Source organism: Chinchilla lanigera, unplaced genomic scaffold, assembly GCF_000276665.1.
Source record: "Chinchilla lanigera isolate Chin_1 unplaced genomic scaffold, ChiLan1.0 scaffold00170, whole genome shotgun sequence".
NCBI lineage: Eukaryota > Metazoa > Chordata > Mammalia > Rodentia > Chinchillidae > Chinchilla > Chinchilla lanigera.
In genome coordinates, this window is record NW_004955571.1 from 773,689 (window position 1) to 845,777 (window position 72,089).

At 34.4% G+C, this 72,089-nt stretch overlaps 1 long non-coding RNA gene across 1 annotated transcript; it reads left to right on the plus strand.

The window, feature by feature from the left end:
• The first annotated feature begins 16,192 nt into the window (after nucleotides 1–16,192).
• Nucleotides 16,193–58,569, plus strand: LOC106147512. Its single transcript, XR_001232438.1, has 3 exons — nucleotides 16,193–16,384; nucleotides 19,369–19,402; nucleotides 58,512–58,569. It is a non-coding gene; the product is annotated as an uncharacterized LOC106147512 (long non-coding RNA).
• Nucleotides 58,570–72,089: the final 13,520 nt, after the last annotated feature.

A 72,089-nucleotide genomic window follows, 5' to 3' on the forward strand; every position in this document is an offset into this window, starting at 1 on the left:
TATTGTTATTAACTTATAGGAAAGTCCTAAATAAAGGACTATGAAAACAGAGAAAGTAGATTACAGGCTGTTTAATGGTAGGGTGTAAGAGCAGGAGGACTTTAAGTAGTTATTGCTAAAAGTTTCCTTTATGAAGTAACTAACATGTTCTAAAATTGTGGTAAAGGCTGCATATATTTGTGGATATACGAACAATTATTAAATTATGCACTTTTATGGATAAATTGTATGTTGTGTGAATTGTATTTTGATACATCTTTTTATCTTTTAATTATATCTTTGATTTTTTAGAAAATAAAAGATGATTAGGAGGTATTTTAAATATTAGAATTTTCCCTGGAATATCAGTTAATGCTAAGGATGGAGAAAAGAGCTACCTGGAGAAATCAACAACAAATCTAAAATTACAAGACTTGTTTGCAAATCTCAGACCAGTCCCTAATGACTTCTTTTAATAAGTTATTCCAGTGAACTGTTAATTTCAGGGGTAGATAGAGGATAAATTTGTTGTAATGAGAATTTTCCTGGTCTGCAGGAATTCTATTTCTTTGTTTTTTACGATACTTTTTATTTTATTGTAATGCAAGTGAATACTAATAAAGAAAATATAAAATAGCACATGGTGTTGGAGAAAATGCATAATTTTGGTGTGCTCCAGTATTCTCATCCACTGAATGGAAATAATAGCACATGTAATAGGATGATTGAGAGGTTGTTATGTGCCCACTTCATCAATAGTAAAGAAAGATGTAAATGTACAGTCCTTTTGTATTATTGTCTTGATTCCTTAGATGTCATTGTGCAAAGGGAAGAGCTTAGTAATGGTATTTTTCTGATATTGTAAGTTCTTTCTGTAATCCAAATGAGAAATCCTTGGTTCATATTTTGGGAGACAGAAATGAAATATTTTTCAAGGTGTTTCCTTACTTTAAAGTGCAATGCATATGATCTGTAGCAACACACAATACTCCCTTTTGATCTTTTCACTATCACAGTGTTTTGTCAGGACCCATGACAGTGAGTGCTCTCACCAGGTAAAGCAAAGAGATGGGAAACAGGGCATGGTATAGGAAAAATGGTGCACGTTATCTTTAGATATGGCTGAGACCCTCTCTGATCCTCCAGATTGCAGTTATTTCTGCAGTTTTTCCAGTGGGGAAGCAAAGATGCTGCGGTACATACACACTGTTTTTGGAGCTAATAATTTTAGAAACAAAAGAGTCTCTCTACCTCAAAAGTTGCATTAAGTACTGGAAAAAATTCTGATTGGCATAGCTGAGCCACCATCTGCCCAACTCTGAACCACTGGCTGTGTATACACATAGGTGCATGTGTGCACCTATATGTGTAAACATGGACACATTCACCTTGAAAGAGCAGCACAATTTAAGGTGCTTAGATCTCTGACTCTGAAGTTAGATTTGCTAGGTTCAAATCCTGAATTCAGTTGACAAGCTGGGTGAGCTTGCAACAAATATTCCAGCACTCTTGGACTCCATTTCCTAAAAGTTAATATGGACATAAGAAAAGTATCTAATTTATAGGTTTCTGTAAAAATTAAATGTATTAATTAACGTTAAATGTAGTACAAAAACTGGCACAGGTTAAGGAACAGTTATGGCTGTAATTTTAATGGCTACTCTTTGTAATTATTAGTAGGCAAATACATGAGGAAGGTATGATGGCATGCTCCTGAGAAAAATTTAAACTGGTTCTTTCACACACCTGTCTGCTGTACAAACATCATTATTTACTATAAACACTTACTTGGTGGTAAATACTTGATGAGAAAGAGTAGCACAGCAAAGGTAAATGAGAATGAGAGTGAGAAGGAAAAGGAGAGAAACAAGTTTTACCCTAAATTTTGACGCATAAATCCTGAGGGAACAGGGAAGATCTAGAAACTTCAGTGAGGGACCTGCACCACTCACAGTGTGTGCAACTCTGCCTCTCTGTGATATTCTGACCTCTGCATATTTATAATATCTGTGCTTCATGCTCTGATTTTCTTCATGAGGCAGAGTCACTGTGTCTCATCAATTAAAGCAGGCTGCAAAATCTGCAGCTGTGAGGTTCTGATGACTCCTGATTTCAACGTAATGCATTTTTATTTTAGAGTAGATGTCAGTTTTCATCAGCGCAAATGTCCTCACAACATAATATGACTTGAAGATATGCAAATTACTTTATACCAGATACTTTTAATTACATGCGGGTCTTGGGTGGGGAGGTGTCTTCTAATTAGTTCTGAGATAATCAGGAGAAATCACACTTGATTATATGCTGTAAATTTACTTCTGAAAGTGCGGGGCCAGCATTTACTGCTACAAGATTTCAAGGCAGCAGATACTCAGCTTTTCTTTGCCTGAAAGGTACCTCCTCTGTTTTCTCTTACATTCTAGTCATCCCTTGCTGTTTTGTATTCACAGCCTGAAGACAGTCAGGAACCTTGCTTTGCATTACAAGTGGACCACCGAGCAGGTGGAGACCAGATGCAGAACAATTATAAAGATACACAGTGGACAAACACCAAAGTAAACACACAGGTGTCAGGCAGCTTTAATCAGAAATCGGTGAGAAATGTCACAGGTATTGGCATTATGGTTAAAGGGAACCTATCAGCTAGTAGGAAAGTGACAATAATGCTGTTTGGCTTGTACACAAGCAAAGGCATTAATAATATTACCTGAACTGCTGGAAAATCAAAGGCCAACTATACACATAAATCCATTTGTGTGCAGTTGCTTGCATGCACATGAGTGTGTATGTGTGTGTGTGTGAGAGAGAGAGAGAGACTGGGTATTCGAACTAGAGCATTTGCACTCAGCTATATCTCTACCTCATTTTATATATACTTTGCTTAAATCACTTCCACTTTCATGACTTATTGTGCATGAATTCAGGAATGAAGACTTCCCTCGGTGATTAAGTAAAACTTTCTATCACTGGTTTGCAAGTCTCACTGTAATGTCTATTTAAATATTGATAAAACAACAAAAATCACTGCTATGACTGGAGGGGGCTTGTCAGATGTCCTCTTGGTACCAATATCTACTAAAGTGAAACAAAGTTTTACCTCACACAATAGTATTCAACACTGAGTGATTTAAAAATAATCTCGAAGTTGAACTGTTACAATTATGCTTTAGATATAATGATCTGACCATCTAATCAGCTGGATCACCATAGCTATGTGTTTTAAGGTCAAGAGATTTGGAGTTTCTAACTCTGCCTGCATTTGTCAAGAATTGCACAAAAACTGCATTTTGTTTCAGAGCTTATGAATGGCTATGTTCAAATACAGTTTCTTGTCATGGCCTTACTGGCTTTCATAGATTGAATGGGAAGGGAGAAATAGTACCCACTCAAAGTCCAATCCAAAATTCTCATAATAAAAATGTACTGATAGCTGAATTGTAACAACAGGTCATTTAGGTCCAAAACGATGAGAGAAGTTCAAGTGTAATCCAGGATTGCAGAGGAGATAGAAATCAGGAAACTTAATGTCTAATTTAATGAATATAAACAGCTAGAAAATAATTACAATACTAAATCAGAGCTCTGAATAATCTTTCAGGAAAATTGATTAGGAAAATTCTTCAATTTAATTACATGAAAGCAACATGATCATCTACATTTGCAGTTATTCATTACATGGATCATTGGATAAAATAAGAAGCTGATACCTTCCTAATAATTCCAATGACAATGTTTCAATAGGAAATTTCAGAAACAAGCGGTCAACTAACATTTATTCTCTGTCTTGTAGCCATGTATCAGTAAGGATTGCTTACTCATGCTCTCAAGAGGAATATAAATGTCTCTTCTCACAGGTCAATTAATTTGTCAACAAAATATATCTCCTGTCTCAATTTAATTGACTTGAATTTTGAGAATTTTGTTTGGAGGAGTTCTTCAAGTAAGCTAGAATGGAGAATTTGACCTGCCCGTCATGTTGGTAATAAGGGGGAAAAAAGTTATAGTTGTGTTTGTGAACAGAGTAGATGATTTGTGTTGGTAATAAAGGACTGTAAATACGGCTAGCTTAGGTAGGAATACCATAACAGGAGTGGCAATTAAAGGCATTTGTACTGGTTTGTACTGCATTGTGGCCTATGGTGTACACCATACAAACTGGCATCAGTTGCTAATAAACAAAACAAATAGAATCTTCAATAATTAAAAGGAGGAAACTGTAGCACTCTGGTTACTGCACGAAGATAGAAATAGATCAGGGAATTCAACGTCTGTGTAAAATTATGGCTCAAATGCTTGTGCTCCAAGTGGCTCCATGTCCTAGCTATCAGTAAAATACAGTTTTAAACTGAGGAAACAGTTTCTCCTTTTTTTTAATAGCTGCAGCACACCATAAAATAATTTCAAATCAGTTGGTCGCTGGCTGAAAACATTCTAAGTTACCTCTCAAACAGCATGGTTTAATTTTCCTTGGGTTTAGCTGAGTTGTTCCTGGAACTTGCACTTTAAACTCTTCTGAACAAAGAAATAAACATTTGAAACACAATATTTCAGCCTGTGATCAAGTCTCCAAATCCTAGCCAAAATGCCTTAGAAACACATTTTTTGTTAGCAATTGACCAGAAGAAATTTAAGGAACTAGAGACACCCAAGATGACAAGACAGTACAGCATATCACTTTGATTATCATTGAGCAAGGGTAGGATTCCTTATGGCTGTTAGTGAAGGATTCTTTTTGGTTAGTGAATTGTAAGCAAACAACATGGGCCCTACAGACATACTCTCTTCAGAATTAAAGGGAAAGAACTTTAAGAAATGAGAGCACTGAAATTTAGAAGCCTGGTATTTTTACCCATTTGTGCTGTTAACACAAAATACCACAAACTGAGTAAATTATAAATAAGACAGTTTTTTATGGTTCTGGAGTTAAAGCTGATGTGTCTGCTGAAAGTATGACTTCTGTGTTGTAGATGGTGCCTTCTTCATGTCTCCTCACCTGGTATAAGGAGCAAAGAGTCTCAGACCTCTTTTATAAGGACCCAAAGACATTTATTTGTCTCTCAAATCCATAAGCTTGGGGCTGAGAACTTCAAATTTTGGTGAACACAAACATTTAGAACGCATGTTTCTCACAACTATGTGCAAAAATAATTAATAATCAATCAACTAATTAATGATACAGAATTTTTAGTACTATAGATGGAATTCAGAGCCTTATGCTTGCTAGGCTAGCTGTCTACCACTAAGTTATATTCCCAGACTTATGTGAAATTTCTGCAGTCATGTTGCATGTATAATAGATTTAAAACTATACATATCCTTAGTCTGTTACTTTCTTTTACCAATTTTGGATGGAGCCACAAAGTAGGGAGTTGTATAATCTGCAAAATTGAATCCATGTCAGAGAAACTGCAGGCATAGTACATATACCTTAGGAACACCCTAAATGCTGCAATAGTTACTTGTTAACATTTTTGGCAAAGATGTACTTTGTTTTTTATTAAATCCTCACTTTAACAGGATATTTAAACAATTGGTCAGGATACTTCTGAGTCTAGTAAAGAAAATGTGTACAGTTATTCTGGCAAATTGTTAGTAAGAGGGTTACACAGACAGTAGAACTGAACATAGCAGAAATAACATACTTTCTGCCTCTTCACCTGTCAGTGCACCCCATTGGAGGTTTGTGGTGTTGAGGCGCATAAAGGTAACAGTCTAACAAGGTACCAGAAGACCAAACTGGGTCTACTCCATGAGCCGTGAAGTGGCCAACAAAACATCTTAGCAATTAAAGCATCTCAAATTCAGTAAAGTTACATGGTACAAAATCAAAACACAAAAATCAGTAGCAGTTTTCTGTTTTAATAATGGATTATCCAGAGAGAGACAGACAGACAGACAGACAGAGAGACAGAGAGAGAGAGAAAGTCAAAGGCCCTGTACATCACTAGCTTTGCACTGCTTGGGTTAAGGCCTCCAGAGAGGAGTAAAGAATGACTGCTAAATATTCACCTATAATAAAACAAAGGGAAGAACCCAGGGCTTTCAAACACAAAAATCTCTTCCATATGTCTATTTTTATTTACAAAAAAAAAAAAGCTTCTGCCTTGTACTGAGACTCAGGAGAGTCTGTATGGCTAGCCATGGGACAATATGTGACCACACACATGAAATCATCTATCATTCCTGGGTGTTATTACTTCAAGATATATTGGGTTTGTGTAGCAAAAGTTTATCAACTATTAAATATATAGAAGGTTTCATGGGCAATTGCCTCAGACTCCCATGGTACATACTCTATTGATACTTCTCATCTATGGTCCCATGAAGAAGAATATCAATTGGCCTGTGGGAGAAAAGACACATTATACTAACCTATCTGGAAACGGAGTGCTTCAGCGTTATTATATCTCTTGCTGATCAAAGAGTATGAGAATATTGGTATCCTATGTGCATGTTCCTGAAAGGACATCCATTTGAGAGAAGGTTTTAAATATAAAAGTAGAGAAGATGTCCTAGTCTGTGGATGTCAGTCAATCTCTTTCTCCAGTTCCATTACCAGAAGTTTGTTTTAATGCATAGCAGGGCTGGAGTTTATGCCCAGGACCACCATGAACTTCCTTTCAGTAAAGTTAATATAGATATTTCCACTGCTGATGGAGCCAACCTACATAAACTAAACAGAAGACTAATGCTGTCTTTCTCCATGAAAGGTCAGTCACATTTCTGGTAGTTATCCAGATGTACCAACACTTAATTATCAAAAATGTCTTCTTTACCAAAATGGTTCCCAAAAAATGGTTATTGCAAAGGAAGTAGATTAGAGGAAAATTAAGGTTTATTTTGCCATCCATGGGATAGACTGGTGAAGACATTATTATCATCCAATAATATATAAATAGTGTAAGGGTTTGAGAGTCATGTCCCCATGCATTCAAGGAAATCTGTATTCTGCTGGAGGGAGATAGAAGCACTGGCTATGCACACAGACATCAAACTGAAGGAAGCACTCCAGTACAAAAGCAAAAGAAATAAACTCCACTGGCCTGTAAGTGGATGGCTAGAATCAGTGCACAAGTTTTCTCTGTGTACTTGTATATTCAAAAAGCCCTTAGTCAGCATGAATGAAAATGGGTTGGTTATTATAATAAAGTTACATTACAAAAATAAGCCAAGAAAATGCTCCCTTTCACAATATCTGCACGCTAAATATGACTATCTCAGAAACAAATTTAAACAAGTTGAACAATATCTGCAATGAAAAATATTAAACAGTGATGAAAGAAGTTAGAGGAGATACAAATAAATGGACACATATTGTCTACTTACTGATTGAATAAATTGAAATTGTTAAAATGTTCACACTACTAAGTTATTTCTTCCAGTAGTAGCCAACTCCACTTTTAACTCCTAAAAATTGTAAGAAAGTTTTTTCTTGTGGTTGCATCAGTCTCCTTATAGTTTTTCACTATCCGATTGTACTGCATTTGGCAAAAAGGGTTAATTCCCTCTTCCATCTGATGGCATCCCTGGTTCATAACTAAGAGTGCACATCACATTCTCCAAGGCAATGAGAAGAGAAAACATGAGGAACAGAAAAAGTAGGAGAGAGAGAGAGACAGAGAGAGAGAGAGAAGGGAAGGGAAGGGAAGGGAAGGGAAGGGAAGGGAAGGGGAGGGGAGGGGATGGGAGGGGACTGGAGGAGAGAGGAGAGGAGAGAAGGGAGAGACTGAGACAGAGAGGCCCAGACCCTTCTTTAGATTAATATGAAACAGAATATCTGGGAGTAGATTCCAACATGTTTATTGAGACACATGAATGTCTCGTTTATTTATCTTATTCCTGGACGTATGTACTGAATGATCTCTAGACTGAGATGTCATCATTGAGAATATTGAAGACTGAGTGACCTAGCCCTCCAAACACTTGGGACAAAACATTCTAGGAAGAAGTATCCAATTCAAAGTCCTTTCAGCAGGCATATATTTGATCCATGCAAAAAACAGCAGGGAAATCACTGTGACTGGATTACTTTCTTTTTTTTTTCCGGTACAGGGAATCGAACCCATGATGTTGTGCTTGCCAGGCAGGCGCAGGTCACTGTGACTGGAGGAGCATGATCAAAGGTGGGAAGTGGAAGGTGAAGTCAGAGAAGGAAAAAAAAACATGAATGATATGGTGCTTAAGTCATTGTATGGAATTTTCCTTTTACTCTTAGTGAACAAAGTACAACCAAAGGACTTTGAGAAACAGAATTACTTGGTTTTACTTAGGCTGTAACAAAGAATCTATCTTTTGGGTTTGGTCTTTTGTTTCCTTGTACGTTTGTTTTCTTTAACCTTTAAGATTGTAGGACTCTGCTGTGAGGGTGAGAGGATGGGAGTTTGCAGCAGAGACAAAGCAGTGAAGCTGGAGAAAATTATTAGGTGTTGGATATTTGATGATGATGACAGCAGTGCCTTCTGATGGAAATCTTTTTTGCAAGATCATTGCTGATCAAAGTTTCCTAAAATGTTTTGCTTTCAACTCATTCTGATTCACCTACAATTCTGATTCAGAATTCACCTACATTCTGATTCTTATTCTAAGAATATCATTTTTGAGAACTCATATTACCATTCTTTTCTTTTCCCTCCTCTTACCTATATGAACAGTGTTTTAGTTAAACTTTTTAAAGAATCATTGTCTATTCTCTTAAATGTTTGCAGTTGCAATTACTGTCGTTGCTGTTTTTGACATTTCATTTCCTATTATGTAAGGACAAATTCCACTGGATATGGTTCATGGTTCTCATGCATCAAAGAGATCTGTGATGCCCGTTAAAATTGAAGACTACTCCATCTACTAAACTTATGGTGGACCTAGGGGGCCTACAATTTTAACTCATTTCCAGAAGTTAAGGAATCATATCTACCTATCTATCTACCTATCTATCTATTTATCTATATATATATATATGTATCTACCTATTTATCATTTATCTGAATATATTTGATTACAATTGGCTCTTATCAGTTAGTGATGTTTAATAGTAGCAAAAAATAATGTCCAGGGAAAGTTCCCTTGATAACTGTATTTTGTATTTTTGAAATTATATGGGTGGATTTTCTATCTTTACTTTTATCAGAAGGTAATTGCCTTATCAGCTAACTGATAACCCTTTCCAGCTTTGTCAGTGGCACTGTGCCATATCATTCACAGGAAATAATGAGCTTACAATATTTTCAACATCCAGACCATACTAAAGCAATTAAATGCAAGTTAAATGCTACAAATTAGGCAATTGTGTTTTCTCTATTTAAATCACATTTCTGTGCCTTTGCTGACATTCTGAGCCAGATACTTTAAATATTCTTATATCTATTCAGTAACTACTTATTGCATATTTTTCATCCCCCAGAACCAAGATAAGTTCTATGTTATACTTTTCTCTGTGGGGTTCAGAGACAAATGACAATATATGTTTGTGCAAAGTACATTGCTCTGAGTCATTTCACATCGGCTAGATGCTCTTAATAAATATGTTTGCAACAAATACATATACCTAAAGTTATTCTGCTTGCCAAAACCACCCTAAATTTTTCCTAAGTGCAATCTCATCTCCATTATACTCATCCATAATCCTACAGATAAATTTTTAAATATAAAAAGGAAACTCTAGCTGATCTGAAGAAATATCAAATACAAATAAGACTGAAATTTTATCAAAGGTTCCTTAGTGCTGAGATATCCAGAAAAGAGGAAATGAGCTCAGCCATGTGCCAAATACCCCCCAAAATGCAGTATCTGAAATATGTTGAATGTTTGTTCCCTCTGGTTGAGAATGCAACTTCATGTATTCTTTTTGTTTGTTTGTTTGTTTTTCCGGTACCAGGAATTGAACTCATGACCTTGCGCCTGCTAGGCAGGCGCTGTGCCACTGAGCTAAATCCCCAGCCCCCATGTATTCTTTCTTTAAAGACTTTTCTTGCTATTTGCATCTTCATGGGTTCTAAATACTGACTGATACAAGGGAGGGTACTAGTAAATCAGAACAGTTAAGAGTTAATATAGTCCAGTAGACGTGATCAATGTGTGGACACAATTTCCTTTGCCATCAGACTCAAGAAGAGTCTCAATGGCAACAGAGCATGACACCCCCATGAGGCTAATAAGGAAGGACCATCAGTGTAAAAGTCTCACATGACAATGGGAAAAGCTCTGTAAAGTACACTAAGTTCCTGTTCATTCAGCATTCAGAAAGAAAAGCAAATTTGCAGTAGAGAGTGTTCAATTTGTTTGTTAGAGAAATATAGATTAATATTTATAATAAGATATTCTCAAATCTTTGAGGAGAGAAAGCTACAATCAACTATGCATCTAACTAATCCTACTTCAAACCAGTGCTGAAATCAAGGTATGGTTGTGTCTCTTAAGATTTAAATATACAATTCAATTTTAAAATAATTTCACAAAAAGAAATTGATGTAGAATTAATCTTCAGCTAGTTCAGGAAAAATATGTGTGGCTTACATTGCTGTACAAACTACCCAACACCCAATAGTTTGTGATCCACTAGTATCAGCTCACCTATGATTCATGTATCTTTGCTCAAATTAAGCACACCCCAAAAATATAAATCTAAAATTTGTAAAGCAACTATTCCAGTAATAATGACAGTAGAGCATTAGCTTTTCTATTTGAAATGTATGCACTTTTATATACCAAGGCTGTGGTATTCTAAACTAGAGCTGTTAAAAACACAATCTGTTAGAGCTGAATTACCCTGGTCTTCAATCATCCAACAACTGAGTTCTGTATGACTAAATGGCTAATGTCAAAAGAAGAGTGACAGAGACAGTTGTTATAATATGCTATGGAAGAATTAGTGAGGTTAATATGAATCTGTAGGAAGACTTCTGACAAAGAGCAAATGGCATCAAATTGGAGTAAGTACCCTACATACACAATGACAAAGGAAAGTAAATTGAAAATTATAGCTTTGGCACTTAACTGTATCTGAAAGAAACCACCAGTCTTTTCAGTGCAAACTACTCAGTCTGGCAGTTTCTAAGGCTATAATTTTCTCTTGGTTTGTTTGCTGTCTTAATCTAAGATCCTCAGGAAAATAAAGGGTATTTTTAGAGAATTTCCTTTCTAGGTTCTTGTGAACATAATAAAACAAAGCATGCCTCTTTGTCCTCCCTAAGTAATATTTCATTTGTATTATTTGTATATTTATTAAAACATTTTGTCACATTTGACATTGCTATATAGACCTAGACTTGTGGGGTTAGAAATCATTTATGTCCAGACATTGAATTTGAAGGAACTAAGTAGAATTTATGCCCCAATTAATCTATGACTGAATCAGTGAACTAAGATTTTCAAGAAAGCTTTTTATCCTCTGATGACCAGTATCAAAATATTTAACCAACTCCTTCAAATTTATCAAAAAGAAACTCATTTTCCTTTCTGTACTGGTAATCCTCAAAACATAGTAGTGTACCTAGAAAGACTCTTTACCTCTTTAAATACCCACTTCTAAAATCTGAATTTACTATACCCTATTTTCTTTTCCTTAACCGTCCCAGCTTTTGAAACAGAAGAAAGAAATTCATTACTTCTCATAGGCATGCAGTGAAAAGGAACTAGGTAAAATACTCCAGATCTGCATCTCTTCTGGTACAGTATTTTAATGCATCTATTTTGACTAATTTAAAATAGTTCTTTTCCCACCCCTCATCAGCTCTTACATTAATTCCTGTCTTTTTTTTACAGTAAAATGTGGCAAGAGTTGCTTTTTATTTCTAAAGTACCCAGATTTTTTGACACTGAACACACTTTAAAACCCAATTGATTAGGATGCTGTCAGTTGTTAGAAGATCAAAATGCAACGTCTTTACACCAAGATAAATTTAGTTAAATAAGTATTTACTGAAGAGAATTACAGCTTCTGGAATAGATGGAGTAGACTTAATTTTCCACGCATTACGTATGAATAAAAACCTTGCACATCGCATATAACATGAATAAAAGACTCTAAATGGTGAAAAGAAGAATGTAGACCATGAGTGTAAATGAAGAATAGGTGAGGAGCTTAGGTTTTGACCCTGACTCCATGTTTATAAGGTGCACCCCTACACTGTATGAGGTAATACTAGATGTGGCATAGCGGAAATTCAGGCCTTTCATCATTGTTCAGTAGTAACAAGACCACCACCTCACACAATGTCAGTCGGGTGCATGTAGGAAGAAATAAAGAGGTACTTCTTACTTTTCCAGATATGATATCAGCAGAAGCCTAATAGGGAGCCAAAACACATATCCCTAACCAACAGAAACAAAAAGCTACCCACCAATTAAATGTCATGGAATCCAAGTGAAAAGCCTGAGTTTTCACAACCACATTGCCAAAACAAGTCAGTGTTCCCCTATCCACCTGGAATGGTGTGAAATATGTATGCTAAAACAAAAGGTTAAACAATATCCAAAGTAATGTAAGAAATAGTAAAAATGCTGAAGTGTCTATTGACAGTTATTTATCACACCAAGGTTCAAGAAGACCTCAAAATGAATGAAGACCAGTAGACACTAACAGCAAAGTGGCTTATAAGTTAGAATGATCTGACAGAGACAATAAAGAAGTCATAATAAAAATTATAAGGCAGCCATCACAAACACATTTGAAATAAGACAAAAATTATAAAGCCTTAGTAATACATAATTGGAAATTTTAGATACAAAGACACAACCACTAAACTTTTTAACAAATAATACTGAGAAAACTGAGCAGCCACCTACAAACATGTGAATCTATTATACAGCTTATATGCTTCCCCAAAATTAACTCAAAATCTATCATAGACATGAATGTAAAATATAGAAATATTTAAAAAGAAAATTAAAACATAGGAGAAAATCTCAGTGATCTTCATTTCATGCTATTTAGAAATCACACCAAATGTATGGCATATGAAAGAAATAACTGACAAATTCGACTTCATTAAAATTAAGAACTTATACCAGTATAAGGGAATAAGAACACAAGGCAAAAACAGGGAGAAAATTATATGCAATAGACATAAATAAACCAAGAACTTTTATAACTGAACAATAAAAAGACCAATAAAGAGTGGACCAGCGACCTTTATAGAAATCTCACCAAAGAAGAGATAAAGATGATAAATAGGCCTATGACAAATACTGAGTATCATAGTCAGTTTTCCATTGCTGTAACAAATAATTGAGATAATGAATTTATAAAGTGAAAACATACACTTGGGTTCATAGCTGTAATGGTTTGACCTTGTTGCTCTGGGTGTTTGATGAGGCAGCACATCATGATGGAGGTGCATGGTGGTGCAAAAATGTTCACTTCTTGACTAGGAAGTGAAAGAGAAAAAGAGACTGGGTACCACACTCCTCTTCAAAGACATATCAGTAATGATTTAAGTACTTTACCACTACTCCAACCCATTAAACCTATTAACAGTGATGCTCTGGGGACCAAAAGTTTACCACATGGACCCTTGGGAGGTACTTAAGTTCCAACATAAAGGATCATACATCATCAGGGATATGCCAATAAACAAAATACAGATACAGCATTATATGCATAATAGCATGGCAAAAATCGAAAAAAACTAACACTGCAAAATGCTATAAAGGATGTAAAACAACAGAAACAATTATTTACTGTACAGTGGAATGCAAAATATTCCAGCCATTGAGTTTGGCAGTAACTTACAAAAACTAAGCACACTTTTACCATAAAAATGTAGCAATCACTCTCTTTGGTATTTCTCCAACTGGTCTGAAATTGTATGTCAAGTCAAAAACTTCTACATAGATGTTTAGAATAATTTTCTTCAAAATTGCCAAACTTGAAAGAAAGAAAATGGACTTCAGTAAGGGAATGCATGAATATACTGTGGTACATGCAAACAATGGAATATTATTAAGTATAAAAAATAATAAACCATTAAAATACATGGAGGAATATTATATGCATATTAGTAACTAAAATAAGCCCATCCAAAAACGCTACATGCTGTATGCTTCCGGATACATGACTTTCTGCCAAAGGCAATATTATAGATATAATAAAAAAATATATCAGTGGTTGTAATGGGTTGGAACAGGGAAAGATTAAATGGTAGACTAGAGAGGATTTTAGGGAAATGAACCTCTTCTACATGATTCTATATTGTGGGTTTATGTCATTAAACACTTATTAAAATCCACAAAATACACAATACGAAGAATAAAACCTAATGTAAACTCCATATAAGGCCAATTTTAAGGATCATACAAATTGACTCAAACAATTTTTTTCACACAAATCACAAAAACTTCAGTTGGCAAGCTAGACATCAAGAAGAGCCAGTTGTTTAATTCTAGTCAGAAAGCTGGGCCTGGGATATAGCTCAGTGGCACAGGGCCTTCCTGGCAAACATGAGGTCCTGAGTTCGATTCCTAGTACCAAAAGAAAAAAAGAAAGAAAAAGAAAGAAAGAAAGAAAAACACTTGGCCAGGCTGGGATACAGGGAAGAATGCATATTTTAGTTTGGTCTTTGGGGAAAAAGAATGAAGACCTACTTCAGGGCTAGGGATATAACTCAGTGGCATAAGTGCCTGCTTCGCAAGCACAAGATCATGAGTTCAATCCCTGATACAGTAAAGAAAAAAAAAATTAAGAGTCACTTCAAAGGCAATCAGGCAGGAGGAATTCCTCTTCATTTGGGAGGGGATCCGGCCTTCAAATCATTGAGTTAAATGTTTAGCTCATTCACAATAAATGTTTAAACAAATACATGGCACACCATGGTACAGACTGACAAGTATGATTAGCAACTCTTAGGTAAACAAAATATATCCTTAATTTGTTTAAATTATGATTGATGATTGACATATATATTAAGAACCTGCATATGTGATCCTCAGTGTATTACAGATAATATTTAAGAAAGCTGTTATATAAATAGGGAAGAATAGAGTGGAATAAAGAGAAACTACTGCACTTCATTTAAATTGGCAAAATGTTAACTTAGTAGACTGAGATATTGTATATATGTACCTATGTGTGTATATTATATATATATATATATATTTGTTTGTGTATTTTTAAAATGTATTATTTATTTTTGTACATACTTAGGTGTAATGTAATGTTTCAATTTTTGAAGACATTGGGTAGTGATCAACTAAAGGAAACTATGTATCTATCAACTATACATTTCAGTAGTTAGTGTAATCCACTTAAATTGTACAAAAGAAGATAAACTAAAAAATAAATCAAAATGGAATTGTAAAAAAAAAATCACTTACAGAAAGGCAGAGGAGCTGAAAACAAATAAATTAGAAAAAAGAACAGAAAGCAAATATATAAAGTGGTAGATTTATGCATTTACATATCTGTAATTTGGTTAAATGTAAAATATTTAAATATATAATTTAAAAGATAGTGATTAATAGGTGGTAAAAAAATAAAAGATCTAACTAAACAAGAAACAAACTACAAATAAATATATATATAATTATATAATAGATTAAAAGTAAAATGAGAAAAAATGATAAGCCATGCAGACATTACTCAGAAGAAAATAACAGTGAATATATTAATATCAGATATTACAGATTTCCAAGCAATGAAAATGACCGACAGAAGGAATTGTTACATAATGATGGAGGTGTCACTTTTCCAAGAAAACACAGATATACTAAATACCTACACACATTATAAGGAGCACAAAATACAAGAAAATATATGAAATTAAAAAACGACAAAATCAATAGAAATTTAAAGGTAAACAAATTGACAGTAATACTTGAAAATTTCAAAACCCCTCTCTCAGCAATTGATTTAACATTAAACACAAAATCTTGAAGGATATAAAATAACAACATCATCAACCAAGGGGATCCCTGGCCAAGATGAATTTTTCAAATCTTTCCATTCAGCTTTATTTTGTTTCTAAAACTCACTGTGATTGTTACCAGAGGCAGCCAGCGATACACAGACCACAGCCTGAAAGTTTTTTTGTTTTGAAATCTTCTCTACTGAATCAACTATTTCATCACTATTAACTTTGTCCTTCTACAAATTCTTTATGGCAAGTGCACAATGCATCCAAGTTATTTGTCATGGTGTAGAAGGATGGCTTTTATCCAACTCTCCAATAGAATCCTCATATTCCTCTGAAACTAATTCTTTTGTTCCACCTTCTCAGCTCTCACCGGGTGCCCTCATTATTTAATCACTTTCAAAAGGCCATATATTTTCATATTCTTGCACTCGGAAGTGTCAACATGAATTCTGAGGAGGACATAATCATTCCAACTACAACACTACTTTTGAATCATCATCTGAAAATTTGAAGATTTCACAAATAGGACTTCTCAAATGATTCATGGCCTAATGAAATAGGTAAGTGCTGATTATCGTTTATAAATTTTATTACTGTTAGAAGTGTTAGTGGGCAAAAATGGCCCTGTAAGTTTAAGTATTATTTTATAATTTAGTCACTATTATTGTCTTTATCATGTAACCTGAAAACATAAAACTGCTATCTTAAAAGGCTTAAATTTTTCTGCATAGATTATCTAGTTAATATACAGTGGTACCTTGGTTTGCAAATGCTTTTGTTAGCAAACAATTTGGTTCTCACACAGAAACATTTGGCAAAAGGTTGTTTTTATTTACAAACTCTGAATTTTGTGACAAACACGACCATGCCCATCTTTCCTGCACAAACAAAAATGTTGCCATCTTTTCCAAAATCATAGAACAAATTAAATTCATGAATCAAGGTACCAAACACTGACTATTTGCATTAACTTTAAAAATTTTTTCATTGCTATTTTACTATTATATAATCATTTACAGAAAGTATTTTCTTTTTTTCACATTGATAAATATCTCGGTGACAAACATCATATATTCATATGATAACAAATTCAGTTTAAATTAATTCATATTAATCAGTCTTCATTATTGTTTTTTTAGTTTTTTTAATTTTTAAAATAAAAATGGCAAAAAATATTAGTTAATTTATATGCACTTGTTTATGAAAGTGCATATTAAGAAAAATTTATAGCCTATAACATTGACTACTCTCAGCTGATTAGCTTTACTGGTAGTTTCTTAGAGTCATCAGATTTAATCAGCCAAAAATTCAAAGACACCAGCTGGTCATAGTGGTGCATGACTGTAATTTCAGCACTCAGGAGGCTGAGACAGAAGGCTCACCATGATTTTGAGGCCTGCCTGGGCCACACAGTGAGTTCAAGGCCAGCCTGAAATATATAGTGAGAACCTGCATCAAATCCTCCTCCCACCAAAAATTCAAAGATGCCCAAAGCTATTGAATCAAGTATTCGGCATTTTTAGCCTTGTAAGACCAGTTTCATATTCAAAGCTATGAGATTTAATACAGTTTCTTGGAAAGACAAAGGTCAAAATTTTATTCTTCAACTTTCATTATATAATGACAGAATAAAGTTCACATTATCTTATATCTTCAAGGTTTTTCAATTCCCACCTTCATTTACATTCAATACCACCTATGTTTCATAAACTAACTGTGCCTGCATTGTTATACTTATGATATTATTGTAAGATTCTTCATTAATGAGAGAGTAAATGCACCTTAATAATTGTTATATAAATAGAAAACAATTTTTTCTTATGTCTTTATTCTGGATTTCAGATTAATAGAATTGACCTATTTATTTCATATGACAATAAATTTTCCTTTGCTAAGTTATTAAAAATATTTCCAACAGCTAGACCCAATTAGCAAGAATTGTACTAAAATCTGAACTGAAAATCTTTTGAGATTTTTGTTAAATTTAACTCTTAATTGCATTATAATTTTATTCACCTTGACTCATTCAGATCAGAATAAGGGTTAAACAAATTGTCTACAATTATACTTGATCTAAAGATTATGTTGAAATTAGAATCTGAATCTGGTAAAACATGATTCAATATTTAGAAGCTGTTAAGTACTTTTAAGGGTTTGAGATTTTACTCAGCCTGAAAGCTAGCAAGTTGTCTTGTCATGGTATCATAGATCCTGTTGGAAGACATAAAAATCCTAGATCAAGGAAAGTATTGACTATTATACATAGTAACAGCAATAGCCAGAGTATCAGCATTTGCAGAGCTTCCTTTAATTCTGATTGCCAGAAAACAATAGGAAAAAGAACAGGTGACATTTACACATAACATAGGTTGCCTTACAGGAGGAACTTTTGGCTTAGAGTAACTAAATCTTTTAAAATAAGCTCTCTCTAGTCTTTGCTTGAGAGAGAAACAGTACTTTTCAGTGTTGTTCACTCTGGAAATATTTTAGAGACTATAGTGTCCTAAACATGTACCTCTGTTTGAAATGTATGTGGAAAAATCACAGACACATTAAGAATTTTCTCCCAACATAGATATACCCACATGTTATATTTTAATAGTAATAATCATAAGCTACATGCATGCAATATTCATTGTGTACTAACACTGTTTTCTAATTTTTTATTTTAAAAAGAAGAAAAAACATACACACACACAAAGGCCAAAAAGCAATGAAAAATGATACAGAATTTCAAAACAAGGTTATAGGAAATAAACAATAGTCTTTATAACACTGTTTTTAACAGCTTTCTCCCTATTAACTCTTGGAACTTTCTTCCCACAACCATCTGAGTTAGGTACAAATATCATCCCCATTTCACAGGTTAAGATACTAAACAAAGAGGTCTTTCCAGATGTCCCACAGAGAATGAGTGGCAGAGCTGGGATATAAACTGCTAATATAAATTCTACATGATTTCCTTATTTTCTCTGCCACCCTGCTGTGATATGTGATGTGTTATAAGGTACATTATACTATGTGATATGTTATACAATATATTCATTCTTAAATTGACATATCTCATATATAAAACTTTAGGTCTGTGTCTCTTGAGGACATTTGCTACTTAATATGCCTTTCCCATCAAGCTAACGAAGTCTTGAACAGTTTATGCACTGTGTTGTGAGTCAGGAAGACTGTAAGAATGAACATATAGAGAATATTATTGAAAGGCAGTCAATGGCCACACCACAGGAGAGAAGAAGATTTTAGACGGGATCTTATGTCATTCATAATCTCCTCATGAAAACTTGGACATGCCCCAGTCTTTTTCCTTTAGTTTCTGAAATCTGGATGAATATCTGTCACTGTCTTTACATTTAATATTGGTCTTTCAAATTGCTTTAACTTAATTTCACTTTTTAAATTAACATAATTTTACTAATGTACAACACCTCAATCTCCATCGCTGCAGCAAATATATTCTGGGAGGTTTTATAAAATATTATAATGAAGTTCATATATTGTCTTTCTCTGCTCTTCTCCTTTTCCATCATTACAGTGAAAAATGAACCCTGTCAAAGTTATGAAGTGAGGTAAGTTTGACTTGACTTGTTATTAATTAATCCATAATGGTCTTTCGTAAGCACCAGTCCATATCTAAATTCTCATTAAAGCTCTTGACAGGTATTAGTTTGTCTTAAGAAATGCACTAGCTTCCTCATTGTCTACTGAAATGAATGACTGTGAGACAAAATTGCACGACAAGGGACTAAATGTGAAGGTTTGCGATATTGTGAAAAGAATGCAGAATTTTTACTCAGACACAGTACTACTTTTGAAACACAGTACTATATAAGAGAAAACTGGAGAATCAGTGACCAATTTACAATGACTCATAAGGAGTAGGAGCCGCAAAAGTCAAATTAGAAGTATTAGTCTCTCACAAGACTTGGCATACAGGAAATATTTAACTATTTTACATTTTAATGGTAAGGGAAATGGGGAAAAAGACAAAATAAAATATGTAAGTTAAGGGAGCAATGTCTATGTGTACTTATAATATCCAGGTATTATTTAGATCTTTATCAAATGAAAGCCAAAATATTAGGCATACAACAGTTGTAATTTTGAACACTACCTGGATATTCAATGACATAACAAATTTCAACTGCAAAACTATTATTATGATTAAAGTGTTTTAAAAAGTGTATATTCTAGCCAAACATAGTGACACACACCAGAAATGCCAGCAATCTGGGAGGCTGGGGCAGGAGGATCACAATTCAAGCTAAGGCTGGACAACTTAGCAACATAACAAGACATTGTCTCAAAATACAAAAGAAGAAAGGTCTGAGGATGTAGCCGGTCCTGTGTTCAATCACCAGTACCATAAGTACATAGTATATTTTGAACTATATAAACTGAACACTTCACAAATGGGAAAGAGAAGTAGATAGGGTTTAAATAGGGCAGAATTTGCCACAGGCTGGTAGTGTTTTAGGATTGGGGATGGATGGATACCTGAGCACCAATCATACTTACTCGTTCACACATGTGCTTGTCAAAAAGTCTTCACAATAAACAAAGAAAATAGATAAGTAGCTCTGCCAAAAGTAGGAAGAAGAGGAAGGTAAAGTTGCAGATCATGGCAGAAGCAATTAAGCTACCCTGATGCGGGGAACCCTTCAAGACTCAGGAGATTTGAAGAGTGGTGCAAATATGTGTTTCTGTAAGAAAAGCACAAGAAACCAAAAATTTTGTGCCATAAATTTCTCTGGAGTCAGGCTCTTACACATTTGATGGTCATCATGAATGTCACACAGGATAAAAATGTATTTGTATTTAAAGTCAATTACACAGACCTCATTTTGAATTACAGCTCACTAACCCCTTCAAATTCTTGTCGCAGTTAATAACTCTAATCAAATCTTAGCTTTGTTTGTGACGTTGCTTGCTCTTAATTATTGACTACCCAATAGTATATTTTTCCTTGCCCTTGAATGGCCTCTTTCCTATGATGATTTTTTATATTTCTGGAATATGCTTACTAATATAAAATCTTTCTTTTATTTCTTAGGACACATGTTGTTGAATACAGCATAAACCTTCTATTGCCTTATGTGTTAATTCAATCATGTACAGTTTAAACCCATTTGACAAGAAAAATATCAAAATCATGCTGGAATTTGTGTAGGCTTGACCAAAAACACAGCTAAAACAATTTCTTAAAGAAATTCTCAGTTCTCACACAATCAAGTCGAACACTACATAATTGATCTTAATTGATTGTTAAGATGAAAGCAACAACTAGATAGAAGACACTTTCATTCAGATCAGTTATTTTAATGACTAAATAGACTGCAGTGATTCAGGTTTGAGTGATTTATTGCTACTGAGATGAGAAGTAAATCAGCTAGTGAGGGATGCACCGTTTTTTATGAGATATATATATATACATATATATATATAAGATTCATGTAGAGAGGGAGCATATAACAATTGTGAAACAAATATATCTAAGAGCACTTTTATATGTGGTCCAATTTAACTTTCACCACAATCATATTACATACTGTTGTCCTGATTTCATGTTGATAAATTGCCCCTTTAAGTAGTGAAGTTTAATGCCTTCGCCAAATTTACACATATGATGAGTGCTGCATCTTTGAACTGAAGCTTGGATTTTAATTCAGTGGTTTTTCTATTATTCTCAATTCCCATCTGCAAATATCATCAATATTTCACAGATATATTAGTCCTAAAAATTCCCCCTCATTAATTCATATTTCAAAAACTACCTTGCCATCCATTTTACAGTTATTGATATGAAAGATGATGTTTCTTTGTAAGTTATAAAGAAAAGAGGCTTATTTTGGCTAATAATTCTCAAAGGGGCAAGTCCACGATCATGGCACTGGTATCAGTCTGTTTCTGATAGAACCTTCTTCGTACTGTATTGCAATAGAAAAAGAAGAAGGGAAGCTTGTGTAGGAGAGAGAGATAAGAGAGTCTGTTTTATCTCAACTCACCCTTGTGGTAACTAATCCAACCTCACAAGCTTTAACTCACTCCCAAGAAATCTAATCCAATCTTTAAACAACTAATACAGTGTCTGCAAAAAGACCTACATTCATGAGTGTAGTGCCCCAAGCCTAAAATTACCTTCCAGGCTCCATCTTTTAAAGATCTCACCACATCTTGATACCATTATGTTGGAGAAGAAGATATCAGCGCATGAAACTTTTAGGGACAAATCATTTCCAAATACTAGTACCTGGGAACTTATCAAAAATACAACTTCTCAATCCTCATCACTAACCAAGAAGGTAGGAAGGGTTATCTGTTCTTTTGTCTTCTCAAACTTCCTAGGTCATTCTGATGTAGGCAGAAGTAAGAACCAGAGATTTCTCCAGTGATGGACCACCTGGTAGGTGGCCAATTGTAATGCCATCATAAAATAATAGAAGTTTATAATAATAAATTTGTAGTTCTAATGCCAATTTCAGTGGATGTCTCCCAAGTTCCATTTTAATATCTTTTTAACTAAATGGGAAGAAATGTGAGCAAGTCTTTCTAACAGGATTTCTCACTATCAAATGGAAACCCATTATCTCATGCTTCACGAGAATGTAGATATTTTTGACAGATTTATTGTACTTGTCAGCTATCCTCCTGATTAGTTTTCTGCAAACAGATATTTTTAGTTTAAATTTATCATACTATCATCATTTTTAATAATTTATGCTCTCCTTTGTTTCATTATTCCCTGGTTTATCCATTATCATAAATCAGTTTCACACATAATTATGGTCACTATTTTAAATATTTGCACATCTGAGCTCCTCACAAAATATTCTGATATGTATTTCAAGAATTCTAGACCTTCTACATATGGTCATTGCATGTACTTCATTAACTGTATCTTTCTCAGAGTATGAAGTATTAATTTCCATGAAAATTTGCATAAAGCTACTAAATATATATGATAGTGATTATGTATTCATAGGTATGAAAGAGTATATTGAGGGGAGGTATTTAGAAAACTAATTACTGCATTAAAGCCCAGCAAACACATTTTCCTGGTGTAACTTCTCTGACAGGACTTCTCGTAAAATGACTAGCACATTGCATTCAGCCCATAATCCAAGCACTCATTTCCCAGTTGTTTTTTTTTAATCTCAAATGGCCTTTAGTCCACCTGCAGGGTTGTGAGGACTTCCCTGTGGGCCAGTCATACTGAGCCCAAACCTGCCTGAGATGTGAACATTCCCAAAGCCTGGGGGAAGCAAGCAACAGATGTTAACAGGAGATGTGAATAAAATTTTTCTCTGTTTATATTAGTGTCTACTTAAATACAATGCCTTCCATTGTAAAAGTTTACAAAGTGAAGAGAAGATGCAAGGAGAGGACCACTAGCTGCTACATAGGGGTAGGTTTTTCCGATGTTGCTGCTTTCTAACCTAGAAGTACAGAGTCTTAGACTTTATAAATTGAACATGCCCTTCCAGGTGACTACTGTAGAAAGGTACCTTGGGAAGATATGAAGAGAATATATTTTACCTAACAGTTTCTTAGCATTATTTATAAGTTTTAATACAGAGACTTATGGTATATGGTCCTTTATTTTGTCCTCTTCTTGCAAGTTCCACAAATGTTATAGATGGCCCAGTAAAGGGTATATTATCAAATAATCAGTTCATATTTGCTTTGCTAGCAGTAATATGATACTGCCAGAAGAAGATGATATTATGGTTACCAGTGCCTTCATAAATTCACCTTAGATTTAAATGGCTTCCTAATTTTCCTCTTGTAGATATCCTAAAAGTAAGAGAGCATACTGGAAAGGTATTATTCAAAGTAAATAATAATATATCAAGCATTCAAATTCTCAGTATTCCTGAAGTGAAGTTTATGGCATTTAAATCTAACACTGTTTCTCCATTTAACAAACTTATCAGTTATGTTCTACGTAGTAGAAGACAATTTATAGCTTCTGTTAGGGATAAAAAGATGAAACAGGCTTAGTTCTTACATTATAATAATAATATTATATAGCATAATATAATACAATAATGTAAGTAATAAAAATAAGCACGTTAATGGAACCAGGGATAAAAAGATGAAACACGCCTAGTTTTTACATAATAATAATATTATAGAGTATAATATAATACAATAATGTAAGTAATAAAAATAAACATGTTAATGGAACTGGTGTGGTGACTTATTCCTGTAATCCCTGCATTCTAGGTAACTGAAGCAGGAGTATCAGAAGTTTAAACCTAGCCTGGGTAACTTAGCAAATTACCGATTCCTTATCTCAAAATAAGAAATCAAAAAGGGCTGGAGGGGTAGCTCAGTGTAAAGGCCCTGGGTTAAAACTGTAGTCCCCTGAAAAGGAGTATTAATGGCTTTTAATACAGGGCAACATTACAATGTCCATGATAAGTAGAGCTTTGATGTTAAGGGTGTTCTAAGTCAGGTAAATTGTGGTGGGAATTTTGTATACTGTCACACGTGTGCCTTCCACTTAGAATAACCAAAGTTTGAGGTTACTTGTTATATTTGCTTACAATATTTGTACTTCATTAATGTTTCTAGCTATCTTCTTTCTAAATTCTGAAGCACAATCCAGCTATTGCAGTCTCCCTAAGGTGCATTTCCCAACAGTGTTCTATTTAGCTACTTCAAGTGTGTATCCCTAAAGCTCCCAGAGTACTTCATGCATGTACTTTACTGAACTATAAGAATTGACACATTTATATCTTCACTAGAATTGTTTCCCTATTGAAAAATGGAAATATATATAATCTGCTCCTAGTGATAATGTCTGGAAGATGGGAAGATTTGGAAAATGCTCCAACCGTATTGTTGAGTATAAAACTATGAGGTTTGAAGATGAAATGATAAACCCAGTTAAGGTGGAGTAAATATGAGCAATGCACAGTTGAGCTGCTGCTATAAGTAGGAAAGGAAAGAGTAAAATTGGATTTAATAATAAGTTTTCTGGAACAGTTATTTGGTAACTATTTTAGATAGTCATGCAGATCTAGAAGGATTTTTTAATATCCTATAGAGCCTGCACCTTATATTTAAACAGTAAAATACCAATGATTCTTCTGACTATTAGAATTTCATGACTGGAACTCTACTTTAAGAATTCCTTTATCTTTTTGTGGCAATGAGGATTGAACTCGGGGCTTCATACATAATAGATAAGCACTCTATCACTAAGCAATACTACGATTCCTACTTGAAGAATTTTAATATCATGCTTTGGCTGGAGAAGTATGTGAAAAGAGACTAGAGGCAACAGACTAAGAAATTCTTCATTCAGCAGGCATTCATTGAGAACTTCTTAGTTATCGGGCCCTGTCCTAAGATCTAGAAGCACCAAGATGATGATTGTGTCTTTGAAATCTCACAGTACAGTAGGAGAGACTGGCTCTTAAAGAAATTCTAACTGAACATAGGAGATCCATCATGGATGGCTAGTGGCAGCAGTGATGGAGGGAGGCCTGAGGTGAAAGTGGTAAAGAAAGCCAGATATGGGAAGGTAAACAAAAGGAGCAACTCACTGGACCCAAATCAAGTATCAGAGCAGGGGAGCGGGTTAGAAAGAGAAGCAGGACCACTGTTGAACCACAACACTGTTTATACCCCAAGTCAGTCTTGGAAGAGGACTGGGCACCCAGAGGGAGGGAATGAGCATTTCAGGGGCAGCTTGGTCAATGGCATAGGCTCCCAAGACTTCCCAACTCTCCCAACCTGAAAGAGGAACACAAGTCATGGTATCAGAGAAACTCAAAACTAGAGAGAAATATATGAGAGAACATGAGCAGGCCCTTGGGAATTTGAAAACAAGCACACTCTTCCAATCAGGGACTCGAACTTGAGCACTGATGAAACTATTGACTGGGGGTTATGTGAGGAAGCAGCATCTAATAACTGTGGGACCCCAAGGAAAGTAAAGGACAGCTTAACACAGAAATAATTGCTCATTCCTTTCTCAATCACCGAGAGTTTTGTGCTTACAGGACACCCTATGTATTGTTCACACCAGCCAGCAAGTGTCCATGGGGGAGCCATACCACACACTCTGCTGAGGGATACTGAATGCTGGACTCCCAGGGATATCACCAACTTCATAAGTCAGAAAGTGCCTCTAAGGAGAGTCACTGAGCAAGGGTCACTAGCACAGGGAGAGACTGGTGCAAGGATCAGAGCACACCTGGCAAAATTACAAGGTAGAAGGCTACTGGAGTAAAAATAGAGGTGACTTCAGGATCTGCCATGAAGGGAAAGGCATAAGGATTGAGAAGGTCCTGGCACAAATCAGCAGAGAGCTGGGTGCCAGGCCTAATACATCACTCCATCTCTTTCTCAAATTAACTGAGGTGATCAAATGTTGAGACACAGACAAAGTCCTATAGTTAGGCATGCCCAGAGTGTGGCATGCATCCAAGAGGCAGGCCATCAAGACCATCTGGACCAACAAGCTCCCTTATTCACAGACAGGCAATGTGATAATTCATGGGTATGTGTAAAGGTGCCCAGAGACCTGCAACTGAACGCAGACTTCAATATAAAAGGGACTGTGAGCACACTCTGATTTTGTTTCTTGCCATGTGCGAGATGTTTGATTTGTTTTGTTTTGGTTATTGCTTCTTTTTTCCTTCTCTTTCTTCATCTTTCTTTTCTCCTGTATCTTCTATTATTTTTCTCTTCTTTTCTTCCTCACCCTTATCATCCCTGTCTTCCTTTCCTCCTTTCATCTGGCATATACAGGAAGCATCTGTATATGTACAAAGAAGAATAAAACTTAACCAGTTTTTTTTTTTCTTTCTTTTTTTTTAGATGGGGTCTCACTATGTAGTTCAGGTTGGCCTTGAACTCACAGTGATTCTCTTACCTCATCCTCCTAAGTTCTAGGATACAGGTGTGTGCCACCATGCCCAGCTAAAGTTTAACTAGTGCATTAATTTAAATAATATTTTTCTAGTGCAAGTCAGGGTAAACCACACCAAAACTGTGCACATTGGAAACAAATGTATGCTAACTTCCAACATATTAGCAGGTTTTAATATTCTCACAATTCTGTCAATACCCAATTACATTTCCTTCCCTCTGTGTCCTTTCTTCCACTCCTACAAATGTTCTCAAACCCTGTTAATGCTAGCTCTTTTTCTCCAGCTATAAAAATAATTCCAACTGAATTTGATCTCCTTCTGGTCTTTACCTATTGATATATCTGTTTTCTTCTCCTTGTCTCACTGACTAACCCTCTGATATTTTTTTCTTTTTTCCTTACCCTCTCCCTCTAAATCTGAATGTGTTAGTAACAGTATAATACAGTCTATAAGCAACATTGATAAAAGATGAAATTGTTTAAGCAAGTTTTAATGAACACGATTGATGTACAATTGCATCTGTAAACAAAACAGTTGGGATTTATTCCCTGAAATACAGAGACTGTGTGTAATCCCATTAAAGTGAATAGGTCAAGGAGATAGGTAAATAGCAAAATGAAAACCAAGCCAAGATCCTGTAACTCGAAAGCAGACATCAACTGAAGAGATCTGTATACTACCAAGATATTCTTTCCACTTTAATTAATCCTCAAACTTTAGCACATAAAGAATACAAAAACATGAGACTAAAAGGCAACAAAATAGCTATAAGACAACAAAATAGATCTAAAAACTCCCACCTCCCCCAAAGATGATCCAAGGGTCATCAATGGGAAGGAAATAACCAAATGGTAGAATTCTATGAAATGATAGAAAAGTAACAAAAACAAACAAATAAAAAAGCAGACCAATAATGTGTTGGTGAATTCAACAACGATATAATGACAAAGATAATGGACTTCATAAACAAGATGTTTTGTGACCTAAAAGCAGATAAAAATAAAACTAGTAGGGCTAATCAAAATGGAAAACATGAATGAGCATTTTACCAAATAAACAAAAAATTTCAAAACATAATTAGAGATCAGGAAAAAGTATCAAATAAAAATATACGTGATAAAAACAAATTGATTAAAAGTATGGGTAGAAGTGAGAACAGAAGTGAGAACAGAATGTCAGAAAGAGAAAACAGGGCAGAGGAACATGAACATATACTAAGAGGTTACAGTGCCTTAAAAAAAAGAAAGCAGAGGAAATTCATGCAATAGCCACTAGGTGATGCAGAGACTAACCTAAGACTATTTGAAATTAGAGAAAAGTTAGAAAACAGCATGAATGGAATAAAGATATTTTTTATAGAAATAATCACAGAAAACTTTCCAAGCACAGAGGTAAAATTCAAAATACAGGTAAGCAAGGCCGATAGAACCCCAACTATCCAAGATCAGATGAAATATCCTCTTCACAGAGTATGACCAGAAAATAATTTCTTCAACATCAAGCTAATATAATTAAAGTCCTAGAAGTCCAACACAGAGACAGAATCTTAAAAACTGTTAGCTAAAGGGAACAAATCACTTGTAAAGACAAACCGCTAGAATTATAGCAGACATCTCTACACAAATCATAAAGACCAGGGGAACTTGGAATGAAGTGTTTTAATCCCTGAAATAAAACATCTTCTAACCACATAAATATGTCCTGCAAAACTATCCTTCAAAATTGATTGGGAAATAAAGACTTTCTGTGACAAAGAATGCCTGAGAAAACTAATTACCACCAAACTAGTTCTAAGCAAGTTCTGAAGGCTATCCTTGACAGAGATAATGAAGCCAGCAATGCAAAAATAAATAAATAAAAATAAAGTTTCATGGAATGGATATAGCAAACAGGTTGAACAGTTTAACAGAAAGGAACAATGAAGGAGCAACAAAAAATGACCCAATGATAATAATAAACCAATAATTTCTATTAAAAATTATCAATGTAAATAATAATAACTCATCAGTCAAAAGACACAGGTTCGCAGTTAAGATTAAAAAGACAAGACACAAAAATATACTGCATTCTAGAGAAATATGTAATCCAAAAAGAATTACATGAACTAAAAATCAAAAACAGAAAACAATATTCCATGCAACAGGAGCCCAACAGGAAGCAAGTATACCTATCTTATTTTCAGACAATGGGGACTTCAAGATAAAATTCACCATAAAAAGAAAAGAAGGTCACTACATAATGCTTAAGAGAACAATTCAGTAAGAATGATAGCAATTATAAATATACATGCACCAAACACTGGCACATCCAACTTCATAACATGAACACTACTGGACAAAAAGGATCGGATGAACTTCAACAAAATCATAGTGGGGGCCTCAATACTGCACTCACAAATAGGTTAACTAGACAAAGAAATTTCAGAGTTGAATCATACCCTCAAATAGCTGGACTTAATAGATATCTTCAGATTATTCCATCAAGCAACAACAGATTACATATTTTTCTCAGTATGTGGAGCTTTTTCCAAAATAGACCACATACTAGCCCATAAGGCACACTTAGATAAATACAAAATAATCAGAATTATCCATGCATATTATCAAATTATAATGCAGTGAAACTAGAAGTCAATGACAAAATAAACCACAGAAATTGAGCAAACATATGGAGATTAGGCAGTACACTTTTGAATGATCAGTAGGTCACAGAAAAAATGAAGAAACAGATTAAACAGTTCATAGAATCAAACACCATTACCACCAGTATCACGTACTAGAACCTATGGGACTCAATGAAAGCAGTTCTAAAAGGGAAATTTATAACTGAAAACCCACATTAGAAAAACAGTGTCAAAATAGATAACCTAATGATACACCTCAAGGTCCTACAAAAATAAGAAAACTCCAAAACTAAGCAAGTAAAAGGAACACAATTATAAAGGTCACAAAGAAAATTAATCAAGTTGAGACTAAAAAAGAGAAGAATCAATAAATGAAAGAACTTACTTTTTGTGCACACTTAGCCAAACTTAGGTAAACAAGGAAAGAATAGACACATATCAATGAAATTAGAAATGAAAATGGCAAAATCACAATGGGCACTGCCCAAATCCAGAATATTATTATTACTTCAAAAACTGAAGGTGATTTGGAGAAACTAGAAGAAATGAATAGATAGCTAAACACATATGAATAACCAAAAATCACCCAAGAAGATATAAAAACCACAAACTGCCCAACAAGGTGCAATTAAATTAAGGCAGTATTTAAAAATTTTCCAACAAACAAAAGATCAGGGTCTGCTGAATTAACTGCTGAATTCTACAAGCATTTCACAGAAGATCTAATACCAGTACATCTCAAACTAATGAAATTAAAGGGAAGAAGTACTGTCAAATTCATTCCTGGAAGTGAACATTACTTTGATCCAAAAGCAGACAAACTAACTGAAAAAGAGAACCATAGGTCCTACTCCACTGCTAGTGGGAGCGTAGATTGGTGAAACCACTGTGGAGATCAGTTTGGAGATTCCTCACAAAACTAGGACTGGGAGTCCCATTTAACCCAGCTATTCCCCTTCTGGATATTTTCCCAGAAGAATTAAAGCCATCATACCACAGTAATATATGTGCACCCATGTTTATAGCAGCACAATTTGTTATAGCTAAATCTTGGAAGCAACCCAGATGCCCGTCCACTGAGGAATGGATAAAAAAGATGTGGTATTTTTATACAATGGAGTATTACTCAGCTATTAAAAAGATAAACTCGAGGCTTTTGTAGGTAAATTGATGCAATTCGAGACCATATTCATAACTAAAATAAATCAGACCCACATGTGTAAACATCATGTTGTCTCCTTGGTGTAAGAACCTGAAAGATTAAGTAAAACTCAAAACATACGATAGATGATAGAAAAGGGAAAGAAATTGCTCAAAGGAAGGAATGAATGGGATGAGGGAAAGAAGAAAAAAAAGAAAGAAGGAAGGCAAAATATAAATATATATATGAATAGCTGTGATAACTGTATTGCTGATGTCTCATGGTATATTGAAAGGAATAATTAATGCTCAAAATTTTTTATGCTCTGATCAATTTTGCATGCTTGTGTCTGGTAATCTGGGCAGCTGATTTGAAGTTAACAATATAGAGTGGAATTACTATGGTGAATTCTTACCATCGTGTCTAGTGAAACTCTGTATTATCTCGAATGTTTTATCTAAAAATTATTTTCTTATTCTCTTTAATGGTTTGAACAATCTTCCATTCTTACATCTGGTAATCTGAGCAACGTAGTTGAGGATAGCGATATGTAAGATAACAACCACTGTAAATTTGTATTATTTTGTTTTGAAACCCTGTATCATTTTAAATGTTCTTCCTCTGTTTTGTTTATGTTTGTGATACTGGTATGCTGCTATTGTTCTATTTTTTGTTTGTTTTTGTCTCATTTGCTACTCTCTTTAAAATTTTTAAAAAAAAAGAGAACCATAGACCAATCTCTTAAATGAACATAAATGTAAAAAACTTGAAACAAGAAACTGGCAAAACTGAATGCAGTAAATAAGCTAAAAACTCATATAACATGACGAAGTCAGTTTTCTCACAGGGATGCAAGAATGATTAAACATATATAAATCAATAGATGTAATGCATTCACATAAACAGAAACAAGAATAAAAATCACATGATCACATGGAGATGTAGCTCACCATGAACTAAAGTAACATCAAAATAGATCAAAAATTCCACATCCATTTATGACAGAACCCTGAAGAAAATAAGTACCGAAGGACCTTATCTCAATTCTATAAAACTATTTTTTTGTTGTCATTCTGGGAATTGAACGTAAGACCTCATGCTTGCCATGCAGGTGTTGTGTCACTGAGCTCTATCCCTGGCCCTATAAAACCATCTATGATAAACATTCTGTCAACACCATATTAACTGGTTAAAACTAAAAGCTCTTCCTCTAGAACCATGTTCTAGAATCATCCTCTAGAAGGATGCTAACTATCACCATTCCTGTTCAGTACACCGCTATGCAAAAAGCAAAACAGAAACAGAAATAAAAAGGATATGTATAGGAAAGGAAGAAGTCAAAATATCTTTCATTATACGTAACATGATCTTTTACATAGAAGACCCAAAAAATTCAACCAAAAGAGTCCTGAAAGTGATAAACAAATTCAGTAAATTAGCAGCATATAAAATCTGCACCCAAAAATCAATAGTCTTCCTGTACACCAATAATAAAACAAATGAGAAATAAATTAGTAAAATAATGCCATTCACAAGCTTTGAAGTTAAATAATTAATAATTAGCCTAACTAAGGAAGTGAAAGATCTCAGTAATAAAAATATAGAATTGTGGAAAAGAAATCAAGATGACATCCTATAATGTAAGATGTTCCCTGACCCTGGATGAGCAGAACCAGCATTTTCAAAATGCACATACTTCTAAGATTGATATACAGATTTAACACAATTTCAATCAAAATATTAATAGCATTCTTCACAAACTAGAAAAAAATGATGCTAAAATTTTTATGGAACCAGAAGAGACCAAGAATAGCAAAAGTAATGCTGGGAAACAAGAACAAAGCAGGAGGCATCACAATCCTGGATTTTAAGTTACATTACAAATTTGTATTGATACAAATAGCATGGTATTGGCATTCAAATAGGCATGCAGATCAACAGAGCAGAATAAAGCATTCAGAAAAAGCTCCAAGCACATTCAAATCATCTGGTCTTTCATATGGGACTGAAAAACATGCTGGAAATTATAACCATAAATAAAGCTTTTTTGTATAATGCTCAAATTGCACAAGAGTCAACAAATGGGATTTGTCAAATGGAAAACATCTGTACAGCAAAGGAAAAAAATAATTAAAGACACAAACTGCTGGTTACTCCTCAAAAAGAGACTAATATCTAAAATATGTTAAGAAATAAAAAAGTCAACAACCAAAAATAAAAGACCCAATCAAAAAATGGGCAATTGAGATGAATAAATACTTTTCAAGGTAAGAAGCAGAAACAGTTAATAAATACGTAAAAAATTTTTCAATGTCATTAGGATGAGAGAAATATAAATTAAGCAGTGAGATTTTATCTGACTCCTGAAAGCATACCTATCATAAAGAGATCAATTGATACCAAATGCTTGCAAGGCTACACAGAAATGAGAGCCCTTCTATATTGTTGATGGGAGTGTAAACTAGTACATCTGCTATGGAAATCATGTGGATATTCTTCAAAGAACTAAAACTAGAAATTCCTCTTACAGGTATCTTCCCAAAAGAGTTAAATACATCATATTACAGTGATACATACCCACATTTATAGCAGCACATTTTATAAAAGCTAAATCTTGGAAATGTCCCATATGCTCATCAACAGAAGAATGGATAAAGAAAATGTGGTAATTATGCATAACAAGGCACTCCTTAGCCATAAACAAGGATAAATTTGAGCCATTTTTGTGAAATCGATGCTTCTTAGGACCATAATATTAAGTGAAATAAATCAGACACACAAGTTTAAATATTGTAGGGTTTCTTTTTTATGAGAAACCACAGTGTAAATAATTTAAAGAGCAAAATAAAGGGCCATACCAAATATGGAATATTTCCTTTACAAATGGAGAGGAAAACTAGAGATGGAGGGAGGGGGAGGGAGTAGAGGGCAAGTGGAGCTAAAAAGAATTAAGATGTGTTATGTAACTGCATCAACTTCCCATGATGAATGTAATTATTTAATACAGCAAATATGCACTAATAAGCATAGCATATGAAATTGACACACAATGATACATAAGTTTCTAGGGAAGTATTATAAGACAGTATAAGAACAAAATAAGTATTCATTAAATATCATAAATGAAGACATGAACTTTACAGAAGTGATAGAAGGAATGCTATAAAAGGAATAACCCTCCAAGACATTGTAGATGTTCCATCCAGAGGGCATTGTGTTGTGAACTGAAAGGATCAAAACGTTCATAATTGGCTGTGGCTAAAGTCTTGCATTTAACTGGAACGAATCAAGTTCCACCAACCACGTAGGAGAGTGCAAAGGGAGGATTGGTTTAGGAGGAAATACAAAGATGTATTCATTTTAAAACAACTTTTTGGGGGGAATCCAGAGAGAAATACCAGCACAACTTCACTGAATAAATTATGCCTCACTAATCTTATTTTCTAAAATTACCTCACTCTTCCGCATGAGGAACACTAAAGTTAAGCTGGTAGGTAGTAGCTCCTCCTTCATTTTGGGATGCTATGCGTATGTATTTAGAAAGAGAAAACTGAAAATGTGCCTACTGAGAAGATGATGTACAAAACTAATGCAGTATACACAGGACTAGATAACAAGTCAGATCACACATTCACTAATATCTACATGACTACTCAGAATGAATCCGCATTAGGGATTTGGACTTCGAGGGTTATAGCTGGAAATGCTTTGCACTCTGCTTTGCTACATTTCCAGAAAGCTACTGGAACAAAGACTCTGACTTTCTCTCAAAAGAAGAACCTTTCTACGCCGGATTAGTATTTGTGAAGTTTAAGGAAAGAATTTTAGATAAGAAAAAGTAGGGCAGGGGTCCTTCCTTTTATAGAAGGTGAATGCTTTTGTCACACTGTACTACTTACAAAGTCAAGTAGCAAGTAAAATCATTGAACTTGTGTGCTTCTATTTCTGACCCCTGTTTCCAGCTGTGAACAAGTCTGCCACTCAGTTTCAGGGTTTCTTTGGAGGAGTTGTTTTGTTTTGTTTTATTTTTGTGATGTGAATGCCTGAGAAAAGTCCAGAGATTACATTCTTACAGACTACTGAGAAGTTTTTAAAGAAATAACATGGTAGAAGTTGTCACAGAGACTTGCAATCTGCTTAATAATTAAGTCAGTGATTTAAGAGATGGGAGATTAGAATTTTTGTGTGTCCCATTACGGATGGACAAATAATGAGTGTAATTATTAAGTTTATTGTTGTTTAAGAAAATGAAACAATCAATGATTATTGAGAGAAATCAACTCAAGAAATCAATGACCTTAATTTTATTACTTATACAAATGGTCTTACCTTAAATAATTATTTGGATTTATTTTCTGGTACTGGAAATTGAACATAAGGCCTCTGCACTGAGCCAAGTGCAAAGCCCCTTTTTTAGTTTTTTTGAGCCCCTTTTGAGTTTTTTTTTAAGCCCTTTCTTTAGTTTTTTCTATTTTTAAAATTTTGTCTGAGGCTCTTGCTAAATTGTCTACACTGGGCTCAAACTTGTGATTCTCCTCACTAACCCTCTTAAATTGCTGGGTTACAAGTGAGTGCAACCATACCAGGATAAATATCTGGTTTATTAATAAGTTCCTTACACATGGAAAGTGACTGAATGAGTTAGGCAAGTTTGTGCTACAAAAAGAAACAATCCCCAAATCTTTATAATTTAAAACAATAGTAGTTGATCTACTCTGTAGGTCCTTTTAATGAACAAGATGCTCCAATCTGGAATGAAATAAAAAAGACATTGAATTTCAGTGGGAATTCAGTACAAAGGAGATTCCCATATAGAGAGAGACATAGAATATGAAGTTGGAAATGGGCAGTAACTTCTGTATACTCATCCCAGAGCTTCTCCCACTCCTTCCAAAGGGTCTAGTTCATTAGCACCTGTGTTGAACATTTAAAAGATCTGAAGGTCAGGGCCTAAGTGATTCCTGACATCATTGTATTATGGTTCATTTTTCCATCAGATTTCCCATTTCTATGAATGGTTTTATCATAAGGAAGGAAAAGAAAAATATTGTTGACAAAATTTTCAAGTTATTATTAATATACATTAATTATACAAAGTAATATTCTTCATTGTGGTATATATATCATGTATTATGGTGCCCATTCTACTTTCTTCTACTCCCAAACAGACTCCCCAATCCTCAGTATCACTCTTCTGCTTTAAACTAGAATTTTTAAAATCTTATTTTGCTTTAGTTTTCATATATGAAGTACACGTGGCACTTGTCTTTCTGTGTCTGGTTTACTTTTTCTTAGAATGATTTGCTATATTTCCATGTATTTTGTTGCAAATGACAGGATTTAATTCTTCTTTCTGGCCAAATAACAGTCCACTGTGTGTGCATATCATACTTTCACTACCCCTTCATTTACTGATGGACACCTACACTGACTACACATGTTAACTATTGTGAATAGTGACACAGTGCAATGGGCATGAATGTATCATGCTTGTGTCATGTTTTCTTTGGATGTCTACCCACAAGTGAGAATGCTGTTAATAAATGTCAGGGCAGAAATAAATAAAACAGCTGAAAATAACAGTAAAAAACCAATGCAAATGTTTCAGGCCTCATGACAAGTACTTAAGCAATTTAGAGTTCCAAGTTTTTAATAATAGAGATTAAACTAGAAAAAAACAGTGCATTTTGAGCTGCAGATTACAGTCTTCACTGTAAAAAAAACCCTCCTGGAGCAAGTCCCCAGCACACGGCTAAAAGCATTTACAGGGCCTTTCTATCCAAGGGTGTTCCTCCAGGGCCATGCTTCAACTGCTGCCAGAATGGTCACTGGGCTAGGGAATCACAGCCTGGGATCCCCACTAAACTGTGTTCTTCCTCTGGAGATCCTCACTGGACGTTGGATTGACCTGATGCCATCTCAGCCTACATACCTCTACTGACTATCCATGCAGATTTGAGTTCAAACACTTCATTCAGAGCCTTTGAAATTCCAACCCCAATCTAAAAATCCTATATATACTAAGTCTGCCCTGCAGATAGCTGCTGATATCTCTCCAATGTCAACCTGCCTGAATGTAGGTGAATAAAATCTGATCTTTCCCACAGCCTCAGTCTCTGAGTGTTGCTTCACACCACCATTTATGTAACAGTATTGATAATTTAAGAACAGAAACAAAATTAACAAATTAATTGTACTGAAAAGGAGACAAACAAAATAAAAGTAAAGTTGAAAATGGAAACACTACAATCAATGGCATGAAAATGCAACAGGTCTTTAGAGATTATCTTGAAAAACTACATAATAACAAATTGGAAAATCCAGAAGAAATGGACAAGTTCAGAGACACATATAAACTACCAAAATTGAATGAAAAGAGAACAAAAAATCTGAATGGAACAAAAAATATGTGAAGCAATCAAAATCTATATAAAACCTCTCCCAACAAATAAAAGTCCAAGACCAGATGACTTCACTGATAAATTTTGCCAACATTGTAAAGAAGAACTAACATAAATACTTTTCACACTACTCCAGGGAATTGAAAAGGAATAAGTCTTCCCAAACTCATTCTATGAGGCCAGCACTATCCTACAACCAAAATCTGAAAAGACCTCTAGTTTAAATTAATGAGGGTCCTATGTTATTTAATAAAAGTATATATGATCAAATGTAGCACTTACAGTGAAAAATGAAGTGGTCTGCTAAGGGCCCAAAATTAACTAGTAGTTTTAAGTATGCATTTATTTAGGAAACTTGGTTCAGTTTTATCCATTTTGAAGTATGTTGAATTTTAGAGAATACTTAAAAAAATATTGGACCCAATATCTGGGTGTCATGGTGATACCATGTGTTGTATCTGAGAAATACAGTCCAAGTCTTTATGTACAAGTAGCAAAGAACTGCAAGTGTACACACAGTAGTAAAAGAAAAAGCAGCTACATTTATTGAAGACAACTGGAAGATGTGCTCAGGGTAGGTCTGTGCCAACAGAAACTAAAAGGTGCCATAAACAGAAAAGTGGTGCCTGGACAGCAGAGGAATAGGAAAACGGTCAAAGCAAATCAGGATTTTGGATTTTAAAAGATGTGCACCCTGCCCTGGGTATCTGTCAATGGTGTTCTCTGGGTAAGGTTGAAAGAAATGATTGACAGGGGTCTAAGTCATCACAAGGGGCACCTTAGTATGCATGACTCTTTCAGAATCTGTTAGAGAAAAAGGAGGAGATAAAGGTAAGAGCTCAACATCACAGGTTTATTTCTAACCCAAGAGGGACCATGCTGGCACTTAGCACAGACTGGTTACTCTAATACAGGCCATGAGGTCTTTTATAGGGTGATGAGGGGAAGAATTCAGTGAAAGGGAGTTGTGGCTGCCTGCCAAAGAGACAGTACAGGCAGTAGTGTTTTCCCAAAGATGAGGCTTGGAAAAGCACAGGAAGTAGAGGTTGTTATCAATAGCAGGGCTGAATAATGGGAGTTACAGGGTGCAGGTATACTTACTGGGCCCTGTTAACCCATGTTTGTTCATCTTTTGCAGGTACAAAAACATAGCAGGGGCAGGCAGAGGTCTGAAGTGGCTTCTGGTCAACCTAGGATGGTGGAGGTCAGATTCATTCATAATCCAATCTGTTTTAATCACATGCATGACATAATATCTATGTATTAATTGTTAACAAAGTTTGAGTGTAGAAAAAGTAACTGAAGGTCTGGCTGCATGATTTAACTTTTATGTACTCTGGCCTGGAGCTTTAGATAGTTTTTGTGTCTTCGTTGTTATTTTTGCTTTGCTTAAGACAGCAGAAGGAGATTTTGCCCTGTGGTGTTGCCCAAATTCCAGTGGATGAGAAGGGAATGGTCCCCCAGCCACAGCTGTGCTACCTGTATTAGTGTCATAGGCCTATAATCCTAGCTACTTGAGGGGTTTTGGTAGGAATATTACAATTGCAAGAGGAGTCCAAGCAAGTTAGCCAGACACTGTCCGAAAGGGGCAGGGGATGTCCATAGGATATTTAACAAAAATTTATATGGGCTTAAATAATAAATCAGTGACACTTGAAATCAATTTTAATATAAGTTCAAAGAAGGAAGGAGAATATAACTGAGCTAAAAGCTGATAATAATCAACATATAGTCTTTATTTATTTTTTTTTTTTAGGTTTTTTTTTTTTTTTTTTTTTGGTTTTTCTCTGGTACCAGGAACCGAACTCACGACCTTGCGCTTGCCAAGCAAGCGCTTTTGCCGCTGAGCTAAATCCCCAGCCCCAACATATAGTCTTTAAACACTCTTGTAGCCTAGTTTTATTCAAGCCCCTGTAGTTACCTTTCCTGAGATTGCTTTACACGTTGGAGGGCTAAGCAGTGTAGAGATTATAGACAGTCCTGGGAGAAATGAGTGAAGTTTTCTGACCTGCTGCTATGGGTTTTTAACCTTTGCTTCTGAGCCTCACATCATTATCATTTTAAGTTCAATACTTTGATAATACAAGAAAATGTCCAAAATGTAGGAAATGATGAAGTGTTGTTTTGTTATTGAATTTCCCCAATTCATTAGTAAAAGCTTCCTTTAACCTTTCTAAATAGTATGCTTGAAAAGTTCTGAAGAAGCCTGCAGTTGTGACTCTATAAGAACATATTTGTTTTGATATTTTTGCCTTTTCTCTGCATACTCTTGCTTACAGTGATTCTTAGTAATTTAAATCATAATATTTATTTAGTTCTGAGCACAAAAGAATGCATTTTACAAGAAATAAGATAATGAAGAGAATTTTGGGTCTCTATATCATTTCTTTTGTGTTCTGATGCTATTTCCTTTCAGGTCTCTGTCCTCCTTCCTGCTACGGGAGCTATTGCTTTATATCAGTTCTTCATCACAGTGTGCAATATTTGCTGTGACGCTTCCTCACTCCAACATATACCACTCATCTTACTCAGACAGTATGATGCTGAGGACAAAGACTGTGATGGCTTCAGTGCATCGGATGAACTAAAGAATAAATTATTTCACTAAACAAACAAGCGGCTAGCTGTAGGCTACTGAGATTCTAGTCCTCCTTTTGTTTCAGTTTCCATATTTGTATGAAGGTGAGGAAAATTTTTCTAATTCCTTAGTGGTTGATCCTCACAATAATCATGCTACAGATTTAGAGGAATGCTTGTCTCCAGGTTTCTTCAGCCTTAAATATTTATATCGCTAAGAAATGAGGCTGTGTTCTCATATCTCCTTTGCTGCAAACCTGCTGGCCCCTGCTAAGAGAGCATGGAGCGTGCAGGCCTTCTCCCAGGCCTATGTTTTCCTACCAGCCTTCCTGGACAACCAAGTTCTGAGATCTTGTCCCCTACTGATGTTGGTTGGCATTCATTTGTCCAATCTTTGCATAGAGACTCGTTTATTTTATGAAAAGAGCCAACAGGACAGTATTGCCTTACAGAGAATCTAAAATACAAAATGAAAATAAAGGAAAATTATTCCCTTTGAAGGAAAGGAGCATTTTGAACTCAATAAAGAGTAATAACTTTCAATAAATAAGCATTTCAGAGAAATACAGTCTGAGATTCTGGACAGCAAGAACTCTAAAAAATGGCAAAACAAAGAAATTAAAGCACAGTATGAAGTTTCTTGTAATTTTTTCGCTGAAAACTTAACAGTGTATTTGTAATTAATGAGACTTATTTGGACATCTGTACTAATGTAGCATGTGTTGTTCATTGAACTGCTTTGAAATTTTACCTTCCTGATCTAGGTTGGCATTCAAATTACTCAAAATCTCCTTGGTATATTATGAAAATGTGATTTGGAATAAATTATACACAGGAATAAATTACCCTCTTTTTAAAATCAGAAATATAATTTTTCAAATCCAGTACAATGTCACTGAATAATATTTTCTCTTCTTCAAAAATTTCAAAATCTTTATTTTGAGCCAGAAGTTCTTCTTTTTTAAATTAGTGCAATATGCACTTCTGATATATAATAAAATTCATTTTGGGGAATTGGTACATATACACATTGCATTTTGTTTATTTTTACTATGCCTTCCCCCACTGCCCTACCTATCTCCATAGTATATCTCCGTGTTTCCTACAATCAGTCTTTTATTTTGTTCTTTAAATTCTTTATATTACAGTTTTCTCATATTAGAGAATCCATGCAATATTTATCCTTCTGTGTGAACACACAATTTTCCAGGAGTGACCAGTCACCAATTTACAAGGCCCTGTGCTCAGTGCATGGGACACCCAAATGAATAAGACTTGTTTCTTATACTATGATGATTAATAATTAAAGCATAGATTCCTACATCTTCTATTCACAGTATTTAAAACACTTATTGATGCATGAAAAGTGTTCTCTAATGTGCCAGTGAATGCACCAGGTGGACTGGGAGGTTCACCATTTTCTCATCCATCTGCACAAATGCAATATCCATGGCTATAGTTTCTTCCTCTGTCTTCCTTGCGGCAGTGCCCCCTTTGGCGAAAGTAGTGCCTAGCTCAGAGTAGCCACAATATACGTCTGTTGAAAAAAATGAATGGATTCACTCACTAAATGCTTCGTCTTGTTTTAGAAACCTTTGATATGTCCTACAACACTTTCTAAAATGAAAACGTGGTCGTTCTGTACTGAAGACCACATATATGTAGTTGAGTGCACAGATTCTGGAATCATATCCTTCAGGTGTGAATTATATCCTCAAATTCACCAGTTGTGTGACTTGGGTAAGTTTCATAACATCGCTGACCTACAGTTTTTACCACTGTCATTAAGAGTGAGTAGTCATAATTTACTTAGAGTGCTGTGTGAAGTTATCTAATGTATGTTCAGTAATCAGCACAATATCTGCTGATTATAAAATCATCCTCTTTTGGCATTTAATAACATTCAACTCATCTGTATGAACTTATGTCTACAAAAGCAAGTGACATTATACTGGAAAAATAAAATGTCAAATGTGATATCTAGAGAATAGCAAAGTGCCTGAGGAACAGTAAATTACAATCCAATTCATTACAACAACAAAGAAATCTCAGAAAATTTGATTTCTAGGAGATGACTTCCCACATCAGGGAACTCCATTTTCTCGTCTGTCCATCATTTTCCTAGAAAATATAATCAGATAGGCAATATCAAGTTAGTCTTCTCTTCTAAGAATCATGAATGAAAACACTGTTTCAGTGTGGGTTTGGAAAGAAATAAGAAAAATGTGTGCATGAGGCCTCTGCCTACAGAGTAATAAAAAGGAAACAGAAGAGCCCAGCAGGGAAAACTTCATGACAGTTCTACAAGGGTTTTCATTTATCAGCATTTCTGAGGGACTTCTATTTCTCTCAGGCCTAAGTTGTCAAAGAAAACTGAGAGGAAGAAAATTGAGAGGAAATCCCATACCTGTGAACCAAAAAACGTGGTTTCTTCACTGAGACCCATAAAAAGAGATTAAATTAAATACTTTTGGTGAAAAATATTTCTCCTGTGTCCTCCTGCCATTCCCTTTCAGAACAAAAGTAATTAAACAAGTTCTTAAATGATGCAAACTTTACAGTAACTGTTACAGTTTCTATGAACACATTTTGAAAATCATTGTTTATGAAATGAAAACCAATATCAGGGATGAAAGACTAAAGTGAAAGGATATTACATTATACTATGCTACAGATGGACTTTCAGCAAATGGACCATACTTTCTTCTGTGGAAATGTCACCATTATGAAATTGAGTAACTGCTGCCAGGGCTTTAAATTCTTTCTTCCAATCCAACAATGAGGAAATCCAACAAGTTTCATTGTGAGCTCAACACTAAGGTGATAAAGTTCAATCATTTATTGAAATGATAAAATAATTGCTTTGTTTTCTCCATACTCACCTAATATCAGAAATGGATTTTGTGCCAACCTTAGAAGTCAATTCTGATGATCTGTGGAGATTAAAATTCCCATCACATTTTTTTCAGGGGTATAATTCTTAATGTCAATTTACATTCAAATTCATGTTGTGGATTTAGTGTTTCACCTACATAAATGCCCTACTCATAATTTTAAGTATTTCTGAGGTTTCCACACTAAATGTGTGGCATCCATAGATGCATAAATTATTTTTTCAAAATTGTGCATTATAAGAATGTACTAAGATTTTTCATGGAGATTTTTCTCCACTTTCATTCTGACATCATTTCAGCTTGCAACTGACTTCTTACATATACTTCACTTCATAATGCTTGCCAAGGCCACAGATTCATAGCAATCACATGTCGATCCAGAGATTTCTCCTTGTTGGATTGGAAGAAAGAATTTAAAGCCCTGGCAGCAGTTACTCAATTTCATAGCAGAATAGGTAACATACACTTCTTGCCAAAACATGAAAAGAGTCTAACCTTGTTTTGTAGTCAAGCACTCTCTACACATGAACCATTAGCACTGAGCACCAGGACAACAAATCCAGCATGGTGCTCCTCCTGTACATTATGTGCTATTTCTCACTGATTCCATATTTAGCCCATTCAAGCAATCTTTTCCAAGTGGACACTTCAAAATCTCTCTTCCTCTTCCCAATTCTCTGATTTTGTCTCTTTTCTTCATTTGCCAAGTATCCTAAAACTATTATATGTGACTATTTTGAAAAAGTAGCAACAATTAATCTACCCACAAATATATCTGCCATGGAAAAGAAGGCCCTGTAGCTAAAATATTGTAGTCTGTCCTTAAATGAGGATCTGTGAAATTTTGGGTACTGAATACCACTGTTTAAAGGTCAGGTTGTGGGATATAGTCCAGGAAGACATGAGTCAGATGTACATTTGTAAAATTTTTGAGCTGCCTTTGTGACATAGGACCTGACTGATGCCAATTATGCTTAAAGAAGGATAAAAATTAAGGATTCTTTTAAATATGACATCATATTTCATTCATTAACTTGTTTCTTTTGGTATGCATTTTATGAATGTCTACACTGTGCAAGGTGCTATAACAGATATCCAGAATGCAGCAAATCAACTGACTAGGTATGTTCCTTGAATTAGTGGTACTTGCATACTAACAAAGGATACATACTAAATATAGGTGTAATTATACTCATTTAACTACAGCAATTACAAGTTAGCTAGGAGAAGTACAGAGCGGCGTGAGAGCACATAGCAGGGGATGCTCATGCAAGCTAGAAGGTTAGGGCTAGTTTCTTTGAGTTGTTGACTTCTAACTGATAAATAGTAGACAAAAAGAGAACAGAGAGCAAGGAAGGGTAAAGGAGAGATGGGAAGAATATATTTTCAAAGGAAAAACTCCAAAACAATACCCACGTAACTGGAGCTTAGAAACTAAGAGGAAAGATCGCAAAGTTTTAAAATTATGTTAATATATTTGAGAAGGCCTTCTAGGATAGATCAAGAGTTTGATGTTCATTTTAAGACTAAGGCTCAGTTGCTACTGAGACCCTTCTTCCTGAAATTCAGTGCAAAAGGGACACCATACCTATACAACTTTTAGTTGAAGTTTCTTTCTCTTTTTATTTTGCATTTATGAAACCTGTATGCCTAGAATTTCACATCTCTTCCAAAGTAGATCCACCCATGCTTATTATTACTATGTCTTATAAAGGGTCAGTTTTGTTATGCAACATGCAAGGTACTATTTTCAGCCTTGTTTTTGCAGGCTTGTGTGTTTGTAGTCATTTTTTCATGGGAAGCTAAATGATTTAGTTTGAAAAAACAGAAGGAGAAAAAGACAGTTCCAATTGTCTATGGAAGAGACTATCACAATCAAATGACTTTCTCAAAAGAATACTGGAAGAATAAATGAATTTTCTGTGGAAGTTGGTTTGGAAAGAGATCGCAATGATTTGAGATCAACAAGATTTCTGTGGAGTACAGTATCCCAATGCCACTACATTGAATTCAGGTGGTGGCAGTAGAGATGAACAGGAGAAATATTCTAGAGATGGTAATTTGAATGGATGGAGAGCTCAGAACAAGGGTCATATTCACAATACTTAATGACAGATTCATGAATATCACCAGTCAGAAAAGATTCTACTAATAAATAAAAGTTATAACAGTATCAGTATGGGCCACTTGAATATACTTGGATGGTGACTATTAGGTGGATAATTGAATCTCTGGTAGAGTCTACAGTAGCTCAGTGTGAAAGTCCTGGGATCATTCGCCTGTAGTACAGAACAAAACAAAATAACAAAAATAAAAACATACATTGAATCAGGTCGTTCTCTTTTATTTATTTTTTTTTGGGGGGGGGAGGTTTCTCCGGTGCCGGGAACCGAACTCACGACCTTGCGCTCGCCAGGCAGGCGCTTTGCCGGTGAGCTAAATCCCCAGCCCCCGTTCTCTTTTATTATCCTCTTTTGCACCCAAGCATAGCTGTGCTACCAGCTCTTACCAGTGGATGACAAAATTGATGTGACACCTCTAAACCAAATTAATTAAGAAACTAGTGGGAATTTTTGTTTTCATCTTTTGTTTTGTATCCAGCAACATATAGGAACTTCTGTGTTCTTAGAGGATGAAGAAATCGCACGGTGACAGGATCTTGGTTTCCTGAATCACAAAATGGAGGACTCTGCCCACCAACCAGAAACACATACAACACGCTGTTATAATCAGTAAATCTCACACTCTGTTAAGGCATTGAAAAATCTAAGGTTTGTTTGTCATATCAGCCAGATATATCAAAAATACTGTATTTAAATTAATGTAATAGCAATGCTTTTCAAAACATGATAATGAAATTATTTATGTTTCTCTGCTTTTTGAGTTTATTTGAAATTCCATAAAAAAGAAAATATTCTCATGAAATGTCACATTTTTTATTGGTTTTTATATCTAAATTGGTTGTAATGCTTGCTTCATGAAAGTAACATGTCTTTTGTACTGCCCGTCATTGTTATTTTTAGCATCTGGAAAAGTACAGGGACTATCAAAGACACTGAATAAGTATTTGTTAAGAGAATAAAGTATGCATGTTACCAGTGGATTTGGTGTATGTATACAAAACTAACTATTGATGGGATTGACATTCTGGATATTTGTGCATTTAAATGAAGAGAGCATGTGGAAATCTCACTTAAGAGGAGTTTAAAAATCTTGAGTTAATACAGGCTGCCTCCATGCCTACAAGTTAGGGGCCAGGGATATAACTCAACAGCATAAGCGCCTGCCTGACAAGCACAAGGTCCTGAGTTTGATTCCCAGTACAAAAACAAAACAAAACAAAACAAAACAAAACCCTGCTTTTGGTGTGTCACATTTACTTGTCAGTCAACCACATCATTATTTACATGAACTTGACCTCTGATGTATGATAAATAAAAATATATCCATGGCACAGACCTATAATAAAGATGGTCACAGCTAAAGAACGTAGTTGATTCAACTTTACGTCTACAAAGTATGACATCATGTTTTGTAGCATAGATTTTTCCAAAGACAGAATACAACTGGTTCTATATTTTTAGAGATCTAGTTTCAAGGTAAAAATGTAGGTCTTTCTACAATATCTTTCCCTAAATTCCAGAGGAAAGACAAGGATACATATAATAACAGCTTTTATCCGAATTAGGAGATGAATAAGGAGAGGCCACCACAATATTTTAAAGTGTCAGTTCTCCTTCAAATTAATCTATAAATTTAATGTAATTTCAACATAACCTGAACAGTTAGTTTTTCAAAAATAAATTTATTCAAAAATTATGTTCAAAGACATAAGACTCTAAAAAAGACTACTCTAAAAAAGATCAAAGAGGTAGGCATTGCCTCATTAAATATCTAATATTAATCAATACAGTCATTGTCATAAAAGCGAGAACTAAATCAATGAAAAACAAAAAGAAATAGAAGCAAGCATGTCTGGGAACATGGTTGTAGTGGAAAGTACAACTAAGGAGAAAGGATGATTTATTCAATCAATTATCCTAAGATAATTGACTTTACATAAATTTCAAACAGATTAATGAATTAAATATGAGAAATATCAAAACTATTATATTTAAAAGGTGAAGCAGCTTTATAACTTTAGAATTCAAAAATATTTCCTAAATAAACATAAAATAACCAGAATACAAAGATAGATAAATGTAACTATATTAACATGTATAATTTCAAAAAGAATTAAAAAGCAAAAACTACAAAGTAACATTTGTCAATTCAGCTGGATGAAAATATATAATGTCTCTGTGAAGAAAAATATTCTACAAGTAATACATAAGAATAGATATGTGCAAAGCATATTAAGTACAAAATATAATCCAGAATATGTAAAGAAAATATAAATCAGCAGCTAATAAATGAGAAAAAACATGACTGTGAGAGGAAAATTCAAGTATGTTCCATCTTTCCTTAAATGACTTAATATCCCAAAAAAGAAAGAAAATGAAAGTTGAGACATACTTGTCTTACACTAATTAGTAGACACATTCAACCAAAGCTTTTAATTATATAATGGGGCAAAAATACAATAAATTGTTTGTCTTCTAGTAGTCACTACTTACAAGAGTATATTAGATATCCCTAGACATATCATTCATCTTATCAAGAAAAAAAGAAAAAAATAATTAGAGTCTATAGACTACCGAGGAGGTTACAAAACCATAATTTTACTGTTTTTATTTTTTTATTTTAAAAATTTAAAAAAATTACAAAACAACAAAGACCATATCAAAACAACACAAAACAGCAAAAATGATACATGACCTCAAGACAAAATGATAGAAATTTACAATGGTTGCTAAGTTATATACTGTTATCTTCAATGAAGTTGTTCAGTTCATTAGACATAAGAATATAAGATTGATCAAACAGTCAAAGACAGTAACAAGTAAAAAAATAATAATTAAAAAAAAACATTGGAAATGATGCAGAGCTTCACCATACAAAATAGTAGGAGTTCAAGAATGGTTCTTATGTTATAGACAGCTGAGTTAGATAGAAATATTATAGGCAGTCAGACAGGGCCAGGCTCTCCAAGCAGCCAACGTAAAAGATACATTCTTGCTGTGGGCCAGACCTCAAGACAAAGGACTAAACAAATGCACCCACATACCTCCCTAGGGATGGACATCAGGGATTGATATTCTAAATAGGTAGCCATCACCTTGAAGAGTTCTTGACCCAATCCCTTACAGGAAAAGCCTCTGTTCTGTATTCATGCCAACTTGCCACGTGACTCCCTTCCCCATTTGATCCCAATTTAATCAATTTTACCAGAACAACTCTTATTGGCTGACCACAGTTTTGTCCATTTTTCCCCTGCCTTGGACCCACCTCACCTCTTGGTTTTGCTCTATAAAGGTCCCTAGAAAAGACAGAGGCTTGGGTAACTCACTCGGAACCCCCTTCTGTCCCTGTCTTGGACAGAAGCTTTCTTTCCCTCAGTGAATATATTCTGCTCTTAACTTCTGTTGTTCCTAAAATTCATTCTTCAATTTTGCAGAGCACAAACTCGTACCAGATATCATTCAGGTTGGAAGTTTTTATTTTCCTGGATCACTTATACTGCATATTGTTTTTAGATCAGTCTTGCTGATATCTGTAGTTTATTGAGAGGAACAGTCAATGCTTAACATTTTCTTTTTTCTTGACCAATTTTACACTTTTGAATTTGGTAATTAAAACCATAATTTTAAAAAGGAAACAAAGACTTGTACATTTATGTTTAATAAAACAGAAAAATAAATGTAAGCAAAATTAACATTACAAAGCTAGATTACATGAAAACACATTAGATGACATTACTTTTATAGACAAAACACAAAATAAAATGAAGACATGAGAACAATTTATAAAATTGAGTTTTTTGAAGGAAATTATGTTATAGTTAAGAAGCAATGTAAAATACACTAAAAAGTTTTTCCATGTAGTTTTTAATAATAAAAATAATTAATTTTTGAGTAGAAATGATTAGGTGTTTCAGATTTGATCTCTGTCTTTCATTGTGGAAAGGTTTAAGCTATAAATTGAAGTAATAAATGCTCCTTCCCATTCTTATCACCAAATTCTCCCAAGGGAGATCTCTCCATTTTAGATGATAATTGTAAGAATGATACATAAAAGACCCTAATGACGTGAAATTAGCATTTAAAAGATGGATAGTCCCATTGAGTAACTCACTTGTACATTTATTTGGCCAACTAGAGCTAAAATAAGTACAATATACTGAATTAAAAACAACTATTGACTTGATGATGACATTATTCTGAAAGTTAGAATCTATATTAAAGCATTTTGAGATTCACAGAAGCCCAAATACAGAGAAAACTCGGAATGACTATCTACATACAAATTACACAATTCCAAAACAGATTCACAGTAAGATCCCAAAACTTCAGTATTGTTTTGGTTACTTTTACAAATTTGGTATTACTGTTTAACTATGATTATTACTATTATTAGTATCACTAGCATCTTCCCCCCTTTAGAGGGAAAAGGATCTCACAATTTTCTAAGAATATTTGAAAATTTGTATACATATTTTCAAATATTTGCAAAGTGTGTTTCTCCATTTTATAAATATTCCAATTTTATCCTTGAACATAGTATAGATATGATAGTTATAGCCTAATTTAAACAGTAATTTCTTTGCAATAGGAAAAGGTATTAGTTAATTATAAACAATTTCATATCTGGTAATTTTATTTGTAAAATAGACATACTAAAATCTTATATACTATTATTGATATTAGAATAACTATGTGTAATTTTTCTAACAATACCTGGTGATAACAATACCTAAAATTCCTGGCAATTGATATGTTTCAGACTCATTGTAGTTACTTTCAAAGTAATAACTAAATTGATGCTCATAACAACTATATGAGGTAGGTGCTAAATTTAACCTTCTCTTACTGTAAAAGGATCAAGGTGCATAAACATTGAATAACAGACCCATTTACATAGTAACCTTTGGATTAGAACACTCATAGTGTAGCCCAGAAACAACACTGTTGAACTGCCTTTTTACTACCATATTACAATTGGAGAATAGTCATTCAAATATATAAATATATGCATATATATATAAACATATACATATAGATGTGTTTGCATTTGTATATGTTTATATTTTTATGCATATATATATAACATAAATAGATAATCTTTAAGCCTACATGAATTTAAGCTATTAAAATAATTTGGCAGTGCATGGAAAATAGTCTTATTTAGTACATAGTCTTTAGCTGTGATTACCATTAATATAAAGGAGAATTTAAATGATTTCAATATTCTTTGAATGATAGATTAATTATTGTTCAGCAAATATCCACTCATATCTCTTTTTCACCCACAGTAACATATACTTACCTGACACACTGGCTTTGGGTTTAATAATACAATTTTCCTACATGGAATGCTAGTAGATAACATTCACTATAGGAAAAGCATGCCTTTGGAGACATTAGTCCAATGAGAACAAGTAGAGACAATTCTTCATGGTGCTTACATTCTTGTATTTATTCTGAGCAAAGTCACTGACAGCTTTGTTCTGTAATATTACTGCCTAGATGTTTGTAGAGAAAACAGCCCTGGAAGTCAGAAATTTCATTTCCTTCAGAGGCAAAAGACATTCCTGGCCAGAAAAATGAATATGTCCATCTGTGGCAATGGTTGGACAGAATTACAGAATTTAACATATGGGGATTCTCAAACTTTAGGGTTCCTCAACTGTAATACATACCAACTAAATGTACAGAAGCCATCTAGGCCTGGCTCCAAATAACCTTGATGGAGTTTAAGTCATAAGAGAAACTGAAGAAAACATGAATCTCATGCTGTTTTTTTCTGGGGTTAACATTAAAAAGTACAAGAAAATACTAATAGCAGTAATAATAAGTCCTCTGTTACTGACTAGGAAGTCTTTTGTCCCCCCCCCCCCACCAAGCATCTGTGAAACTCTGGCAAATGATTTATTAGCTCACAAATGGAATAAAATATTAGATCCTTGATAGCTATTGACAAAGATTAAAATTCACAAAGAGCAGACTTGACTCTAAGCCATTGCTTGGAGTTGAACTCAACTCATTTGCAGCTTGAGGCAATATCTAGTGAGCTGACGTGAGACCAGCCAATCCACAGTTGATCCAAAATGTGTGAAATCAGTATAGTTAAGTTTTTTTAGCCACTCAGTTTGGGGTAATTTTTATGCATAATTTTTTCTGCATTGGCTTACTGATAATGTAGAGGACAGCGATTCTTAGCATATCATTTCAAGATAGAATAATTCTAGTCTTAATGCAAGCCTCAAAATGTGTCTTGAGAAACATCCCAGAGGGGTTGTAAAAAGTTAACTTTACAGTCCTGACTTAGCCCTGGAACGCTTTTCTAAAGACAAAGACCACTTGGGCCCAGATAAACACTATGACCCTGCCTGAGTTGTTTCATCCCTTCCCTGGCCCTAGATAAACATTGTAACCATAAAGGAAATATATGGGTAGCTAAAGAGGGACATACAGAACAGAGTACAGAAAGTATAAATCATTGTGGTTGGGCTCATGACCAGAGCCTGACCTGATTACATGGCACAAGGAAAACAATGTGTGGCTAGGGCTACAACATTCCAATCTGTTACCATGGAAACCAAAAATGTATATAAGGTGGGAACAAAGGCAGGCCCACCCACATTCCTGACCTGCAAGTCCGGGTTGAGAGGTGACCCATCTAAATTAATAAAACTCTGTTCTGAATAGAGTCCTTTGTGGAATACAGTCCAATTTTTGCTGTTACAATAATAATGAATTATGCCACTTGTTATGGTAAAATTAGGCATAAAGTGTAGAAAAGGAATGGACACTGTAAAGATGGAAATTGTATGCTCTGAATATAAGCCCTGTGGATATTATGACTGTTATGAGATTTTTTTTTAATCATCTAGTTAACATATGCAAAAGACAATCCTGCTCATTGCTTGTTCACAAAGATTATAAGTTACTTTTAAACAGGCAACCCACTCAGGCCGCACTTCTGTCCTTTTCTCGGATAGAAGCTGTTTTTCCTTCATAGATATATTCTGCTCTTAACCTCTGTTGTTCTTAAAATTCACTTTCAATTTTAGAGAACATGAACTCGTCACAGATATCATTCAGGTTGGGAGTTTTTCTCCCCAATATCAATATAACTTCCAGCCCACTAGATGTCAGATGTGCCTGAATTCCAAAACACAAAGGAAGTTAAGAGTAGGAAAGTTTTATCTGGGAGTAAGAATAGCCCCTGAGAGCCAGGAGGGGCCCGAAGTGGACTGTCTGAAAGTATCATCACTGATACTCTAATCAGTTGTGATTAATAAAATAAATCATCTTTCATAGGCTGTTTGAGAAAAAAAGCTACAGGACTCAATCCCAACACCCATAGTTTACAGGAGGAGAAGTTTATTTTAGCTCTCCAAATAAATTATAGAAGTTTCAGTCCTTGCATCTTCAGCATCTTGTGGAACGACCGGTGGAGAGAGCTGCTCACCTCAGGATGCTGGTAAGCAGGGAGCGTGGAGGGGGAGCCAGGAACAGAGAGACCCACTCCTAGGTCACCCACGGCCCTCTTCCCACCAGATCCCACCTCCTACGCAAGTCAGCTAGGAATCCTCATAATCCACTCACCTTCCTAACAAGTCTTTCTGTGTAGTTCAGGCTGGTCTTGAACTGACCATGTAGCCAAGGCTGGCCTCGACCTCATGGCGATCCTCCTTCCTCTGTCTCCCAAATGGTGCATTACAGGCAGGAGCCATCATGCCCAACAGCTTGGAATGCTTCTATGGGGAATCTCACTATGCAGTTCAGGCTGCCCTTGAACTCACTTTGTAGCCCAGGCTGGTCTCAAACTTGCAATGATCCTCCTGTTTCAGCCTCCCAAGTGCTGGGATTACAGGTGTGCACCACCATGCCCGACCGGATAATTGATTTTTGACAAGTGCTCCAAGACAATTCAACAGGGGAAGAATTGCCTTATTAAAAAATGATGCTAGAACAACTAGGTGTCTACTTACCAAATAATAATAACATACCATATGTAGAAGTTAACCTAAAGCAGGGATTGGTGGCACACAGTTGTAAATCAAGCTACTTGGGAGGCTAAGGCACGAGAATCACAAGTTTGAAACCTGCTTGGCCAATTTTGTGAAACCCTGACTCAAAATAAGAAAAATATGTAAAAAGGCCTGGGGAAAATGGCTCAGTGAGAAGGCCCTGGGTTCAATCTCCAATACCTAAAATAAAATAAAATGGGCTGGGGATGTGGCTCACTGGGACAGTCCTTGCCAAGTGCTTCAGGTGCTGGGTTCAATCCCCAGCACTAAAAAAAAATATATATATATATATATATATAGATAGATAGATAGATAGATAGATAGATATATGTAGAAAGAGAGAGATATGTAGATATATATATATGTACAGAGAGAGAGAGGGAGGGAGAGAGAGAGATAGATGATATAGATATAGATATACTCTTGAAGTAAGAACTATAAAAATCACAAATCACAATTTTTACATTAAGTTTTAAATTTTGATCAGCACATGTTTGCAGTAATGATTATGACATTCCTTGTAAGGTGCTGGTGTGTGCAAATTCACATCTTTTTTGTTTTTGTTTTTGGCATTTTGAGACTCTGTCTCACTATGCAGTTCAGGCTGGCCTTGAGTTCATTTTGTAGCCCAGGCTGGTCTTGAACTCACTACTATCATCCTGCCTCAGCCTCTGGAGTGCAGGGATTACAGGCGTGCACCACCACATCTGCTTTAAATTCACATTTTAATTCTTTTTTAACTTTCTCCCCCTCCCTCTTTAAACCTCCATCTGGGTCCCTTTCCCTTTTGCAAAAGAGGTATCTCCCTATTTCCTATTATCTATCTTTTATTCTGTTCTTTATTTACATTTTGTGTTTCTCATGTGAGAGAAGCTATACAATATTTAAGATTGTGTGCCTTTATTTAACTTAGTATGATGGTCTCAAGATACATCTGTTTTCCTATAAATGACTCAAATTTATCTTTTTTATGGCAGAGTAATACTCCATTGTGTACAAATATCATATTTTCTTTATCCATTCATCTGTTGATGGACATATAGGCCACTTTTAAAATTTAACTAGTATGAGTTGTGTTGCTATAAACATGGAAATCAGCATATAGATTCCTAAAAATAAAAATTCCATTCAACTTAGCTACTCCTCTTTTAGGTATCTTTCTAAAAGTGTTAAAGACTTCATAAAACAACAAATCATATTCTTTTTTAAAAACTCTATTCTTTTTTTAAAAAGGAAAGTTAATTAAAAATGGTCAAAGATCTATCAGAGCTAAAAGTACAAAACTCTTTTAACAAAACAGATATAAATATGTCTTTGTGACCTCAGAATAGGCAATGGTTTTTAGGTATGATACAAAAAAAGCACAAACAACAAAATCTTAAAACTTAATGATTTCATCAATATTAAAAATTTTTGTGTTTCAAAGGACATCATCAAGAAACTGAAAACAGAATTCATAGAATAAATCTAGACGGTACAGTGGACGTTGTGAAAGAGAAGGAAACTTCAAAAGGAATGAACAACTGGGATGAGGGAACAGAGAAAAGAAAGAAGGGGAAAGATATATATATGTATACACAGGATAGCTAACATAGTGGTACTACTGACTTTTATTGCTCTATTGAGAGGAACAGTTAATGTTTAAGTGTATGATCAGTATTACATGTCTATATTTTTTATGTGAGTATTCAAATTGAAGATATCAGTATGTAATACAACAATCATTGTTAATTTCCTATCACTTTGTCTGAGATTCTGTATTGCTTGTGCTCTTCTTGTGTTATTTTCTAAATGTACTTGTGTTCATTAAGATGTTTTGTTCTTCTATCTTTAAAATAAAAAAAAATAGTAAGGAAATGTGCTAACAACTTGCACATGCCTAAGGACAAGCTAAAAACTCTTTGCAACTCTTTTATCTGATAAAGAGCTTATATCTGGAATATGTAAAGAACTATTACAAATCATTAATAAAGACATGATTTTAAAATAGGCAAAAAATTATGTTCATATTCTTTGTTATTTTTACATGAAATAAAAACTTCTACAGGTTGTGATAAAGATGCTGAGATGAATTGTGTTGAAAATTCAAAGTCTATATTTCTCAAACACATATAAATCCTAAAATATAGAATTAATTGTAAAAATGCTGATACTAAGTTTAATACAGTAAGGCTTAAGAGGAAAATTAACAAGAATACAAATGATTAAGGAAGCTTTCTAGAACAAAGGGTCTAATTCATCAGACAAGATGTTTTCTACATGATATTCAGTCAAAATTATCATTGGAAAGAGTTCTTGGACCTTTTTTGCTTTAGCACCCATGATCATAAGACACAAATATAGTATGTTTCAATATTCAAGCATAATCTTCAAATAATTAGATAGCAAAAGTCTCCCTTTTAGGGTAACTTACTTGAGTAAATCTTTTTGTTTTGTTTTTGAGGTAGGTCTCGCTGTGTAGCCCAGGCTAGCCTTGAACTCATAGGGATCATCCTACCTCAGCCTCCCAAGTGCTGGGATTACAGGCGTGCACCACCATGCCTGGCTAGGGTAATTTACTTGACATATTTACTGCTTGACTCAAATATTTTTGACTAATGGGACAATTTTGTTACCTGCAATGAATTTATCAATTGATAATAGAAGTATTATGTGAACATCATCCAGGAAAAATAAGAAATTGGAGTTATCACTATTTTTGTTTATTTTTATTTCTATTTTAATGAGAATAAAAAATAACGAAATAACTGCAACATAGACAAAAACAAAACAAGAACAATAAAAATGATACAGGGTTTCAAAACAAAATGATAGAAATTCACAGTGGTTGTTATATTACATATTGCTGGGAGCTATTTTTCATAACTATATCTTTTGTGTGAATCTTCCTATTAAAATTAATGCATCATTTGCAGTCCTCTATAAGCTCTTTTGTCTTAGCATTTCTAAACTCAATTTTACAACTGTTATGGCTACATATACACATTATGAATAAAAGGCTTGCTTATTCTTCAGTTATTTCACTACTTAAGGAACTCAAATAATGGTTATCATCTCAAGACATTACAAAATAATATATATTTTTGGTTATGCAAGACATTCTGCTCATAAATGAAGTGGTAAACATAAGGTCAATTGAGGATACTTTGTAGACAATGGCTTAGTCTAAGATATACCAAGGCTGGAGTAGTAATGTGCCCATGGAGTAGTTTTTGAGCACCTGAAAAGCCTGGTAGTACAGGATGTTTTTAAAAGACTGAATATTGACATTATCTAGTAACTTGACCTCATTTCACTAGTTGAAGTAAATTAAGTAAGGGAGTCTGGAGCCTCCAATTGGATTGCTCAAAGTTACAGAAATTTGTTGAGGGGCTTTCCAACTCAGCTTCCTTCTTCTGGTCATTGCCCTTCTCTCAATCAAACTGGTATATTTTCTGCATCATCATATTAAGTCCCAAGGACACACAGACAAACAGGATATTGACCTTGCCCTTGTAGAACTCAAGATCTAATTGAATGACAGATGTGTAAACATTTAAAGCCGTATCAGACAGTGACTCACTACAAAGGTTACACATCGAAAGGAAATATTATGCCCTAGTGATGCACACTTAATGGGACATGGACCACTGCTCCCACTCCATAGGAAATAACATTAAATAGTGTAAGGGGGGGGTGGAAATTTTTTTAAGTAGCTTTAACCTTGAAAGGTTTTGCCTTCAGTTATGAACCAAGACAGAAATGAGAAAAGGTACAATCCATTAACACACAACTGAAACAGAAAAATTTTAGATTGCTAACACACATCTTGTTCTTTTCTCTCTGTATCTGTCTCCCTTCTCACTCTCTCTCTGTATATGTGTTTATTACCCCAGAATAAACAGGAATTTATTAATTTCTATATTTCATATTTAAGTTTTCATGTGGAATATGAGAAAAAATATATATATTCTGTTTCTCTAGAGAACACTGATTAATACATCCAATATATTCTGGGATATATAAATGACAATGCTAGACAATAATCTCAACATGTATTTTGATATATTGTACAAACTTTTGAAATAAATTGAATGATGTTATATAAATAATAAATATTTACTGATGTATAAGTCCAAAATCTTACCCACTAGTTGTGTTATGTGACATAGTGCTGTAGTTTGGATCTGGGAAATCTCCCAAAGCCCATATGCGAATGGCACTTTCTCCAGCCTGTGGCACCTTTGAAAGGTGGTGAGGTCTAGCAAAAGAAAGAAGTTAGGTCATTGAAGGTCTTCCCTTGAAAAGGATATTGAGATTCCATCTCTCTTTCTGTCTCTCTGTCTCTTTCTATCTCTCTCTATCTCTATCTCTCTCTCTTTGTCTCTGTCTCTGTCCTTATCTCTACCTTTCTATCTCTATCTCTCTATCTCTATCATCTATCTCTATCTCTACCTTTTTCTTTTGTTCTTTCTTTTTGCCTCCTGGCCATCATGAGATAAGTTAGCTTTACTTTGTCACATACTCATCTTCATCCCCATAATGTACTGCCTTGTCCAAAGACAACAGGGCAAGTGCCCATGGACTGAAGCCAGGAGCCAAAATGAAACTTCCCTTTTTCAAAATTTATTTTCTTAGGTGTTATGTTACAGTCACAAAAGGCTGACTAATATAATAATAAAAATTCTCTTAGTCTCACATTCATGGTATATATATAAACATGCCATCTGCTAATATAATCTATTGAAGAAACAATGTATTTCACAAACACATCCACAAATTTAGAAAAGAGAGCATGTATGTCTATCATTTAAACAGAAACACTATTTGTTACTGAGGTATTGTGAGTTTTAGATTAGACTATGTAAATCCCTTGTCATAAGACAGCTCATTAAGGTGATTGTGTGCCTTACCCAGCAGAAGCTCTTATTTTTAAGGGTGTAACTGTCTAATTATTTATAAAGCAATGCTAGTAAAAGTAAGAGCAATTGCACTTTTGAAGAAAAGAGTCATTTTCTTGTGAAACAAGGATGAATCAAGCACAGTCATGGCTTAATATAAAATGTTATTCTTCAGAAACAAAAGTTTGTTGGTAAATAAAAAACCACAATTACATGCCCATTGTAGTTTAAACTATAGCACTTCTTTAGATTTTAAAATAGGTTAGTCATAATCTGAAAAAGGCATCTGTATAAATTTTATTATTGCGTATTTGTTATGTAGAATAGTGGAATTCATTTTGCTGCATTTGTATATGCAGATAACATTTAATAATAATTATCACTTTTAAAATCTTCCCACATGTGCATTTTGACGTATGGAATTCACATTTTTTCTAATACTGTAAGTGGTGTACTTTGCTTCACCATAAGTACAAATTATGTCATTGTTATATGGGAATTAAATTGTTTACTGTAGGTGCATATTCTGTCAATTAGCCTTCACTTTTATATTTTTATAATTGTTCACTTCAATGATTTCATAGCCAGCTCTCTAAACATGTGACATAATATAGTCTCTTACCTTATAGGAGATAAATCTATTATCACATAATTTGCCTTAAGTTATTGTCCAGAATTTTCAAAACAGTGTTGAAAACAGTGAAAACTGGCAATTTTAAATTGTTCCTTAACATCGACTCCCCAAGACTTCACTACTTAAAAATGCTTATTACATTTTGTATGTGTATATTGGAATCCTAGCTTGTTGAGATTTTTCATGTTGGATGGAATTTGTATTCTACCACATTATCTTTATGGTCAATTTATATGAACTTAAGTTTGCTTTCTTATTTTGCCTGTTGCTATGCTATGTTAATAATCTTCACAGTGATAAATTATTTACTAAACTGTACTAAAATCTACCTACTTGTTGCTTATTATGTTCTAATAAAATAATTAATTAAAATTTTCACACTTAATTTTTTACCATAAATATTTTATTGAAGTTGTTAGTTTTGGAGTCATCACCTGTTGCTACAGAAATACAAGTGGTAATGAATTCTTTTTCCTTACCTTCCATTAATTTACTCATTGGCTGCAGGTCTATGGCTCCACTCTGCTGTCTTCACCATCCTGGAAACCAAGCTGTGAGAGTTTTGGAGCTCATTAGAAGTAAATAAACAGAAGATCTGTTGAAATTCACAAATATATTTTCATCTTTCCCTGGGAAGTATTATACAAAGTCATAATTACTCACATGTTATTGATCAAACTGGTTGTATAATTTACAGTGACGTTAATGAGTTAAGGAATGATATTTTTCCCACAGAGAGACACTGCACATCATATGACAACAGGCATAGAAAACACAGCACTAAGTACTCTACAAGAAAGACACAATTTGCAGTATGAGGGCTGAAACAAAAGCCAAATATCATGTCATCTAGGAACAAGTGATTCAGGTGATTCAAATTTTGGTTACTCTGTGCATGTTAGAAAGTAGCACAAGTATTGACTTTAGCGTTATGTATAAATTTGAGCAAGTAGGCAATTTGAAAATGTAGGATTCACAAATATGGCAGATTGACAATGCACATATATTGAGCTCTGATTCTATTTTGGTTGTATTTTAGAATTATGTACTTTTAAAATTTTATTGTACTATTTGCATATTTTATTAAAATTATTTCGATTTAATTTTATCTTCAACTGATTTTCTTATTTCCTGCTAATCATAATTTGTTTATTTTGTACATCACTTTGGCACAGGCCATGTTGCCAAATATTTGTTTATATGGATACTATTCTTTCTCAGCCCTTTATTTCTGAGACTGTTTTTCTCTTGCTGTCCACCATAAATAACAACGTGGAGACATATGGAGTTTGTGAGTCACAAAATTGTTTTCTCATGTCTATTGTTCTAAAGAAGCTTGAGGCTACCTTTTTTCTGTTCCTTTCTGAGGAAGTGTATTTTCTTATTTAAATTTGAAGGATGTTTTTCCTTAACTGAAACTTTCAAGAGACTCTGGTTTCACCTTTTAATTTCTTTTCCTCATTTTATTGCTATTTACTGATACCCCTCAATGCACAGGCTAAACTACTGAGAATTTGAACAAATTTTTAAATGTACTTTTGATTTTTGTTTCCGTTCCACTTAGTTGGCTACATTTAAAGTTCCAGTGTCTCTACTTCTTGTTTAAATTCCTCCAGAATAATTTTCTTCAGAATTGTAACATATATGCACTTCTCTTATGCTGTAGAATTTTGTTACACACATAATTAGAAAGAATTCTACTTATGAATGCAAGTCTTCTATGGTATTCCCAGAGATTGTAGATAAAAGTTACTTTTGGTGAGTGGAGTACTAGCATTCAGCCCAGGACAACATTCCTACTAGGCAAGTGTTCTAGTACTGTGCTATACTCCCAGTCCATTTACTTTGTATTTCAAGACAGTGTCTACCTAATTTGCACAGGGTGGTCTTGGAAGTCTGGTCCTACAGTCTCAGCCTGGAGAACATCTGATCCTCTGTCTCAGAATACAGTAGAGAGAATTACAGTCATGTACCACCACTCCTAGAATGAGGGTAAAACTGTATTTTTCCCTGAAACAGAAGTAGTGATTCCATCCCAATTATAGAAAGAAAACAGGAGAATACTTGATTATTTGTTTCTGTATTTTATGCTTTCTCTCATTCATGAGATTTGGGAATATATTACTTCCTGGAACTCTGATGGCATTTATGATCAACATCACCACATTCAGGAGAAGAGCAAAGCATAAGAGGGCAGATACAAAAAGAAGTAGTGCTTCCTTATTGGTTGGACCAGGAAGGCTGGAGGAGCAACAGTGAGTAACTGGTTAATATTTTCTTCTGTCTTTTCTGCTGCCCCTAAATTTCTTTGCAACAAGCCACATAGACCAATTACTTTTAGAAAAACATTTTATTTACCCTTGAATATATAACACTCTATCAGTGAATAAGAGATGCATTAAAGATATCATGAACCGATTCACCTTGTTTCTCCTAATGTTTCGGATGTTACTTTTATAGGGAGCAAGAGCGTCATAGTCTGATCTTCTGGGAAAAAACATCTTCATGTTGTAATAGAAAAATAATACTTAGTCTTCAATTTATAACAGAAATATTGGCATTCAAATCCAATTACATTTCTAATAATGCCATGTTTGGAGGAAATATAGAGCCAGAATATAGAATAAGATCTTATAAAAATAATGTATTTTCATAAACTAGAAACCTTAACAAGCTTTTCCTTCAGTCTTATAAACAGCCCAGATGCCCATCAACTGATGAATGGATAAAGAAGATGTGGAACTTTTTTATACAATGCAGTAACACTCAACCATAAAGAAGGATAAACTTGAGACATTTCTAGGTACGTGGGTGCACCTTGAGACCATACACTTAAGCAAAATAAGTAGGGCAACCATGTATAAATATCACATTGTTTCTCTGGTGTGAGAAATCTAAAGTGTAAATAAAGACCAAATTGTTTAATAGATATTGTGAAATAGGAAAAAAATTGTTCCAATGGGAAGGGAAACAAAGGAGGAGGAAAAGGGAAAGGAAGGAAGGGAAAAGAAAAAAAAAACAAGAAAAGAAGGAAAAAATGGAAACAAATCTTTTGTAAATGAGGGGGGAAAGGGGCTGAGGGGAGTAGAATGGGAAAAAATAATTCAAGATATATCATGTGCAATTACAAATATCCTATGATGAATGTGATCATTATGTATACCTAAAATGTACCAATAAACTTAATTAATTTTTAAAAATAAATAAAACATACCAATAAATATAATTAATTAATATAAAAAAGAAGCTTTTCCATGCCATGCTCAAATGCTACCTATTTTCCTGGCAGATTCTCTTCCCTATGAGAAAGAGAATACATCAAAAAAGAAGAGTACATCAAAAAAGTTGTCCTTACTTCTTCACCATCTCCAGCATTATCAATAACATGACAAAAGTCCCCTTGCATTTCACTTAAGTGAAATCCCTACCAGATTTTGACACTAATTAGCTCCTCTTCTTAGTTCTTGAAGTTTTTATGTGTTTGTTTCTCTTTCCTTTGTGGGGTTTCTCTAGCTCTTTTAATTATAAATCAGAATAGAGTAAAATGATAGCCTATTATTTCAATTTTAACTTTTACATTTCCCTCTTTATGTTTCCATATAAAGGAAAAAAAAATTCTACTCTGGTATTCAGTAGTGTGGGAAGAACACTTCAATTATCTCTCTATGCTCTCCCCATCCTCTTTCTTAGGACAGAGATAATGAGCGGGGGGATGTGGAAGAAGTTACTTATCCTACAGGGAAATTGTTGACTTGAAATTGAGCCCGCCCAGAATGTACTCTTCCTCTGCAGCTGCATTGTATATCTGGGCCCATAAAGTGTATTCTCTGGTCTTCTCCTTACTATGTAGTAAGTTTAACAGATAAACTCTTCCTTGGAATCGAGTAGCTTAGATTTGGGGGATCTGTTTCAACCTAGTGATGATATACTATTGAAACGAATGGTTACATATCCGAAGCTATTTTGCTGTTTTTCTTTCTTGGAATTGTACATTTTGTTGTGGCTGCAAATCTAAGCAATGCTCCAGTAAAGGTATTAATAGATCATAAAATTCCTGCATTAGTAATATATGTGTCAATTAATTTCAGACTTGGGAAAGATAAGGAAATTTCCAAGTATGAGTCTCCTAAGCTCCATATGTTGATACATGATCAAAGAACTTAGAGAAAGAGAAGAAGGCTGGCAGGGGGGGAGCAATTAATTAGTATGAGTAAAGGTCCAAGCTTTCTAGGATAACTAAGCAGAGGTTTTAAGCTGTGAAGCAACTGTCAGTAATTTTGTACTTTACCTTCAGGAATAACCAATCTGAAGGGAGATTGTCAGAATAAAGACAAATTTCATTTAGTAGATAAAAATAATAAGACCCCATGGAAACCACTAGATTTCTGAAAATAAATCCAAGAACTATAGAACTAAGGGAAATGTTAGAAAAGACACTAAAGTATAAAATATTATTGATCAAAATCATACCACAAAATTTTCCAGATCTAAGGAAACAATTTAATAGGACCTCAAACAGCCAAGGGTAGAAAAGAACCTCTCCACAGCACATTATAGTTAAAATCTGAGAAATTTTGTACAAAAGGAATACTACAAGCTGTTAGAGAAAACATCAAATAACCTATGAAGATAAGCATTGCAGAAATACAACAGTTTTTTCAACACAAAACCTAAAAGTAAGGAGAATTTCAGGCAAAGCTTTGCAAGCCATATGGACAACCCAGATTACTATATCCTACAAAATCATCCTTCAAAATTGATGGATACATGGAAATATTCCACAACAATGAAAAAAACCCTAAAAAATTCATGGCAACCGAGCTAGAACTATAGTGTGTACTTTAAAAATATCCTAAACAGAGACAATGAGGCCAACATCACCAGAAAGCCCAAAGGAAGGAAACTTTCTAACTGGGAGAGTGGTTATATGAATGGAAAACATGAAGGAATCAGTACAGGGAAAACAATACAATGAAATGATTCAATAAATGCCTTAGAATGATAATACTCAGTGCCAATGTTTTTAAGTACTCAATCAAAAAACACAACCTGGAAGATTGGATTTTAAAAAGCAAAACCAGTCATATGAGGTCAGGAAGAGACACTTCATCTACCAAAAAAAAAAAAAAAAAAAAGACTCAAGGGGAAAAAATGGAAGACAAACTGCATGCAACCAGAGCATGAAAGCAAATAGCAGTAATTATCTTATTTTCAGACAAGTGAACTTCAAGCCAAAACTGAACAGAGAGATAAATAAGTTCACTATATACTAGTAAAGTGAACAGTTCAATAGGAAGAGATGCTAATTTAAGTATGTATGCACCAAATGATGTCACAACCAACTTGATAAAACAAAACTATTATATGTATATAATAGATATATATCATATATATGATATATATATATCATATATATGATTTCAATACCATGCTCTTACAAATAAAGAGGTCAAACACAAAAAAAATCAAGAAAGAAATGTCAGAGGTGAATCACACCATTAAAAAATGGAATTAATTACAGAGTATTTCATCCAACAACAATATAATACACATTTCTATCTACAGCACATGGAACTATCTCCAAAATAGACCATATGTTAAGCCACAAAACATCCCATCCACAAAACATCATGTAAACACATGAAAATAATTACTTCCATAACATTATTCCCCTAAAAATGAAACTGGAAATCAGCACCCAAAGAAACTATAGAAATTATAGAAGCACATCAAAAGTAAACACCCTTTTGAATAATGAATGAGTTACAGAAAACAAAGCACAAAATAACAAAACCACTGGGGCACACTGAAAGCAGTTCTAAGAGAAATGATCATAGCTACGAATTTTAAAAAGTAAAAAGAGAGAAATCCCATATAAATAACCTAATGATGTGTCTCATGATTCTAGAAATATAATATCACTCTAAATCCAAAATTTGTAGAATGAAAGAAACTATAAAGACCAGAGCAGAAATTAGTGAAATTGAGACCACAAAAAACAATACAAATGATTAACAAATAAAAAATTTAGTTCCATGAAAAAATAAACAAGATTCATAAAACATAGTCAAACTTAATAAAAGAAGAGACAAAAAAAGAATCCTATCAATACTATTTAAAATGAAAAAGTGAAATTACAAAAAACACTATCAAAATCCAGAGGACTATAGCTACTTCAAAACTTATAATCCAATAAATGGGAGAATATAGAAGAAATAGTTAAATTACTAAACAAATAAGAAATAACAAAACTGAACCAAGAAGATATAAAATCTCTGAACACACCAATAATAGAGAGCAAATAGAGGCAATAATAAAAATCTTACCAACTAATAAAAGCACAGAATGCAGTGAATTCCCCAATAAATTTATCAGGCATACAGGGAAGAATTTCATTCATAGAATAGAAAACAGAAACACTGCCAAATGCATTTGGGCGGTGGGGAGGCTGAGAGTACATTCTTCCTTTTTTCAATGTTTTTACTTTTGATTACTACATGTTTACAGTATATAATGATAACGTCCTTTGAAGGAAATTTATATATATAACTCATTTCAATTTTTTATCCTCTCCTCACTCTTACTTCTCCCATCCCTCCATATCTTCATCCCCCTTCCATATGCAAAAGTTCTATCTCCTTACATCCTTTTATCTATCTTTTATATTGCTCTTTATATTTTGGTTTTCTCAGAAAAGAGAAAACATATGATATTTAAGCTTGTGTGTCTGGTTTATTTCACTTAAACTTTGTGGTCACAAGATGTATTCATTTTCCTATAAATGACTTGTTTATTCTTTATTGCAGAGCAATATTCCATTAATATCACATTTTGTTCATTCATCTGTCAATGGATCAATACACTACTTCCAATATTTACCTGTTATGAATTGTGTTGCTATAAATATAAGTATGCACATATTACTGTAATATGTTGCATTTAACTCTTAGGGGAAAATGCCTAGGAGAATAGCTGGGTTAAAACAAAATTCTATTTTTAGAATTTTAGCCTTCTTTTTTTGAGACAGGCCCTCACTAAGTAGTTCAGGCTAGCAGTTTTGAATTCATTGTGTAGCCCAGGCTGACCTCCAACTCCCAGCAACTCTCCTGCCTCAGACTCCTGAGTTCTGGATTATAGGCATGCTTCACCATGTTTGCCTCTATTTTTAGATTTTTAAAGAATCTTTTTACTGATTTCCATAGTGGTTTTACTAGTTTACATTCCCACAAACAATGAATAAGAGTTCCTTTAACCCTGTAGCTGTGCCATCATTTTTTATCATTTGATTTCTTGTCAAGCGACATTCTTTCTGGAGTGTGAGGGAAACTCAGTGTTATTTTTAGTGTGAATTACTCTATGGGCCAAAGATGTTGAACATGTTTTTCATGGTCAGTTCTACTTCTTGTGAGAATTATCTATTAATATTACTTTACATTTTTTGAATGGGTCCTTTATTGGGGGGTTGAGATCTTTGTATTTTGTAGATACTTTTTCTCATTCTGTAGGTTGTCTCTACTCCATTGATTCTTTCCTTTGCTGTGTAGAAACTTTTTAATTTGATAAGATTCCACTTGTTGCTTCTTGATATTATTTCCTATGCATCACTAAATTCTGTTCAGGAAGTCCTGGGCAATACCTAGGTCTTTGAGATTTTTACTTATTTCATCTTCCAGCAGGATAAATTCTTTTGTTTTAACATTTAGATCTTTGATGCATTTTGATTTTTGTTTAGTATATGGTGAGACATATGGGTTTAAGCTGAATATTCTGTATGCGGATATCTAACTCTAGCAGCACCATTTATTGAGGAGGTTATGTTTCCTGTAATGTAAGATTTTTTGCATGTTTGGCAAAGATCAGCTAGTTGAATGTGCCTGGGATTGATTCTCTATTCTGTATTATGTTCCAGTGATGCATGTCTGTTTTTGTTTCAGTACCATATTGTTTTTAATCACTGCGGCTTTGCAATATAGCTTGAAATCTGGTGTTTGATGCCTCTTGATTTACTCTTATCACCCAGGATTGTTTTTGTTATTTTGGGTCTCTTCTTCTATATAAACTTTAGGATTGCTTTCTCTGGTTCTGTGAAAAATGCTTTTGGAATATTAATTAAGACTATATAAAATCTGTGTAGTACTTTTGGAAGTATTGCTATTTTGACAATAATGGTTCTGCATATCCAGGACAGGGGATAACTTTCCATTTTCTAATTTCCTCTTTAATCTCCTTTTATGAGTACTATAGCTTTTATTGTAGATCTTCCACTTCCTTCATTAAGTTAATAATTATTTCATTTTCCTTGATGCTATTGTGAATAGTATTGCTTTTCTCATTTCTTTCGCAGTGAGTTTATTTTTTGGTGTAAAGGCATGCTATTGATTTTTATATTGATTGTGTACCCTGCTAAAATTCTAAATTTGGTCATTATTCTAGGTGTATCTTGGTATAATTTTTGGATCATCTCATCTACAAATAATGATAATTTGATTTCTTCCTTTCTTATACATAACCCTTTTATGTTTATCTTTTGTCTGATTGCTCTGTCTGATATTTAGAGTATTATATTGAATAAGACTGATGATATTAGAAATTCTTAAGAATTTTATCTACTTAACACTACAGCAGATTTTTCCTTTATAATATGTAGGTCTTTGGTCCACTTTGATTTTATTTTAATACATGGTGGAAATGTGCATTTAGATTCAATCTTCTGTATGATGCAATCATTTTCCTAGCAACACTGCTGAAGAGGTTATCATTGTGTGTTTTTGGCCCCCTCTTCTCTGTTCCATTGCTCTGCACATCTGTTTTTGTGCCAGCACTATACTGTTTTTATCACTGCAGATTTGTAATGTATCTTAAAATCCAGGTTTGTGAGGTCTCCTGCTTTGCCCTTGTTGTCCAGGATTATTTTTGCTCTTATGTTTCTTTATAAATTTTAAGATTTTTTTTCTACATCTGTGTGAAATCCTGTTGATAGTTTAATTGGGACTGTGCTAAATTTGTGTATCAGTATTTGAAGTATGGCTCTTTTCAGTGCTGATACTGCCTATACAAAACTAGGGGATATCTTTCCATTTTCTGCTATCCTCTTTGATATTCTTTTTCAGAGTATTATAGTATTTACTATGGAGGTCATTCACTGCCTTCATTATTCCACTTCCTAAGTACTTCTTTACACTTTAATGAATAGTATTTTTTTCATAATTTCTTTCTCAGTGCACTCACTGATGCTGTCCAATAATGTTATTTTTTTGTGTGTTGATTTTTTATCCTGCCACATTGTTGAATTTGTCTATTAATTCTAAGAATGTGCTGGTAGAATAGTTTGAGTCTTCTGTGTAGAGGGTTATGTCATTTGTAAAGTATGATAATTGGATTTCTTCCTTTCCTAACTGCATCCCTTTTATTTCTTTCTCCTGATTGATTACTCTGTCTAACATTTTGAGCAATATATTGAAGAAGCATGATTGTATCAGACATCGTGGTCATGTTGCTGATTTTAGAGGGAAAGCTTTTTGTTGTTCCACATTTTATATGATCTTGGGAGTAAGTTTGTATAAATACCTTTCATTAGATTGAGATAAGACCCTTCTATACATTTTTTCATGAGGGTTTTATCAAGAATGTAATTAGATTTCTTCACAGGCTTTTTCTGTGTCTATTGAGATGACAATGTAATTTTTGTCCTTCCTTTCTCATACTGTTAATATTGATTTGCATATGCTGAAATATCATCCTTACATCCTTACATCCTTGGGATGAAACCTACTTGGTCAGGATATATGTTATTTTCGATGGTTTGTTGCATTGCTTGCCAGTAATTTGTTGAGGAATTTATCTATGTTTATTAAATATATTTCCCTGTACTTGTCTCCATTGCTTGAAGATTTGTCTGCTTTTCAGATCAAGGTAATGTGGGTTAAGGGCTTGGATCCGTCTTTTCCACAGGATTTTTATCACCAGTGGATGTTGGATTTTTCCAAAGGCTTTTCCTGTCAGTTTTATTTAATCTTTCAAAGAACCAACTTTCAATTCATTGATTCTTTATACTGTTTTTTTTCTCCAATGCATTAATTTCTGCTCTGATCTTTTAATTTCCTCCCTCGTAAGAGCTTTGGGCTTAGTCTTCTGTTCTTTTCCTAGGAGTTTGAGGTTCACCATTAAGTTGTTTATTTATACTTGCTCTGTGTTCCTGATATAGGTATTCACTGCTATAAATTTTCCTCTTAGGATTGCTTTCATTGTGTCCCGTGAATTCCCATATGTTGTACTACCATTGACATTTAATGGTAGAAACTAGTTTCTTCATCAATTTTATCTGTGACCCATTCGTTGTTCAGGAGGGTGATATTTAATTTCCATGTTTTTTTTTGGTTTTTTTTTTTTTGGTTTTTCTCCGGTACCGGGAACCGAACTCACGACCTTGCGCTTGCCAGGCAGGCGCTTTGCCGCTGAGCTAAATCCCCAGCCCTAATTTCCATGTTTTGATGGAGCTATTTTGGTTTCTTTTGCCATTGATTTCCAATTTCATTGCACAATGGTCTGATACTATTCATAAATAATTATAATGCCTTTACATTTACTTAAGCATGTTCCATGAGCTAGTATGTGGTCTGTTTTGGAGAATATCCTATGTGCTGGTGATGTTGTGGGGTGGAATACTCTGTAGACATCTCCTAAGTCTATTTGCTCAAAAATTTGGTTCAGCTCTAATATTTCATTATTGATTTTTTGTCTTGTGATCTGTCTTTTTGTGATAGTTTGATATTGAGAATCTCCCAATAAAATTTTATTAGTGTTTAGTTGATTTTTCATGCCCATTAATATTTGCTTTATATTGTTCCCTACACTGGTATTTGTTGTGTATGTATTTATGATTATTACCTCTTCCTCTTTGATTTTTCCCTTTAGAAGAATATAGTGACCTTCTTTATCTCTCTTAATCAGTCTTAACTTGAAATTCACTTCATCTAAAATTCACTTTATCAAACAAAATATCTACTCCTGCTTTTTCCTGTGTTCCTGTCACATGGAATATTGTATTTTATCCTTTGACTTTCAGTCTATGAATTTCTTTCTAAATTAAATGTGTTTCTAATGTGCAGCATATTGTTGGATCTTGCTTGTCAGTCTATTCTGCTAATTTGTGTCTTTTGATCGGTGAATGGCGAACATAAACACTGATGGATATAACTGATCTGTATTGAATTATCTTCTTGTGTTATTTTCCTGTTGTTGGCTCCCTCCGTTTTTACTCCCTCTGTTTAAATGTTTGCCTTGCCTGATAGATTCCTTCTGTTGTGGTTCATGAAGTTGTAGTCCTTGTTATCTCTTTCTAGAATGTCCTTCAAAACACTTTGGAGTGCTGGTTTGGTAGTCATAAATTTCCTTAGGCATTCCTTGTCATGGAAGCATCTCATTTCTCCATCAATTTGGAAAGATAGTTTAAGGGGTACATCAATCTGAGTTGAAGTTTGTTTTCTTTTAGAATTTGAAACACTTGACTCCAAGATCTCCTTGACTTGATGGTCTGTGCTGAGAAGTCTGCTGTGATTCTTTTTTGGGGGGGGAGAAGGGGATTATTTTATTTTAGATGTGATTCTAATGGGTTTGCCTTTATAAGTGGTTTGTTTCTTTTCCCTCACAGTTTTTAAGATTCTATTCTTGTGTTGAATTTCGGGAATCTTGAGTATGATATGCCTAGCTGTAGTTTTTTGATCATGGCTAATTAGTGTTCTATATGCCTCACTTACTATATGGCAAATTCTTTTTCTCTATCAGGGAAGTTTTCTTCCATGATGTCTGTTAACAGTTTTTTATGTCATTTAAGCCATCTCCTGCTTTTTCACGGACTCTACTCAATCTTAAAGTATTCTTCTTGGCCTCATCTAACAGATGCTGGATTGATTTCTCATGGGCTTTTGCTATTTTTAGGAAATCTTTCTTTTCATGTTTGCTAACCATAAGCCTGTCTTCTACATCTTAGACTCTGTCTTAACATTGACTTAATCTGATGCTCATACTTGCAATGGAATTTTTATTCTCCTTGATGTCTGCTTGAGTCTACCTTATGGATTCCAATTCTTTCCTAGGTTGATTATTCATGGCTTCCATAATTTTCTTCAGCTCCTCTATATTTTAGTCTGTTTGTACTATAGAGGCCCTAAGCAGGGTTTTCATTGTGGACACCATCTCTGCAGTTATCTGAGAAATTATTACTGATTTGATTCTTTCTAGAGCCTCATTCAATTGCTTTGTTGTTACCACTTCAGAGAGGCCAGGTAGGTAGCTTTCAAATTGTCCCACCTCATCGCCCACCTGCATTTGCCTTTGGTGAAGTGGATGCCTGGAGTTGCATCTTGTTTGAGTGTCTTTTCATTTTCTTTTCTTTTTTTTTTTGTTTAATTCCTGGCCTAATGCTTGTAAATTGCCTATGGTAGGTTGCTTTATTGCTGGTATTTAGAACCCTTAGGAAATGACTACTTCTGTAAGACATTTTCCAGGTGCAGCTTGTTTTTGGGTTTTGATGCTTTTGCAGGATCCTTCATTTCCAATTAGTTGGGGATGAGAAGTTGCTGCCTAGTTGCTCCAGCGCCTGGTTTTTGGCACTATGCCACAGTATTTTCTACGACCCTTAGTCATTCTGTCTTGGAATATCAGAAAGAATAGATGTTTAGAGCAATTACGTCCCATTTAGCTAAACTGGTACCATCAGCAATAACAAAAGCAACAATTATAGCCTATAAAATGACAAACTGAGGCAATCATTCATTTGCTACCTTTAATCCTATGAAGTAGATTTGCAGTTGTATAGCAAAATCTAAGACAGACCAGAAAATTACATCAGTATGTAATACCTTAGTATGTCAGTTTTACCACTAGTGGTTAAAATTTAAAAGGGGTTAAGGAAAAAATAGAGAGGAAGAAGAAAAGAACGAGATTGGAAATAAGGCTGGAGGACAAAGGGAGATCACACTAACTTTTGGAAACTGGTGCAGAAGACTGGAGGGAAAGAGCGAAGGAAGAGATAAAACTAAGAACAGAACCACAACCACAAAGAGGCTAGAAATCACATTAACATACTTATAAAAGCGAGATCCAACAATGAAGGAGAAAAAACAAAAACAAAACTACTACCACAACAACAATCAAAAACAAACAAGGGAGAGAGAGAGAGAAAAATCAAATTCCAGGTTTGTATCTGCTGTCCCTGGCAGGCAATGTGGGGAGGCAGAGTCCTAATCCATGTTGATTTATACCAGCAAGCCAGCATTAGCTTTTTGGCAAGGTAGTGGATGATCTCAGTTAGCTTGCAACTTCTGACTGAAACCAGACTCATTTGGCCTGCAGCTATCAGCATATCTTCCACAGGCCTAAATGCAGCCGTGAGCCACTCAATGGACCCACCTGCCACTCTGAGTTCTGAACTCCACCAGCCCCTCTCAAAGGTGGCTTTTGGCCAATCACTCTCTCCTGTATGGGACAAATAAGCCTTCAGCACGCACCTCCAACTAGTGCAGTCCTTCACATCCATTGTTCCCCTCCACTGCTGCATATGTAAATGGAGACCTCTGTTGTTGCTAGCAGTCACTGTGTGTCCACAGGTTTGAACTGCTCCTCTTGCACAATGAGTCCCATCTTAGGGGGAACGCACCACTGGCTACCTCCTTTATTATTGAAGTTTTTCTCTTCACTTTCTCTATGGGCTTCCATTTGTGCTTCAGATCCTTCTTGGGTTCAGGGGACCCACTTCCCTCCTTTTAGTCTTCCTCATGTTGCTATATTCCAGTGTCTAGAAGGCCACTCTCAGTGAGGGTCTTTCTCTCCTGCTTACCACTCCACATGTTGGTGCTCCCCAGTCCAATTTAAGAATTCTATACAGTTGTACTTTTTTTATTTCAGATATTTCTTTCTGATACCTTTTCATAGTTTCTATACCTTTGGTGAGTTTTTCATTCATGTTTTGAACCATTTTAGTTAGCTCTTTCAAGTTTTTATTTCTCTGGTGGTCATATTGTGTATTTTGAGTGTAATTCCATAAATTTTGTTTATTCAGTTCTTTAAATTTTTAATAAAGCTCTG